This window comes from Beta vulgaris, chromosome 2 (genome assembly GCF_026745355.1).
Source record: "Beta vulgaris subsp. vulgaris cultivar EL10 chromosome 2, EL10.2, whole genome shotgun sequence".
In the NCBI taxonomy this organism is placed as follows: domain Eukaryota; kingdom Viridiplantae; phylum Streptophyta; class Magnoliopsida; order Caryophyllales; family Amaranthaceae; genus Beta; species Beta vulgaris.
In genome coordinates this window covers 46,109,960-46,182,048 of record NC_079203.1, presented here as the reverse complement: position 1 = coordinate 46,182,048, position 72,089 = coordinate 46,109,960, and the positions used below count along the sequence as shown (strand labels likewise).

At 35.2% G+C, this 72,089-nt stretch overlaps 5 protein-coding genes across 9 annotated transcripts; 2 read left to right on the top strand and 3 right to left on the bottom strand.

The window, feature by feature from the left end:
* Positions 1-27,595: 27,595 nt before the first annotated feature.
* On the bottom strand, positions 27,596-28,022 carry LOC130590533 (uncharacterized). Its single transcript, XM_057393017.1, has one exon. The coding sequence runs from the start codon at positions 28,016-28,018 to the stop codon at positions 27,596-27,598; it is 423 nt and encodes a 140-aa protein (XP_057249000.1). The 5' UTR covers positions 28,019-28,022.
* A 12,142-nt stretch (positions 28,023-40,164) lies between these two features.
* Positions 40,165-47,363, bottom strand: LOC104885058 (uncharacterized). Its single transcript, XM_010669767.4, has 7 exons — positions 46,707-47,363; positions 42,392-42,723; positions 41,972-42,311; positions 41,280-41,428; positions 41,104-41,197; positions 40,625-40,696; positions 40,165-40,530 (listed from the first exon to the last, which is right to left on the bottom strand). Exons 1-7 carry the CDS (start codon positions 47,232-47,234, stop codon positions 40,486-40,488), a joined length of 1,560 nt encoding a protein of 519 aa, XP_010668069.1. The 5' UTR covers positions 47,235-47,363; the 3' UTR covers positions 40,165-40,485.
* Positions 47,364-51,090: 3,727 nt separating this feature from the next.
* Positions 51,091-54,813, top strand: LOC104885066 (pentatricopeptide repeat-containing protein At5g13770, chloroplastic). Its single transcript, XM_010669776.4, has 2 exons — positions 51,091-53,109; positions 54,084-54,813. The coding sequence occupies exon 1, from the start codon at positions 51,175-51,177 to the stop codon at positions 53,026-53,028; it is 1,854 nt and encodes a 617-aa protein (XP_010668078.2). The 5' UTR covers positions 51,091-51,174; the 3' UTR covers positions 53,029-53,109; positions 54,084-54,813.
* On the bottom strand, positions 53,840-58,589 carry LOC104885074 (uncharacterized). The gene is made up of 3 exons (XM_010669782.4): positions 57,840-58,589; positions 55,219-55,299; positions 53,840-54,655 (listed from the first exon to the last, which is right to left on the bottom strand). The coding sequence occupies exons 1-3, from the start codon at positions 58,231-58,233 to the stop codon at positions 54,234-54,236; spliced, it is 897 nt and encodes a 298-aa protein (XP_010668084.2). The 5' UTR covers positions 58,234-58,589; the 3' UTR covers positions 53,840-54,233.
* A 1,833-nt stretch (positions 58,590-60,422) lies between these two features.
* LOC104885084 (D-amino-acid transaminase, chloroplastic) lies at positions 60,423-69,353 on the top strand. 5 transcript variants are annotated; one of them, XR_008968193.1, is made up of 6 exons: positions 60,423-60,731; positions 60,887-60,930; positions 63,115-63,308; positions 63,466-64,139; positions 65,726-65,884; positions 69,162-69,353. XR_008968193.1 is itself a non-coding variant. In XM_048639789.2 (5 exons), exons 1-5 carry the CDS (start codon positions 60,542-60,544, stop codon positions 65,830-65,832), a joined length of 1,209 nt encoding a protein of 402 aa, XP_048495746.1. In that variant the 5' UTR covers positions 60,423-60,541; the 3' UTR covers positions 65,833-66,147. The 5 variants fall into 5 exon arrangements, 1 of the variants encoding a protein (XP_048495746.1); XR_788832.4 differs by lacking the exon at positions 69,162-69,353 and adding an exon at positions 66,175-66,744 and having other exon boundaries at positions 63,130-63,308; XR_007271762.2 differs by lacking the exon at positions 69,162-69,353 and adding an exon at positions 66,183-66,744.
* Positions 69,354-72,089: the final 2,736 nt, after the last annotated feature.

The window sequence follows — 72,089 nt, the reverse complement described above, 5'->3', positions numbered from 1 at the left end:
CATTTAATTATGCTTGGGTTAAATTTTGGTGTTAATGTTTTGTTTTTTTAATTCTATGGTTGCAGATCTTGGTGGTTGCAGATCAGATGTGTTCAAGGATTATTTGAAGAGATTGAATCCAAATATTAGTTGAATAGATGTATTTTTTTTTTTGAATAAGTGAATAGAAGTATTTTTGAAATACTGTCTTCCATATGAGAAGAGATTGGTTTTGTTTCATATTGTAGTTGATGTAATCTTTTTATTTTACATTTTAGTGCAAGTAATTTTATTCTAGATATTACTGAGGGATGTAAAATATGTTGCATTTACCATAATAATTAATAAGAAGTACTTCCCCATTTATGTTTCAATTTCATGTTTCAATTCCAATTTTTTTTTATTTTCATTTTGTGTTCACATTATTAAGAGAAAATGAAACTAGTGACTCAAAAGGACATTTAGCGCTGATTGTACTGGACATTTAGCGTCCGATTTTGTCCATTTAGCGTCTGATTTTCAGATGCTAATTAGCATCCGTCATTTCAGATGCTAATTAGCGTCTGAAAAATCGGACGCTAATTAGGGTCTGAAAATCAGACGCTAAATGGAAAAATCGGACGCTAAATTTTTAGCGTCCGCTTGTCGGACGCTAATCCAAGTATTAGCGACCAGGGGTTTTGCATCCGACTTTTAGCGTCCGTTGTCGGACGCTAATTCTTTTAGCGTCCGATTCCGCGTTTTTAGCGTCTGATTTTTGCGGACGTTAAAGGTTGACATTCTTGTTGTGTAAAATCCTAACAAGAATCTGACCTCATATGATTAGCCAAACATCCGACTTATCCCATACAGGTAGTTTAGCTAAAATTCGACATTGGAACACAATCTAACAGACCGACTAGCTTGATTCAACTCTATCTCTATCCTACATGTAAAGAGGGGTAGGACACCAAAATATACAAATCCCTATTTTACCCTCAACAAATTAAGCAAACTACATCCAATAGAATAAGATAAAGGAAAAAGGGAAAAATAAAAAAAATCAGAGGAGAAACGTAGATTATCAAATTAGTAAATTCTCCATTATCAAAACTCTATTTTTTTGAAAAATACAAACCCCTTATTTGGTGCGAAAAAATCCCATGATTAACTGTCAATATGCAATATGTAGTTAAATACTCCATAATCTTATTCCTCTCTATTCCATAATTCATTGTAAACAACAAAAACCAACAAAACACGTCAAAAAACACTGTCATGTTTTTGGATAGTGAAGAATATTAGAGTTTAGTCCACCTACAAGCTAGGAGGTTACATCCTAAAACCAATTGTTGATAGGAGGAGTAACTCCTAATCTTATAAACTGGTTTATTCTCTCATCTTTCTCCAATGTGGGACACTCATAAGTGGGCATTTAATGGGTTTCTACAGTAACACTGATTGTATATGAAGTGTTTGCACCTTGTAAATTTCTTGATCAAGTTCTTCATTGTTATTATCTTATTCTTATTTTGTCAATCAAGTTTTGATTTTTGGATACTGAAAAAAGATATATATATATAAGCGTAATGTATATCAATGGTCTGTTTACATTTTTTTGGTAAAATTTTCGGCAGAATGTATATAGGTTTCGAGGTAATGGAGTTGTGGCAGTTGATTCGTATCATAGTAACAAGGTGCGAGATCACTTATTCCTTTTCTTCATTCTTCCTATTCTCCCGTCCATTATCGAACATCTGATTCTAATTTTTCATTCACTTTCAATTTGCTTGGTATGGTGGACATTACTACAATGGAGACGACGATTCTTGATGTGGCGGTTGTGGTTCTAGGTAAAGAGAAATATGAAAATTATGGGTGATAATGGGTTCAGTTCGGGTAGAGAGAAAGATAGGGTGGTTGAAGGTGGTTGGGGTGGTGTGTATGTTGGTGATGAAATGGAGGTAGAAAATTAAGAGAGAAAGAAATGGTGTCTACTTTGTTCTAAAAAATGGAGAAGTAAATAGGGCTTAGGTTCAATGAAGAGAGAGGGGGGTAGGAGGAGAAAGGCTTGGTAACCAACGGTTTGAGTCCAAAAAAGACTCAAACACCCAAAATAAAAAACAATGGTACCATTATAACCTGACATTGGTATCAAATTGTTATCAGGATTGGTACCAAGGTATCAATATTTTTCGGAGAATGATACCATTATAACCTAGCATTGGTACCAAGCAAATGTCAACCATACGCGCGTGAAATCTTCCAACGCATAAAATGACCAAATTACCCCCGTTTGAGTCCCCTAAGAGACTCAAACGGTTGGTTGCCAAGACAAGCTCGGGGTAGGAGGGGGTCAAACGTAATGGTAAGAGAGAGAGGAGTGAGTGTTTAGCTTTCCATTAATATAGTTTTAATCATACATTTGATTCACAAAAGTATCGCTTTTTTATATCATTTCTTGTCTATTGGTATTGAATCATGTTTTCATTTTACCAACACTTTATACACCTAAACAAAAATATAATACCATATCCGATCGAATATCAATAGAGTTATAATCATACATTGCGGTACATAAAACTAATAGTGGTATTGATTTACAAGCTAATACTTTCGTGTTGATAGGTAATTTACATTATAATCCCAAATTAAATTATTTTTATACCAAATTTTAGATCATGATTTTGTTAATTTGAGTCATAGGAGTTTTAGAGAAATGCTAAATTTGTAGTTCATGAATTCTTATTACCGAGACTATTCCATTTCAAGTTTGAGATTATACACAAGAAACTATGCACGCATCTAGTCACTTTTATCCCATACCCATATATCTACCTAAAACTTTAATTCTCATCTCTACTTACCCAATCATCAATGACATATATAATTCAATCATTTTTTGTCTCTTATACAAATGTAAAAACATATTCACCCTACCAACCATATGAGGGACACTTGAGTAATCATATCAATATAATTTTCATTATGATTTCTTCTGAGGATTGTAATAAACACTAATAAATTTATAATACAAAAGGGTATATTAAAAAAAAATTCAGCAAAATATAATCAATTGGAATGAAATAAGATGGTTTCTCAATGATTTTTCTCTTATATTTCTTAAACATTATGTTATTATTGTAATATACTAATATACAATATTTACATATCATTTAAAAATTTGTAGTTTCTTAGGACTAGACTATTATTTTTTGTTTCTAACAAGATACTTCTGTATTTCTAATGAATCACGTTCTTCTTGTACAAGGACAAAACAACACTAGGCCAGTAGGCCACTTGCAGTGAATAATAGGGAAAGAGCCGCCGAAGAGGGAACGAATGGTAACTGGTAATTAGTGGCAACCTATGGATGCTCGGAAATTGTATTACCCCCTGTTTGCATCCTATAAAACCTCTACAAACCGCTGATACATGGAAAGTAGCACACTTTGTCAATGGAAAAAGACATATATAGGATGCTATGCTATGGCCTAAGCTAAGCCAACCTCCCCACTCCCTGGACCTAATTCTACCAGGATTCACAAGAACAATAGTATTAACGTAGATTTTTCGTTCTAAAATACATGAAACATCACTTATTATTTAGGCCATTTTTAGATAAATAAAATGTTTTATTTGGCATTTATTATCTCTATACAACACGATTACACGAGGGATGATAAATCACTAACGGATAGTGGTTGACAATCTACTATACATGGCAAAAGTGTAATTTTTTTAAGAGAAAAGGTAAAAAGCTGAAATTTTATTATTTATTAACCCATGTTTGTGTATCTAAAACACTTGTTATGTATAAATCAACTCATATTTATGTATTTCACACACTTGTTACTTCCACAACACCCATTGTTAGTGTGAAGTAAATGTAACTTTTTGTCAAAAAGTAAGCCTGTGATTTGTGACAAAAAGTAAAAATTTGTCTTGATTTGTATGCTTTCGCCAGCTTTCCTCCAAAAAAGTACAACTTTATATTTATAAAAATGCATGTTTGTGTGTTTAAAACACTTTTTTTTATAAACCAACTCATGTTTATGTGTTTCAGACACTTGTTATACAAAACCATCCTTGTTGGTGTGATTTAAATGTAACTTTTTTGTCAAAAAGTAAGATTATGATTGCTGACAAAAAGTATAATATTTTAACTTTTCACTTTTTCCCTTAAAATATTACACTTTTGCCACAGATAGTGGATTGTCAATTCACTATTTATTAGTGATTTATCATCCCTCATACAACACATGTGTTGCTGTTTTCTCTCTATCTCTCTGCTCTCTTTGATCCCCTTGCATCCAACCTACATTTCATTTGTTTTGAAACAAACAAACTACTTTCTTTGTAGACTCTTCCAATCTTGAGTTAGACTAGCCTATGTTTGGATTGGAGAAAAATATTGCCTATTAATAGTTAATTAGGTTAATCATTGTCTTAAAAAAAAGGTAATTCTTAATACTAACATCACTTCCGACCTGTTTCACATTTGGTCTCTTTACTACTCTCTCCGTCCCAAAATATAGTTCCCATTTCATTTTGCACAGTCTCCAAGATGTACCTTTAATTTGACCTACGATATCTTCTATTTCTTATTAATAAAAAATATAAAAAGTTGATATTACGAATCTATACATTGAGACGAATCTAACAAGACCCCTCATGAATATGTTTTTTTGTATACATTAGTAAGAATATTTGGTCAAAGTTTTTAAAATTTGACTCCCAAAATAGAAATGGGAACTATATTTTGGAACGGAGGGATTATAATTTTTGAGAAGAGACGTGTTGTTTCCTCAACTAATAATTTTAAATTAACAAAAATTGATATTTCAAATGTACAAATTGAAGGAGTAACTTTGAATAGAGCAAATGAGCAATCGCCATGGAAGCATTTAGAAGAAGAAAGAAATCTAACATTCCCATCTTGGACAAAACAAATCTACTAACTCTTTTTCTTTGATTCCGGTTAGTAATTGTTTACCATTAAGTATTAAGTAATCTTTTACGACATTATCTTATGTACTTAGTGCTAAATTATTTTGGAGTACTCAAAAGTTATAATACAATGTCTTGCAACAATACCAGGGATGTCTTGACCTAGTGGTTAAGATTGAGGTGTTGTGAATGATAGGTCACAGGTTCAAATCCTCCCTCCCCTTCTTTGTACTTTGTACCGCCTTCGTGGCTCATATGGATAAAAAAACAATGTCTTGCAACAATATTATTAATTTACTACTTCCTCGTGTCGTTTTATTTGTTAACCCATTTTTCTTTTTGGATTTTCATATAATTTACGCACTTCTTACTTTCTATTTTGGAATGGTCCTAACAATTTTATATTATTATATTTACATTTTAGTCCACAACATTAATTTTAATGCAATATATAATAAATTAATATTCTATTTCCCCTTCTATGACCTACATAATTATTTTTCCTAAAACTTTTTGTCTAAAAAAGTGGATAAACTAATGAAAATCTAGGTAGTATATCCTACCTAGATGGTGGGCCGAGTCATTCTTCAGATACTAATTGTATTAACCATGTTACAGGAAAAAAAGAGATTACATCATTGAATTCATACTATGCCCGTTTCTAATCTATATACTTTTCTTTTTAATCCGTTTCTTCTTTATCAACACAGTGTTGCCTTTTCTATTCTTAAGTAACATGTGATCCCATCTAATTTCTCCTTTTTCCATCTATATCATTTGTTTTTTAATATTTTAACCCACTTTTTAGTTTATCTCTCACACTTTTCACTTTATCTCTCATACTTTTGGATTTCTTTCTTGGTTCTCCCAGAAAATAATGTAAGTAACTAAAAACTGAAAATAAAGAAATGAAGGAGTCATTATACATAAATACAAAATAACTATCCAAACATGATCCAATCAATTAGCGTATTGTAAAACATCTAATAATTGGTTGAGATGGTAAGACCTTTTACTTTACAAAGAATTGGTCGCATGTTCGAATCTTACTATACAGATTTGAGCAGCAGGTGATAACCCAGCGGTGTTAGTTTCACCTCTGATCCTAGAGGTATCATGGGATCGAGTCTCACCTCTTGCAATGAGGGATTCTTAATTTTTTCCCTTCCTTGCAAGGAACTTCATCTTAACTTTTTTTTTTAAAAAAAAATAGCTTTTGGGAAAAATACAATAAGTTTGAAGAAGATAGAGGATATTTTGAGTAGATTATTTTTTTAAAACATAAAGTGCCACTGTATTTATAATATTATAATATACAATTTAGATATCACTGTAATAAATTTATTGTCTCTCATTCAGATTTAGACTATATATTTATTTATTTTTGTCGAGATTCTGCTTTATGTCTAGGATATGATTTTTTTTTGTACCATGACAAAACCACACTAGTCACTAGGCAACTTGCAGTGAAAGAATAGGGGGGCAGACCAAAGCGCAATGATGCAGATTCAATGGTCTTAGTTAGTGTTCTGTGAAGATTTATACGAACCTTCCAACCTATAGAATTCAATCCTCTATATATATGGGGTGTATGCATTGCAAAGTAATACCCCATACAAAACATTCACACCTCTTCATTTCCTCTCTCAAACTAATCTCAACAACAAAATGAACAACTTTAGCCACAAAAACAATAATTTCAAAATGATGATGAGTTGCTTTCTTATCCTCAGCCTGATCATGATGAGCGGAATTGTTGATGCAGCAGGTGGTGGTTCACTCAGAAAAATTCTCCAAGGAGCTCGCAGCTATTTCCAGAATCCGAAGAACCACCCAAACTTCATGAAGCAGCTACAGAAGGCTAAAGAGTTGGCTGATCATCGCAATTTGAAAGACTATTGCCCCCTTTTTAAACAAGTACTCCAACGAAACCAATATATGGCGAAATCCCCTAGCCGCTATCCTCGGTACCAGAAATTCCAAAAATTTACGGAGAATATCTGCAAGTAAGGAGTGATCAAGAGTCAATATTACAATCCTACTTGAGATATATATATATATAGTCTCTATCTTCCATATTTCATATGTATCGCCTGCTACATATATATGTATTAAATTCCTATAGTTGTTATTGTTTGGTATGTTTCAGCTTTCTAGTTTATGTTTGTGTTATCAACAGTGTTGTTTGAGACTTGTGACATGAAATAAATGTGTTGAAACTATATATTATTACTCATCTTCGAATAGCTAGCATACGATAACGATCACTTTCACATCTAGTAGTGTGAAGTGTTTAACTAATCATTTATCCTTCACATTTGTATTGTGTAAAGTGTTAAATCATTTTGGAGTATTCAAAAGTAGTTATAAAGATAATAATGTCTTGCCCTTTTAACTTATTATCCTAATTTCAGCAACAATGCGTAGTAAGTTTTCCAAAAGATAGAATCTTACAATCCCGTACATTCATATTTACCTAAAATTTTGTCCCTCGTCTCGACTTGCCTAATCATGCATCAATCTTTGTCTCCACATTAGAAATGTAAAAACCATTTTCGCCTTACCAACTATTTAGAGGCACTAAATAATCATATCGTCATAACTTCCATTATGATTTCTTCTGAGAATTATAATAAAAAACTAATAGTGCAGACATATCGTATTATACTTGTAATATTGTTTATTATTTTATTAAATGTTTGTATCATTGTCTATTATTTTATTATTCATACTACTATTAGCTGGTTATGTTATTGTTAAAAATTTTAATTAAAGTACCACAATGTATAGTATTATACTTGTATTATTGTCTATTATTTTATTATTTATTTTACTATTAACAAGATTATTAGATATATGAGAGGTGAAAATTGTGTATAGACAAGTATATAAATAGTATATTTTTTTGTTGTTAAATTGTTTATCATAAGAGATAATTAATAATTATTATTTTTTAAAGGGTAAATTTTAATAATTATTTCATAATAAATTTTGAGGGGTATTATTTACATTAGGAGTAATATTTATGTTATAACTCATCAATTTTTTTGTCTAATAAAGTCAAATAAGTTCCAATTAGGTTCAATAAGGTCTAATAAGTTCCAATTAGGTTCAATAAGGTGTAATAAGTTTCAATCAGGTCCAATAAGGTTTAATAAGTTCCAATCAGGTCAATAAGTTTCAATCATGTCCAATAAGTTCCAATAAGATTCAATAAGGTCCAATAAGTTTAATCAGGTCTAATTATGCCTAATAATTTCAGTTTAGGTCCAATATATTCAGTTCAGATATGTTCATGATTATTCAAGTGAAGAGAACACATTCTAAATTATTACATTTGTAACAAGAAACTTATGTATCTGTAATAATATGCGTTCTTTTCATGCAAGGACCAAACCACTAGGCCATTTGCAGTGAAAAAATGGCAAACTATGCACGGTGTACGAAATAGAAGTAATGGATGTTTATCTATGGAGAAAGACCTAGGAGGCTACGGCGTGTGCCAACCTCTCTAAGAGCTTGTTTGGTTAATCTTCAAATACATGAGAAATTAAAATTCTTAGGAAGTAGGTATATGTGTTGTTGTTTGGTTGGTAAAAACATGGGAAGTAGAACTTCCTAGGAAGTTCTATTTCCTACAAAATGGAGGAAATAACTTACTTAGGCCCCCCTAGGTAAGTGAAAATTCCCATGGGAAATAGAATTTCCCATGTTCAACCAAACAAAATAATGTACTTCCTAGAAAATGATATTTCATGGGCAATAATGCAAATTCAAGGAAAGTTATACTTTCCAACTTCAATCAAACGACCCCTAATTCTGTCACAAGTCACGACTCACGACTACAATAGTATTAAGAAATAGAAGTAATGGATGGCATGACAGTCGTTACATTCTTTACTACTTGGTCAATTATTGATCCCATTTTCGAGAAACCAAACGAGTAGTATCTTCTTATCACTCAAAAAGAATGTTACCATATTTCTGCTACATGGTTGACATGCATTGTAATTTGTTCTAACCCCATCTTAAATCATTATGTTTTGGGAAAATTTCTCAAGTACTTTATTTTGAAGCTAGTTTTGCGTAATTTCTAAATTACTCATTATATTTATAGAATTTCTTAGATATTCTTGAGGTTTGTGTTTGAGTCTAAAATACTTTTACTATGGATGAAACCCTAACGTCGTTAGGTTTTGCCCCCTCTCTCCCCAATTTTCTCGTTATCCTCTCACCAACATTCATTGATGAAATTTCAAGCTTTCTCTTTCCTCCCACCATCCTCCATTTGCGCTATTCTAAATCTCAGAATTTTCTCTCTCCTCCCATCATCCATCCTCCATTATTATTTTTCTTGAATTTTCGAGTAGTTTGTTAAATTAACAAAATAAAATCAGATTTAGTACGTAAAATTAATTGAAAATTCCTGCCCACAATTTTTGAATTTATAAAACTTAATTAATCCCCTTAATCTACAAACAATTAGTGCAAAAAATCAGTTCATCAAAGTCACGATGGCACGGCAAATTCGGTAAATCCAGGAGACAGAAGATGGTGCCGATAGGCGGCAAAGGGTGAGGAGAACCGCGGTGGCTGTCCGGTGAGATGGACAGCGGGGCTGGGGTGGTTGATGACGGGCGATGCAAGTTGGGCAAAAGCTCAGGCAAGCAGGGTGAAAGAGAAAGGATAAGGAGGAAGCAAGCACGACAAGAGAGAAAGATGAAAGACACAAACAGGGCAGGAGTTGCAGCGGAGTACTGACGATGCTCAGGGGGTGATGATGTTGTTCAGGTGGTGCACCAGTGAGGGTGCATAGGTGGTGCAGTGGTTTTCCGACGACGTTTGTAGCACAAAGTCAGAGATGAAGAGGAGATGAGTGGTGTATAAGATGGGAGGAGAGATGAAGAATATGAAGATGGGAGGAGAGTTGAAGAATATGAAGATGGAGAGGAAAAAAATTAACGGTGTTAACCTGCCGTCATTAGTAAGGGTATTTTAGACCCAAACACAAACCTGTGAAGTATTTGAGAAATTCCCTAAATGAGAGGTGTAATTTGGAAAATACGCCAAACCTTAAGGATACCTGAGAAATTTTCCCTTATGTTTTTTCTGATTCGATAATCCTATTAGAAAATGGATGTTCTAACCTCCAATTTACATACCTTAAAAAAATATAAGTATTTTACTTTATTTTTGCACCTTTCCAATTAATCTTTAGTTATTGTACTATGATAAATTACATTCTTACATTGGAGAAAAAATATTGTAGGCTGATGGTTAATGGATCGCCATTTCAAAAAGGTAATAATATAGTTCCTCCATTTTACACAAACATTATCCCATTTCAAGACTATCATAACCCTTTTCACCATGAGTCTCTTTAATTTAATAAAAAAAATCAAATGGACCCGGTGCACACCGGGTTGGTAAGATATTAACTTCATATAGTGAACTATACAGAGATATAGTGAACTTATATACAATATAGTATATTTTATTAATGAAAAACATAATGTGAATTATATGCAATATCATAGAGGAATTTATTAAAATGTTTTAACATACGGGAAGATCTAAGTTGCGTAGTATATATCATGACACGTGTTCTAACATATGGAATGATTTAGTTTCTCCATGATATAACGAGTGTTTGAATGATATAGTGAGTTTCTGCTTGATATAGTGTGTGTTTGAATGATATAGTGAGTTTCTGAATGATATATAGCAAGTTTATGTATGATATACTGTGTGTCTGAATGATATAGTGAGTTTCTGTATGATATAGTGTGTGTGTTTGAATGATATCATAAGTGTGCCTGAATAATATAGTGAGTTTCTGCATATAGTGTGGGTTTGAATGATATAGTGGATTTCTGTATAATATAGTGGGTTTTCGCATAATATAGTGATTGTTCAGTAATGATATGTTGTTTTGCCTGGTGCACACTAATTTTAACGTGAACCGGATCCACACAAGTTAGATTGTTAATTTAATACTCCTTCCGTTTCTTTCTAATTGCTATATTTTTATTTTAGAAAATCAAACTATCAATTTTAACCGATTATTTGTTATAAGTAAAAATTTAGTCATGTAATGTCTTGTTTGATTTGTCTCGATATATATGTAGTCGTAGATTCATAATATCAAATTTTTATAACTTTTACTTGGAAGGAATAAAATATATTAAAAGAAATGTCTCAAAAACCATGTCCAAATAATATAGTAATTAAAAATAAACGGAGAGAATATTAGAGAAGAGACTAAGGTCTACTCAACTAATTAACTTAAAAAAATTAAAATTGAATGTACAAATTGATAAGAATATAACAAAAATCCTATGTGGCTGTAACTTTTGTGAGTATGGCAACAATTAGTGATCAGAATTTAACTTTATAAAGGCCACTAAGAAATGATTAAAAGTCGAAAAGAGTAAATCAGCTAACCGGTTATATTTATCTTAGAGCTTGTCTTGGCATAGTTGGCAACCAACTGTTTGAGTCTCTTAGAAGACTCAAACGGGGATAATTTGGTCATTTTATGCGTTGGAAGATTTCACGCGCGTGTGGATGACATTTGCTTGGTACCAATGCTAGGTTATAATGGTACCATTCTCCGAAAATATTGATACCTTGGTACCAGTCCTGATAACAATTTGATACCAATGTCAGGTTATAATGGTACTAATGTGTTTTATTTTGGGTGTTTGAGTCTTTTTTGGACTCAAACCGTTGGTTACCAAGCCTTTCTCATTTATCTTATAATAATATGGTCAAAATAACAGCGATTATGAAATGCTATTTGGGTAAAGGATTTAATTATGAAATACAAGTGGATTTTTTCATACCTGGAATTCTAGAAACTTAAAGAGTATAGTGGTATTGTGAGCTAAAACTAGCAACGGACCCCTTTATTTTTAGATTAGCTTCCCACGTGCCAGCTATCAGAGCAGCTACTTATTTGATCCAAATTCCACATCCTCTTACTCGTAAAATAAGGAGTGTGGTTCTGTTACTTTCTTACTGCTACTTGCAATCAATTTTACTTTAAAAAAACCCAAACGGTAGATAGTTTGTTCTGCTCCCTCCGTCCATAAATAGATATCCTTATTTGATATAGCGGTCCAATATTTTTGATAGAAAAAAAAGTAAAATCATATGGCCCCAAAGATTTATCCGACGCTAGATTAAACAGAACTAATTTAACTTCTTCTATCGACAAATCAACACACAAGTCTATATTATCCCTTTTCGAAATTATACACTCTGATAGCGATAAATCATAGTCATAATAAAAAGTACAATCCATATTCTTGGTAAATCTTTTTTTAAAAGCATTATTCATACATTCTTCTACTAATTTTGTTTGGGTGACTATATTATCAGACAGATCTTTAATAGATGTAATCAAATTTCGATTTTCGATTTCGTCTAATCGAAGCACAAGTATGATACTACTTTGTGTTTGCATCCCCAAACTTTAAATTGTTAGACTTAGCCTTGATTTTTCAATAAGAGTCTTGAAAAATCTAACAATTTTGTTTGCTTAGCCAAAAACAAATCTTGTTGTCTAATTTTTTTTTTTGATCCATATGAGCCACGAAGGCAGTACAAAGTACAAAGAAGGGGAGGGGGGATTCGAACCTGTGACCTATCGTTCACAGCACCTCAATCTTAACCACTAGGCCAAGACATCCTTGGTAATCTTGTTGTCTAATTAATTGGGAGTAATCATTATGTTCTAGTAATTGTTTAGATATATTGCCAAATCCACTAGTGACCCACCTTTCCTTTGACATTACTTAATTGTCTAGATATATTGCCAAATCCACTAGTGACCCAAGTTTTACCCTTTTCCTTTGAGAGTTTGCACTTCCTTGTTAAACAATACATGTTCGAACCTTGAAACTTTTGACACCAAGTTTTCTACATTAAAACATCAAAATCCTTTTCGGGTTGTCTATATCAAATTAGTAAACACCAAATTATATCTACATACAAAAATGTTAATTTTAAATAATATATATATGTTGAAATAAATCGGAAAAACAGACATTTGTTTTTTCTACAAACTAGTAACATGTCCCCTCAAAAAAAAAACTAGTAACATGTGTTTTCATAATTTAGAGAATGGTCATTATTTCCGATCTTTAAAAGAAATCTCTTTAATTGTCACTCTATTCTTATCTTGATGTCCATGAATATGAGTAGCTTAAAAACTGAGTCGTTTGAAAATTCTTAACATGCGACCGAGATAGAAATAAAATAAAACTATATTACTATTGCTATCAAAATGTATTGGTGGTTATGATTAAAATGCCTGAATTAAGACTTGAAGTTCTTCTGTGTTGGAACATTTATCGTTAAATGTGTCCGTTGATTTTATGTGATGATTATAATTTGATGTTGCGGTGTGATGAAACGTAGTAACTAGTAAGAAAATTAAACGCGAAGAATTGGGCCAAGAAATAAACGGCCACGCAACATGCCACACATGCAAGGTGTGTGTGGCGCACCAAGCGACGTGAGGCGCACCTTGCTGTGTTGTGCGCAATTGTTGGCTGCACATTTGGCCCTGAGAATCTCTTGATTGATGGGGAAGTTTGGTGCACCCGCAACATACTGACGTGACACTTTATTTCGTGAAATGATGCATGTCTCTTCATGTGAAATGGTGTACCATTTCAATCTTTCATTTGTGAACCTTCCCTAATATATATAGGGAGATCTCACATATGGAATGGGATTAGATTCATTCACGTACTTGCTTAAGAAGATTTATTTATAGATTTCTCTCCTTGTTCATAGTAAAACACAACTTCAAAAACATTGTAGTGTATGTAGTTTGTCATCAACCACGCTACATAGTTTGTTTTTCATATCTCACAAGAGTTTACTGAGAATTTTGTTGATTCTAGTGGAGCGGTAAAATTCTTGTAGGAAAGCGTATTACTACGTGCTTGGAAATACCATCCAGTTTCCCACAAGATACATATCCAAAGACATATATAACATTCTTTCATATTATATGTTTTGCATCTAACCAACAACTTATATACACACTTGTGATAAATCTACACTATACATCACTTGTTATATATAGAGTTAGTAGCGGATCCAATAATTGTAAATGGTTAATCACAAATCCGCAATACAACTAATGACTAGTACATTAAGAAAACCTTCATCCACGTGCAAGAAGGAAGTTCCCAATACACATACAATCATCAATACAATCCACTTTTCATGAAACCACCCAACTTCTTATTTCCAAATCAGATGGCTCCTCTAAATTTCCCAACCGAAAATCATATTGTTGTGTTTGTGAATCATCTCTTAATTCTCACCCGTTGATCATTCCCACTTCACACCAATTTGATCTCGTACGTGACAACCTTCAACTTGATATGGCATGCTGGAAGAGAATCTCATCTCGTACGTCATTATTGGTTTCAGCATCAAAACAAGCTGCTCTCATCCAACCGTAGGCGTCACACAATACCTTCTCTTTTCATCACCGTCGGCACATAATCAACTTGTAATACGGGTTACCGACAAGATGGCAAAGGTAAAGACTTTTAATTCGCCAAGAAAGTTGGTTACCCATCTAATTAATCTTTCAATTCATTGATTCTTGAAACTACCCGTGACAAATTTCCTGAACAAACATCCAATTCGGTGACAATGTTGATAGTGGAGGGCTGAATGTTGCCCAAATTCTGCAACTGGGTGCTCAATAGATCCCTTTGCTGGATCAAGTTATCCAGTTCTGGTTGATTGTTGACATCATTGTCTCCCGAGGTCCATTTTTTCGGTCCAAAAAATAACACTTTTTCTGGCCAAAATTGAGCCCGACCAAAATTTATACTGTGAAAGCATTTTTGGCTTGCTCTAAACTCGTACAAAACCCAAAAAGAATTGGACCAAGTCCAAAATCGTGGCCAAAAAAGTTGTATAAGCCCATACATTTTTTTCAAGCCATGTCATTCTTTTTTTTAAAAAAAAAAAAAAATTGTGTTCCACATAAATATAAATACATATAAGGTGTTTTCAATAAGTGAAGATTAGACTCTGATTTTGAATAAACAGACTAAATTACTGTATAAATTAAATATAACTTTTGCTACATAATCCACAATATCATATAAAAAATTTACCATCGGATAGTGCGTGATATATGATTCGAAATAAGATTTATATATAATAAAGTTTTACAATATATAAAAATATATTTATTTAGATGAAAAATAACATATTATTTAATTTTAATTTTAAATACATATAAAAATAACTAAAAAGTAACGTATTGTATGTGATAATAGAAATTATGAATTTCAAAAACATACTTTTATTAATTGAGTTGTATAAACAAATCTAACTTTCCCATTTGTTTCACATTTGGTCTCTTTACTACAATTTTTGAGAAGAGACGTATTGTTTCCTCAACTAATAATTTAAAATTAACAAAAAATTGATATTTTAAATGTACAAATTAAAGGATTAACTTTGAATAGAGCAATCGCCATGGAAGCATTTAGAAGAAGAAAGAAATCTAACATTCCCATCTTGGACAAAACAAATCTAATACCTCTTTTTCTTTGATTCCAGTTAGTAAATGTTTACCATTAAGTGTTAAGTAATCTTTTACGACATTATCTTATGTACTTAGTGCTAAATTATTTGAGTACTCAAAAGTTATAATACAATGTCTTGCAACAATATTATTAACTTACTACTCTCTCGTATCGTTTTATTAATTAACCCATTTTTTCTTTTGGATTTTCATATAGTTTACGCACTTTTTAATTTCTATTTTTGAAATGGTCCTAACAATTTTATATTATTATATTTACATTTTAACTTTACTTGTCTTGGTCCACAACATTAATTTTAATGTAATATATAATAAATTGATATTCTATTTTCCCTTCTATGACCTACATAATTATTTTTCCTAAAACTTTATGTACTGTCTAAAAAAGTGAATAAACTAATAAAAATCTAGGTAGTATATCCTAACTAGACAGTGGGCCGAGTCATTCTTCAGATACTAATTGTATTAACCATGTTACATGAAAAAAAGAGATTACATCATTGAATTCATACTCTGCCCGTTTCTAATCTATATATTTTTCTTTCTAATCCGTTTCTTTTATATCAACACAATGTTGCCTTTTCTATTCTTAAGTAACATGTAATCCCATCTAATTTCTTCTTTTTTCCACCTATATCATTTGTTTTTTAATATTTTAAACCACTTTTTAATTTATCTCTCACACTTTTCACTTTCTCTCTCATACTTTTGGACTTGTTTCTTGGTTCTCTCATAAAGTAATGTGAGTAAATTAAAAACTAAAAAGAAATGGAGTTATTATACATAAATACAAAATAACTATCCAAACATGATCCAATCAATTAGCGTATTGTAAAACATCTAATAATTAATTGAGATGGTAAGACTTTTACTTTATAAAGAATTGGTCGCATGTTCGAATCTTACTATACAGATTTGGAGCAGCAGGTGATAACCTAGTGGTGTTGGTTTCACCTCTGATCCTAGAGGTCATGGGATCGAGTCTCACCTCTCGCAAGGAGGGATTCTCAATTTTTCCTCTTCCTTGCAAGGGACTTTATCTTACCTTTAAAAAAATAAAATTAGCTTTTGGGCAAAATTCAATAAGTTTGAAGAAGATAAGAGGATATTTTGAGTAGATTATTTTTAAAAAACATAAAGTGCCACTGTATATATAATACTAGTTTTGAAGCCCGTGCGTTGCACGGGTTTTTTTTATATATATTTTTTGTAAATTTTTTGTTAACATTATTGATTTTGTGTTACTGTGAAATGAGATTTTTCAACACGATTTTATTCACATACTTCATCTGTTAATTATCTATTTGGACCAATGGACTTTTAGTAAAAAAAACAACTATAATTGTCAATATTACCTTTACTTTATGTTAATAAAATCATCATTAATAATTCATCAAATTGCCTCATAAAGTTGCGCTTACTTTATTAAGGATTTACTTATCCCTACACTTGTTAATTAAGGGTGCGTTCTATTCAACTTATTGGACCTGAACTTATTGGAACTTATCTGAACTGAACTTATTGAACCTGAACTGAACTTATTGGAACTTATTAAACCTGATTGGACCTGATTCAACTTATTGGACCTGATTGAACCTGATTGGAACTTATTGGACCTGATTGAACCTGATTGACCTTATTGGACCTTATTGGAACTTATTGACCCTGATTGAAACTTATTAGACCTTATTGGACCTGATTGAAACTTATTAGACCTTATTGAACCTGATTGAAACTTATTTGACCTTATTAGACAAAAACATTGACCATGAATAACATAAATATTACCACTAACGTAAATACTACCCCTCAAATTTTTTTATGGAATAATAATTATTATAATTCGTCCTTTTAAAAATAATGATTATTAATTATCTCTTATGATAATTAATTTAACAAAAAAATTACTATTTATATATTTGCCTATACATAACTTTCATCACTAATATATCTAATAGTGTTGTTTTACATCATATCAGTATAGACAAAATAACTTTGTATTCGTAAGATTTTTAGATCCAACACTATAACCTAACAGAAAGATTACTTTGTATGTATGAAGAATATCAAATATGGCCACAAACCTCAATTTTATTAAAAGGTTTTTGAAGTATTAGTGGCTAAGAAAAAAAAACAAAAACCCAATCTTCAATCCAAGCAAAACTTTATTTTCTTGAGATGGAAGATAGAAGGAAAGATGCAACATCATCATCGGGGAGCATTAAACAAGTTATATGGAAAAGACTTTGGGGAGCACAAGTACCAGCCAAGGTGAAACTGTTCGGGAGGCGGGAAATACATGATGATGGGTCTTGTAAAAATCTGTTCAAGAGAGGAATGGCAGGAGACCGACGATACCTAATGTGTGGGGAAGGTTTGGAAAACACATTGCACACTCTTATGATGTGCCCAGATGTGAAGAGAATGTGGCGTCAATTACCTTTGCGGGTAGATTCGTCTTAGTATGTATTTTATTAATATGTACTTTTTATAATTTTTATAAATACAAAACTAAAGATATATGTCCTTAAAGTTTTACATTGGCATGCGTGAAAAGTGTAAGTGGGTAGATTAAAATGAAACGGAGGGAGTAGTAGTTACTAATCTAAGCTGAGCAAAAGCAGTGAACTTTCATTGTAAAGGGCTTGATTATGGGCCTGATTCTCCTTTTCCAAATCAATGAAAATAAGCTGAACATTTATTGCTAACAACAACTCCTTCATTCATTTCTTCAGCTTTCTTCACCTTTCATTTATTTGAATGTTACTAGAAGAAAGAGAAAATAATGTTCAAAGTCACAGTAGCTTCAACACCTCTCAGATTTCTTCTCATTACTTCTCCTTTCTTCTCCTTTCTTCTCAACACAATAGCTTCAACACCTCTCAAATATTTGTAATTATAATAATAATTATTATTATTGTTAACCTTAATTATTTGACCATGATTATAATATTATTCAATAGCAATATGAATAATCAAATAATAGACAATAATACAAGTATAATACTATACATTGTGGTACTTTAATAAAAAATTCTAATAATAACATAATCAGCTAATAGTAATATGAATAATAAAATAATAGACATAATACAAATAAATAATAAAATAATAGACATAATACAAATAAATAATAAAATAATAGACACTAATACAAGTATAATACTATATAATCATTGTGGTACTTTAATTAAAATTCTAATAATAACATAATCCGCTAATAGTGATATGAAATTATGAATAACAAAATAGTGGACAATAATACAAATGTTTATTAAACATTGACTATTTGGACCTTATTGGACCTTATTAGACCTGATTGGAACTTATTGCACCTGATTGGAACTTATTGCACCTGATTGGAACTTATTGCACCTGATTGGAACTTATTGGACCTTATTAGACCTTATTGAAACTTATTGCACTTATTAGACCTTATTGCAACTTATCTGAACTTATCTGAACTTATCTGAACTTATCTGAACTTATTGGACCTGAAACTTAATTTTTTAAGTTGAACAGAACGCACCCTAAAGGAGTACCTCTATGATAAACTACACATTTTGTTTCATTTTCTTAAAAATCATGCCCAAACCCATTATTATAGTAGAAAAAGAATTGATAAAATATTTGTCATTATACCCTTATTTTTAGATTATCTTTATTATCTTTAATTATATATTAATAAAGTTTATAAAAAGTTGATATAAAGTTAGTATTGCAATGATTATTTTCATCTCTAATAAGTGTAGGCATGTTGACCGGTATTGTCAACTAACATATCAGTATATCACTATAATAAAAGTTTAAAAATAAAATAAAGTAGATATTGAGTGGCCACAAATGCATAGAAGCTGTCATTGAAAATGTTGGCTACTTTAGTAGATTTGCAGCAGTTCATTAGATGTTATCGTATGGTTTAGGCAAATCTCAAGAATCAAGTTTTTTATTTTATTTTGTGATTTTATATGTGAATCATAGCCGTAGAGTGAATATATACTATAGTAGATATAATAGATTTCTAGTTATAATATCTAAAAATAAATTTTTTGATTTTTGTCATAGCCGTAGAGTGAATAAACTCTTATCTCTCAAACAATAAATTTTATTATCTCTCAAACTCTAAATTTTATTATCTCTAAATTAATAAGATGACGTGGCAATCCTAGGTGGCACACTCTATGCTCCCGAAAAGTTCCTCTTTTATATATATATATATATTGATATATTGATTGATTATAATATACTATTTAGATATCACTATAATAAATTTATCGTCTCTCATTTAGATTTAGATTTTTTTTTTTTGTCGAGATTCTTCTTTATGTCTAGGATATGATTTTTTTTTACGACAAAACCACTAGTCACTAGGCAACTTGCAGTGAAAGAATAGGGGGGCAGACCAAAGCGCAATGATGCAGATTCAATGGTCTTAGTTAGTGTTCTGTGAAGATTTATACGAACCTTCCTACCTTATAGTATTCAATCATCTATATATATGGGGTGTATGCATTGCAAAGTGATAAAATACAAAACATTCACACACCTTCATTTCCTCTTCCAAACTATTTTCAACAACAAAATGAAGTGCTTTAGCACCAAAAACAATAATTTCCAAATGATGATGAGTTGCTTTCTTATCCTCAGCCTGGTCATGATGAGCGGAATTGTTGATGCAGCAGGTGGTGGTGCATTCGGAAAAATTCTCCAAGGAGCTCGCAACTATTTTCAGAATCCGAAGAACAACCCAAACTTCATGAAGCAGCTGAAGAAGGCTAAAGAGTTGTCTGATCCTCGCAGTTTGAAAGACTATTGCCCCCTTTTTAAACAAGTACTCAAACGATACCAATCTAAGGCGAATTCCCCTGGGTACAAGAAATTCAAAAATTTTACGGAGAATCTCTGCAAGGAGTGATCAAGAGTCAATAGTACAATCCTATTTGATATATATATAGTCTCTATGTTCCATATTTCATATGTTTCGCCTGCTATATATGTATTAAATTCCTATAGTTGTTATTGTTTGGTATGTTTTAGCTTTCAAGTTTATGTTTATGTGTAATCAAGAGTGTCATTTGAGATTGTCGACAAGAAATAAATGTGTTGAAACTATTATTACTCATCTTCGAACAGCTAAACTTGGTTAACCCACCGGGTAGACTACCCACCCCATAATATAAGATTGTGGTAATTATGATAGTGGAATCCAACTAGACTTAAATACTAATATTTTAATTATCTATGATTAGCGGGTAGTCTACCCGGTGGGTTACTCAAATAATGTCCCATTTTCACATCTTCTAAGTGTGAACCAAAAAAATATCTATCCTCTATCACTTCTGTATTGTATAAAGTGCTAAATCATTTTGGAGTACTCAAAAGTTATAAAGATAATAATGTCTTGCCTTTTTAACTTGTTATCCTAATTTCAGCAACAATGCGTAGTAAGATTTCCAAAGGATAGATAAAAAAACTAATATGAACCCGGTGCACACTAATTAGTGTGCACTCGATCCATATCACGTGAGTTTATGTAACGCCCCGACCTCTAATCGTCGTGGTTAAGTTAATTAATCGATTATTAGCAGCGGAACCTAGATAGTCGGCGCGTTACCGTCGTACTTTCCATAATAAGGAAAATACAAGGCGACATAAAATCATGAACTTAAAAATTTTATAACATGAAGCATAATATAGATCCAACATTAGTCTTGATTAATAGAAACTTAGTTACTAATCAGAGTTTTGATATAAACTTAAATTAAAACCAAGAGAGTCTATATAATCTAGATATTAATTAAATCCTCACTGCTATGCCATCCCGTTGTCACCATCGGTACCTAAAACATAAAACAAAACGTCGTGAGCCGAGGCTCAGTAACATACTACTCTAACATCGTAAATTCATTTCACACCATTTTAAGAGAATGAGTAAAACATTTCACAAATATATCATAGTAGGTTACATTATCTTCTTTATCATGTTCATCATCATATATCTTTTACTTTGGTAACTTGGCAAATATCGCATATCACATAACACATATAGGGACGTCTCCCTAAACAAATGGGTGACACTCTCGGTGTCCAAATATTGCCAGAAAGGCAGTCACAAATGGATGACACTCTCGGTGTCCAAATATTGCCAGAAAGGCGATCACAAATGGATGACACTCTCGGTGTCCACATATTGCCAGAAAGGCGATCACATCATAGGTGATATTTTATGCCCACATCTTGAACGATCTTTCACTTTACTTTTATGTTTCTCATAGTTACATTACATCATTATAATCATAGTCATGAAACATCATTAAACCATAGCATTATTATACTCATATTTTCGTAACATCGAAGTCGTTTCATTTCATCGAAAATCATCATATTCGTAAAACCTTTCATATCCCACAATCCATAAATCAACAACATAGTGCGAAATACCATAAAACATCATTCAAAAGGGGTTGTGGGTGTTAGCAGTAGACGTTACCTGGATTCCTGCTTAATAACCTTGTTAGCCGGGGGAGGCTTGTAATATCCTTTATCTTCCTTAATCTATTCAAGAATAATTTTATTAATAAACGTTTCGTTATTTAGCTTTTAAGCCTAAATATTAGTTAGCGCTTATTAAGGTCATTATTTCTTAATTGTTAATAACTTTTAATTAAGGTGACTTTTTAACAACTAATTAATGAAATGACTCATTTAGCTATATTTTTAGAAATTATCGAGACATTAAAAATTATAATACTACAAATTATATAACCTTTCGAAAACGTAACATTATTCTAGTTCATAGTTAATAATTAATTAGTCGTCCAATAATTAGTTAAGTTTAAAGTTATAATAGATCCCATAACATTATTTTAATATTATTTAGTCGTTTAAAACTAACAAGTCAAGTATCTAATTATTATAAGTGAACTTAAGGATTAGTGAAGTATTCATAACTTAAACTCAATTATAACAATAAGCTTAATGAATTATTTTTAATTAGTTTTAAACAACTCAACTAGTTTAGAAATCATGAATTATAACCCAATAATAGATTTTAGTAAATAAGTAGGTGGTTTAGTAAAACTCAATTTGTCCATCTAATACTAAATCAGTTTTAGTTTAACTCAATTTGTCCATCTAATACTAAATAGCTTAGCTAATACAATTAAAAGTCAGATTTGAGCCAAATTATGTACATGCAATACTTGGTTTGAGTTGTTTTAACTGGTATAAATCAGTTTCCTTTAGGCCAACTTAAATTATAACACTAGGTAGTAATTTGGGCTTGCATCAACTTAAACTAAAGAAATCAGAAATTTAAAAAGGAGAATATCATCACCTCTGCTACTAGGAGCAGGGAGGACGAATCGCGACTGAGGTGGACGTCGGCTTCGGTGGTCGACGGCGAGCAGTAGCGACGTCTCCGGCGATAGTCTCCGGTGGTTCAGCGCGCGCGGGTCGTCAGTGGTTCAGCCCGGTACTGCAGCGCACGAAGAAGAAGAGGGGCGAGAGGGACAACGCGAGGAGAGAGAGAACGTGAGTGCTGCGCGGGTCTCCGGCGAGCTGCACGGTGGTCGGCGAACGACGTGGGTGAAGACGCGACTGAGCGCGGCGCAGGTGGCGCGCGCGGTGGCCGACGGTGGTCGGTTGTGCGGGTTCGAAACAGAGGAGGGAGAGAGAAGAAATTCTTTGTGATTTCTTGTGGTTTTAAGTTTGTAATTGAAACTCATTTCTTCTGTGTATTTATGGACAGATTTTTGGAACAAAGGTTGAAGGTAAGGATGGTGATTGGTGGTTTGTTAATAGGAAGCTAGGAGAGGGGACAAGTAGGAGATAGGGGGAGATGGTAGGTGATTAATGGTGGTTCAATTAAGGGAAATTAGTGTAGGGGGAAAGAGTGGGTGTTGACCGTGGGTTTGGGGGTTTCTTTCTTTTTTTTTTTTTATTAATTTGCTTAACTTGGTTGGTTTCCTTTGTTGTAATAAAAGTGACTAACTTAGGTGTTATTAGTAATCTTACTTTTCAATTACAATATTTTATAGAATTAGTTAGTTTGTTTAAAAGCTCAAAAATAAAATAATTCATAATTAGACTTACTTAACTAAAACAATTATTAAGTGAACGATTTAACTTTCTTAATTATTTAATTAAACATGTTTAAAATTTTGGATATTACATCCTTACCCCCTTAGAAAAAGTTTCGTCCTCGAAACTTACATAGCATTGTCAAAAGGATAAAATCATGCATTCATAAACTTGAACATTCATACATAAGATTTCAGAAGCACATAATTAAACACATCAAAGTCATCTATTCAAACAAGTGAGGGTATTTTGTTCTCATCTGATCTTCTACTTCCCAAGTGGCTTCGGATGACGTGTGATTACCCATAAAATCTTAACCATAGGAATTACTTTGCTTCTAAGTCGCTTTTCCCTACGATCAAGAATTTCAATGGTTTCTCTTCATAAGTCAAATCTTCCTTAGCTGCAAAGGCTCGTGTCTGATCACATGGCTAGGGTCTGGTATATACTTTCGCAACATCGACACGTGGAAAACATTATGAACTTTATCCAAGTCGTCGGCAACGCCAAGCGATAAGCTACTTCGTTGACTCGATCCAAAATCTCATATGGACCAATGTACCTCGGACTTAGCTTACCAGTTTGACCAAATCTCATAATACCCTTAGTAGGCGAAATTTTCAAGAAAACATGATCACCTACTTCGAACTCCAATGGCCTCCTTCGACGGTCCGCATAACTCTTTTGTCGGTTTTGTGCAGCCTTCATCCTGGCTTGAATTAATCGTACTTTTTCCGTTGTTTCTTGTATCAAGTCAGGTCCAATCATTCGAGCTTCATCAATGTCACTCCAACACAGGGGTGTTCTACATCTTCTTCCATACAGTGCTTCATATGGTGCCATTTGGATGCTAGCTTGATAGCTGTTGTTGTAAGAAAACTCAACCAATGGCAAGTATTTCTCCCAACTTCCTTGAAAATCCAGAATACATGCTCTCACATATCTTCGAGAGTCTGAATGGTCCTTTCTGTTTGACCATCTGTTGCTGGATGAAAGCGGTACTAAAATCCAGTCTCGTACCAAGTGCCTTTTGTAATTCCTTCCAAAACTTTGCTTGGAATCTCGAATCACGATCTGACACAATAGAACTTGGCACTCCATGCAATCTGACAATTGTGCTCATATATAACTCAGCTAGCTTATCCAAACTCCAATTATTTCTAATGGCTAAGAAATGTGCGGATTTTGTCAGTCTATCCACAATGACCCATATAGAGTTCATTCCTCGAAATGATGGTGGCAACCCCATGATAAAATCCATAGAAATTGAATCCCATTTCCATGCAGGAACATCTAATGGTTGCAACAATCCTGCAGGTCTCTGATGTTCGATCTTTATCCTTTGACAAGTCAGACATCTTGACACAAATTCTGCAACTTCTTGCTTCATATTGCTCCACCAGAAGGTCTGCTTTAAATCCTTGTACAACTTGTTTCCTCCAGGGTGAACAGAAAAAGGACTGTTATGAGCTTCTTCCAGAATTCTCTTTTTCAATGCCTCCTTATCTGGAACACATTCTACCCTGAAATCTCAACGTGCCATCATCTTGGATCACAAATCCGGTGATTTTCCCTTCTTCACATCACTCTTTATCTTTTGCAACTCCAAGTCTCCATCTTGCGCCTCTTTTATTTCTTCCAACAAAGTCGGCCTCAACTCCAATGCGTACAACTGTGCTTCTATTTTCGGTTGCATGATCTCCACTTTCATCTTCATCAAATCATCATTGATTTCTTTCGGCAAGGTTAAGGTTGTGTTTAGGTAGGATTTGCGGCTTAGAGCATCAGCTACGACATTAGCTTTGCCTGGGTGATATAGGATCTCGACATCATAATCCTTTAGGAGTTCAAGCCATCTACGTTGCCTCAAGTTCAATTCCTTTTGGGTAAAAATGTATTTAAGGCTTTTGTGGTCGGTGAAGATCTTACACGGAACACCATAGAGATAGTGTCTCCATATTTTGAGAGCAAACACAACTGCGGCTAGTTCAAGGTCATGAGTTGGGTAGTTTTGTTCATGAGGCTTGAGTTGACGGGAAGCATATGCTATAACTTTATCATTCTGCATCAACACACAACCTAATCCATGCTTAGAGGCATCGCTATACACAACAAATCCATCAGTTCCAGAAGGGAGAGTAAGAACAGGAGCAGTAGTGAGACGCTTCTTCAACTCTTGAAAAGCTGCTTCACATTCATCACTCCATACAAACTTAACCGTCTTCTTCACCAATCGAGTTATAGGCATGGCTATCTTGGAGAAATCTTGGACAAATCTTCTATAATATCCAGCTAAACCCATAAAACTCCGAACTTCAGGAACATTAGTGGGTCTAGGCCATTCCATGATAGCTCTTATCTTTTGTGGATCAACCGAGACTCCAGTATCTGAAATGATGTGCCCTAGAAAGGCAACTTCTTTCAACCAGAACTCACATTTCTTCAACTTGCATACAACTTCCTTTCTCTCAACACTTCTAACACCTTCCTCAAATGTTCTTCATGCTCGATCAAGTTTCTTGAAAACACCAAGATATCATCGATGAATACAACCACAAACTTATCGAGGTATGATTTAAATACTCGGTTCATCAGATCCATGAAGACAGCAGGGGCATTGGTTAACCCAAATGGCATTACTGTGAATTCATAATGACCATATCGGGTCCTGAAAGCGGTTTTTGAAATATCTTCTGGCTTTATGCGGAGTTGATGATATCCAGATCTTAAATCAATCTTGGAGAAGATAGTTGCACCTCGAAGTTGGTAAAAAAGATCATCAATACGAGGCAATGGATATTTATTCTTGATGGTGATCTTGTTCAACTCTCGATAATCAATACATAACCTCATGCTTCCATCTTTCTTCTTGACAAATAGGACTGGTGCACCCCATGGCGACACACTAGGTCGAATATACCCCTTCTCGAGTAATTCATCTAGTTGCTTTTTCAGTTCTTGTAACTCAGCAGGTGCCATTCGATAAGGTGCCTTGGAGATAGGAGCAGATCCAGGAACGAGGTCAATGCTGAAATCTATTTCCCTTTCTGGTGGCATGCCAGGTATCTCTTCCGGAAATACATCAGGGTACTCACAAACTATGGGAATATCGGATAACGAGGGTTCAGGTTTGGTTAGGTCTACCACACTACATAGGATCCATAATGACCCTTTGAAAGTAACTTGAAGGCTTTCAAGGGTGAGATGATTTCTGATTTGGGTTGGACTTTTCTTCTTCGATAAGAAACATTACACCCATCGGGCGTCATGAGGGTTATTTCATGGTTAAGGCAATTTCTGTCCGCTTTGTACTTCGACAACCAATTCATTCCCAATATCACATCAAAGTCGGTTAATTCAAATTGAATGAGGTCTACTTGAATTCACATCCTCCTATGAGAATAGGACAATTTCTATACATGACATCACATAAGATGGATTCACCATTAGGGATGGTGACAGACATGGCAGAAAATTCAGAGCATGGTTTTGCATTCAAGCTTCTAGAAAATGCAGTAGATATAAACGAATGGGAAGCTCCAGAATCAAAAAGGACATAAGCAGGTACAGAGTTGACAGGAAAAGTACCAGTAATAACGGTGTCATCAGCCTCAGCTTCTTCTTTCTGCATCATGAACACTCGTCCGGCTTGTGGAGGTCCACGTGGAGGGTTTTTGTTGGCATTATTACTTGCATTCCTACCATAACCATAGTTCTGAGAATTGTTCCTTTGCACTGGCCCACGATTATTAGTGTTTTCATTCATCCTTTCCAAAGTCGGGCAATTCTTAATCATATGGCCCATCTTACCACACCAGTAGCACTGATCGGTTCCTGCTCGACATTCTCTGGCTAGATGGCCCCATCTGTTGCACCTGGTGCAATGAGCAACTGTCCTTTGACCATTATTGTTTCTTGAGAACCCTGTGTTCTGCTTCTTGAAAACATTGCTTATTGGAACTTCTTGACCTTTACCTTTTCTTTTTCCATTCTCATAAACATCCTTTCGCAGCTTCATTTTCCTTTCAACATTGATAGCTCGATCATATAGCTCTTGATAGGACTTATCATGTTTGCAGCAAGCCTTTCTTGAAGGTCCAGATTCAAACCTCCTTCAAATCGATTCATCCTTTGACGATCCGTAGACACCAGATCAGGAGCAAATCGAGCTAACTCATTGAATTTCACAGCATATTCCAGAACTGACATACCCCTTTGCCTCAGATGGATAAACTCGGATTCCATCTGGAGTTGCAGAGACTGAGGGTAAAACTGGTTTCTCATAGCCTCCTTTAAACCTTCCCATCCAAATCCAGGTTGATTCTGCATCTCTCTAGCAGTCTTCCACCACAGATCAGCTTGCCCTTTTAAGTAGAATACAGCAAAGTTAACTTTCCACTTGTCTGGACACTGGGTGGCATCAAAGAGTTTCTCCATGCCATTCAACCATTCCTCGAACTCGTGGGGTCAGGTTTTCCATCATAAGTAGGCGGCTTGTGAGCAGAAAACCTTTTGAACATATTGGAGCATTCTTCCTGCTCCGTCTTGGCCCTTGGTCGGTTTCCTTGCAAGAATTCCATCATCAGCTCATTATATCCACCTGATTTCCGTTAGCATTTTCAGTCGTTTCTTCGAAAACAGGGTCACTTCGCAAGGTATCTAGCCTTTGCCTCATTTCTTCAAGTGTGACTTCAGGCCCATGGGTTCCACTTCCTCCATTAGTAGGTCCACTTCCACTTGTTGCCATGTTCTAAAACATCACATATTCCATGTGCATAACATGTTAACGAGGCATGACTCATCGTAAAAATAAAAATATTCCCTTCCCGATCCTAACACTCACACTCATTTTCATTTTTAAACACTTATTAACTACACCATTTAGTTTTCGTATTATTATATTATATAAACCCTATACTTATGGTGATGGCTCTCGTTTTACTTTACCATTTATTTACTAATTTAAGTAAAACCTTTGAGATTTTACTTGAGGCATCGAGAACCGTTGCTCTGATACCAACCTGTAACGCCCCGACCTCTAATCATCGTGGTTAAGTTAATTAATCGATTATTAGCAGCGGAACCTAGATAGTCGGCGCGTTACCGCCGTACTTTCCATAAGGAAAATACAAGGCGACATAAAATCATAACTTAAACATTTATAAAATGAAGCATAATATAGATCCAACATTAGTCTTGATTAATAGAAACTTAGTTACTAATCAGAGTTTTGACATAAACTTAAATAAAAACCATGAGAGTCTATATAATCTAGATATTAATTAAATCCTCACTGCTACGCCATCCCGTTATCACCATCGGTACCTAAAACATAAAACAAAACGTCGTGAGCCGAGGCTCAGTAACATACTACTCTAACATCGTAAATTCATTTCACATCATTTTAAGAGAATGAGTAAAACATTTCACAATATATCATAGTAGGTTACATTATCTTCTTTATCATGTTCATCATCATATATCTTTTACTTTGGTAACTTGGCAAATATCGCATATCACATACAATATAGGGACGTCTCCCTAAACAAATGGTGACACTCTCGGTGTCCAAATATTGCCAGAAAGGCAGTCACAAATGGATGACACTCTCGGTGTCCAAATATTGCCAGAAAGGCGTCACAAATGGATGACACTCTCGGTGTCCAATATTGCCAGAAAGGCGGTCACATCATAGGTGACGTTTTCTATGCCCACATACTTGCCAAGAACCATCTTTCACTTTACTTTATCATGTTTCAAATATCATAGTTACATTACATCATTATAATCATAGTCATGAACATCATTAAACCATAGCATTATTATACTCATATTTTCGTAACATCGAAGTCGTTTCATTTCATCGAAAATCATCATATTCGTAAAACCTTTCATATCCTACAATCCATAAATCAACAACATAGTGCGAAATACCATAAAACATCATTCGAAAGGGGTTGTGGGTGTTAGCAGTAGACGTTACCTGGATTCCTGCTTAATAACCTTGTTAGCCAGGGGAGGCTTGTAATATCCTTTATCTTCCTTAATCTATTCAAGAATAATTTTATTAATAAACGTTTCGTTATTTAGCTTTTAAGCCTAAATATTAGTTAGCGCTTATTAAGGTCATTATTTCTTAATTGTTAATAACTTTTAATTAAGGTGACTTTTTAACAACTAATTAATGAAATGACTCATTTAGCTATATTTTTAGAAATTATCGAGACATTAAAAATTATAATACTTCCTCCGTTCCGTTTTAAATGAAACGTTTGCTTTTTCACGCAACCCAACGCGCTTCTTTAGTCATTAATATCTTTAGTTGTGTAAACGTAAAAAATATAAAAAAGTTATAATTTGATAGTATACATCGAGACGAATCTAACAAGATCCCACTTGACTATGTTTTTCTTTATATAATAGCGATAAATTGGAGTTAAAATTGATTAGTGAATAGTGTCATTTCATCCAATGTTTCATTTAAAACAGAACGGAGGAAGTACTACAAATTATATAACCTTTCGAAAACGTAACATTATTCTAGTTCATAGTTAATAATTAATTAGTCGTCCAATAATTAGTTAAGTTTTTAAAGTTATAATAGATCCCATAACATTATTTTAATATCATTTAGTCATTTAAAACTAACAAGTCAAGTATCTAATTATTATAAGTGAACTTAAGGATTAGTGAAGTATTCATAACTTAAACTCAATTATAACAATAAGCTTAATGAATTATTTTTAATTAGTTTTAAACAACTCAACTAGTTTAGAAATCATGAATTATAACCCAATAATAGATTTTAGTAAATAAGTAGGTGGTTTAGTAAAACTCAATTTGTCCATCTAATACTAAATCAGTTTTAGTTTAACTCAATTTGTCCATCTAATACTAAATAGCTTAGCTAATACAATTAAAAGTCAGATTTGAGCCCAAATTATGTACATGCAATACTTGGTTTGAGTTGTTTTAACTGGTATAAATCAGTTTCCTTTAGGCCCAACTTAAATTATAACACTAGGTAGTAATTTGGGCTTGCATCAACTTAAACTAAAGAAATCAGAAATTTAAAAAGGAGAATATCATCACCTCTACTACTAGGAGCAGGGAGGACGAATCGCGACTGAGGTGGACGCCGGCTTCGGTGGTCGACGGCGAGCAGTAGCGACGTCTCCGGCGATAGTCTCCGGTGGTTCAGCGCGCGCGGGTCGTCGGTGGTTCAGCCCGGTACTGCAGCGCACGAAGAAGAAGAGGGGCGAGAGGGACAACGCGAGGAGAGAGAGAACGTGAGTGCTGGCGCGGGTCTCCGGCGAGCTGCACGGTGGTCGGCGAACGACAGTGGGGTGAAGACGCGACTGAGCGCGGCGCAGGTGGCGCGCGCGGTGGCCGACGGTGGTCGGTTGTGCGGGGTCGAAACAGAGGAGGGAGAGAGAAGAAATTCTTTGTGATTTCTTGTGGTTTTAAGTTTGTAATTGAAACTCATTTCTTCTGTGTATTTATGGACAGATTTTTGGAACAAAGGCTGAAGGTGGAAGGATGGTGATTGGTGGTTTTGTTAATAGGAAGCTAGGAGAGGGGACAAGTAGGAGATAGGGGGAGATGGTAGGTGATTAATGGTGGTTCAATTAAGGGAAATTAGTGTAGGGGGAAAGAGGTGGGTGTTGACCGTGGGTTTGGGGGGTTTCTTTTCTTTTTTTCTTTTTTTTTTTATTAATTTGCTTAAGCTTGGTTGGTTTCCTTTGTTGTAATAAAAGTGACTAACTTAGGTGTTATTAGTAATCTTACTTTTCAATTACAATATTTTATAGAATTAGTTAGTTTGTTTAAAAGCTCAAAAATAAAATAATTCATAATTAGACTTACTTAACTAAAAAAATTATTAAGTGAACGATTTAACTTTCTTAATTATTTAATTAAACATGTTTAAAATTTTGGGATATTACAGTTTATGATATAGTGTATGTTAAAATGATATAGTGTATGTTAAAATGATATTGTGTATATTAAAATGATATAGTGTATATGTTAAAATGATATAGTGTATGTTAAAATGATATAGTGTATATTAAAATGATATAGTGTATATTAAAATGATATAGTGTATGTTACAGTGTATGTTAAAGTGATATAGTGTATGTTAAAGTGATATAGTGTATGTTATAATGATATAGTGTATGTTAAAATGATATAGTGTATGTTAAAGTGATATAGTGTATGTTGAAATGATATAGTGTATGTTACAATGATATAGTGTATGTTAAAGTGATATAGTGTGTGTTATGGTCACGTGTCTGGGTCTGGTCCACACTATTTTTAGTGTGAACCGGGTCTACGCAAGTCGGATTGAAGGATAGAATCTTACAACCCCGTACATTCATATTTACCTAAAATTTTGTCCCTCGTCTCGACTTGCCTAATCATGCATCAATCTTTGTCTCCACATTAGAAATGTAAAAACCATTTTCGCCCTACCAACTATTTAGAGGCACTAAATAATCATATCGACATGATTTCCATTGTGATTTCTTCTGAGTATTATAATAAAAACTAATAGTGCGGACATATCGTATTATACTTATTATATTATTGTCTATTATTTTATTAAATATTTGTATTATTATCTATATTTTTATTATTCATACTACTATTAACTGATTATGTTATTATTAAAATTTTTAATTAAAGTATCACAATGTATAGTATTATACTTGTATCATTGTCTATTATTTTATTATTCATATTACTATTAACAAGATTATTAGATATATTAGTGGTGAAAATTGTGTATAGACAAGTATATAAATAGTATTTTTTTTTGTTAAATTGTTCATCATAAGAGATAATTAATAATAATTATTTTTTAAAAGGGTAAATTTTAATAATTATTTCATATAAATTTTGAGGGGTAGTATTTATGTTAGGAGTAATATTTATGTTATTAGGTTCAATAAGTTTCAATCAGGTCCAATAAGTTCCAATTATATAAAAGGAGAAAATGATTATCTTCCTGATTTTTTAACTAGAGAATTTTTACAAGGAAAAGGCAATAGTAACAATATTTAAAGTTCAATTATTACCGGAGACAAAATGAATCAAGATTCTAATAAAGGCAAAGGTATTCAAAAACCAGTAGTTTAGGTCCAACATATTCAGTTTAAATACGTTCATGATTATTCAAGTGAAAAGAATGCATTCTAAACTATTACTTTTGTAACAAGAGACTTCTATATCTGTAATAATATGCGTTCTTTTCATGCAAGGACCAAACCACTACGCCATTTGCAGTGAAAAAATCGCAAACTATGCACGGTATACGAAATAGAAGTAATCAATGTTTATCTATGGAGAAAGACCTAGGAGGCTACGGCGTACGCCAACCTCTCTAATTTTGTCAAGTCACGACTCACGACTACAATAGTAGTAAGAAATAGAAGTAATGGATGGTAGTTACATTCTTTAGTATTTGGTCTAATTTATCACATTTTCGAGAAATCAAACAAGTAGTATCTTATCTCTCAAAAATAATGTTACCATATTTCTGCTACATGGTTGACATGCATTGTAGTTGGTTCTAAGTTTCTAACCCTATCTTAAATCATTATGTTTTGGGAAAATTCCTCAAGTACTTTAGAAGTTTGGCGTAATTCCTAAATTACCCATTATTTTATAGAATTCCTTAGATACTACTGAGTTTTGTGTTTGGGTCTAACATATTTTTACTACAGACAAAATCCTAACGTTGTTAGGTTTTGTCCTCTCTCCCTAATCTTCTCGCTATCTTCTCACCACCCTTCATTGATGAACTTTCAAGCTTTCTCTTTCCTCCTACCATCCTCCATTTGTGACATTCTAAACCTCGGAATTTTCTCTCTCCTCCCACCATCCATCCTCCATTAATATTTTTCTTGAATTTTCGTGTAGTTTGTTAAATTAACAAAATAAAATCAGATTTAATATGTTAAATTAAATTCAAAATTCCTGCCCACAATTTTTGAATTGATAAAACTTAATTAATCCCCTTAATCTACAAATAATTAATGCAAAAAATCAATTCAAAGTCACGATGGCACGGTGAATTCGGTAAATCCGTGAGACAGAAGATGATGTAAATTGGCGGCAAAGGGCGAGGAGAACTGTGGTGGCTGTCCGGCGAGCTGGACATCGAGGCTGGGGCGGTTGATGACGGGAGATGCAAGCTGGGCAACAGCTCAGGCAAGCAGGGCGAAAGAGAAAGGAGAAGGAGGAAGCAAGCACGGCAAGAGAGAGATGAAAGAGACAAGCAGGGCACGACTCACGAGTTGTTCGTATTATTTAAAAAATAAATATGCTGAAGTATGGACTCGAACCCCTAACCTTATGTAAGGGTTTTCAAAGAATCACCAACTCATCTAACATCTCTTCGTGATCCATGTTTCCACAAAATTACAAATATGTGTTATAATTAGTTAATGTTATTAAACATATCCCTTGCATCCTTAAAAATAAATAAATTTGCATGTGTGGGCATAAAATTTTTATTATATGCCACGTCACACATTTAACTGACCCATTACAGTCTCAAAGTCAAATGTTGACTTTTATTAATGGGTGATCATCTAAATTAATTAATTTGGGCTTAAACATGGCCTATTTTGATTAGTTTAATGTTGAGTCATTGACTCATTGAATAAAAGGTGGACTCTTAATAGGGTTATGTCCATGAGGCCCAAGAGACCGGATAAGCAGAAACCCTAGGGTTCTCCTAACTCTATAAATAGAGCTCTTATATTCACTTACAAAGGAGAAGGAGGAGGAGAAGAAATTAGATAGCAGAGCCATCAAGGAGAAAGGAAGAAAGCATAATCTCTCTCCTAGTCAAGCTACATCAAATTCTCTCCCTGAAGAAGGAAACAAGATCAACCTTGGATGAGATCAAGCCCGAAGGCCCTCATTCAAGAAGATCATATTTGTTCGTGCGTAACAACAAATCAACATCAAATCATTTCCGCAAAAGAAGAACAATAAGCATTTAAAGTGCCGTTCTATCCTAGAAGTTTTCTACCTTGGGAGATCAAGCCTCGACAACCCTCATTCAAGAAAGTCAAGTCAATAGTTCTTGAACTCGCTAAATTAGTTCATGAATTAATTAAATTCAAGTGGAGATTGAATCAGAGGAGAAAATATTAGAGATTGTAACCCAAAATACAAAATCAATAAAAATTATTTTGTCCACATCTTTTGACTCTCTATTTTGCAGATTTAAAATTTGTGTTTACAAATTTGGCACGCTCGGTGGGACAATCTCTACCTCTCATCTTTTTCTCCATTCAAGCAATAAAGCAAATTCATTCGACCATGGTGGCCAAGAGAAGATCTGTTCATGACAACAACAAATCCTTTCCTTCAAGCGTGGATCCTTCGACGGAGTCAATCAATGGAGCAACGGACGTTGTTAATGTGAGTGTCATGACCATTGAAGCAAATACCATGGAGGAAGAATTAGCAAACATGAAGATGCTCATTCACAAACTCGCCAAGGAGAATGAGGAAAAAGAAGCAACAAATCAAATTCCAAAGCAAACAACTTGCTGCTCTAACAAAGAAACTTGAGAAACGTCCAATGGTGAAAGCGAAGGCGATAGTGGTGGATCCAAATTTAGCATGAAGTCAAAGACTAGTGAAAGGATGGAGCTATCCATGGCGATTCATTCAATTTCCAACAAATTCAAGATATGATAGCCACAGCTGTCAAACGCCAACTTGGTGGAGATTTTGACGGGAACGACCACTACACCAAGCCTTATACAAAGAGAATCGATGCCCTAGAAATGCCTATGGGCTACCACCTCCCAAATTCATGCATTTCGATGGCTTGGCAATCCCAAGCAACATATAGCACACTTTGTTGAAACTTGTAATAATGCAGGTACTGAAGGAGATACTCTGTGAAGCATTCGTTCGATCTTTGAAAGGAGTGGCATTCGATTGGTACACCGACTTAGCCGCTAGATCAATTGACAACTGGGAACAAATGGAAGAAGCATTTATGGATCGTTTCTTCAGCACTCGCCGTATTGTCAGCATGACTGAGTTGACACAAACCACCCAGCTGGAGGATGAGCCTGTTATAGAATATATCAATCGATGGCGAACATTGTGTCTTCAGTGCAAAGATCACCTGTCTGAAGCATCCGCTGTAGAGTTGTGCACCCAAGGCATGCATTGGGACCTGGCTTACATATTGCAAGGAATTAAGCCAAACACATTCCAAGAACTGGCAACTCGGGCTCACGAAATGGAGATGACCATCGCCAACCATGAAGAGAATTATGATTAGACATCTACGTCGATGGTTGTCGTTCATGGCTACAACCTTGTGAAAAAAAATTCACAAAAGGAAAAAAATACCCAAAAAAAATCACTCCTAAGCAAGAGTATAAACTGCAAATTCAAAAAAAAAAAAAAAAAAAAAAAAACTCCTAAGCAAGAGGATAAAACTGCATACCTGTCAAAAAAATTGAAAATCGAACTACGTTTGGCTTGATCCAAAAAGGTGTAAAAAACCATTTTATTTGGTATGTAGGCATTTTGGATAATTAAATATTCAAGAGCAGCCACAAAAAAAAAGTAAGTATGATTTTAAAATTGTACTCCATCAAGTCTAAATATGTTTTAACAAAATATGAAACAGAGGCTTGGGGGCATAGTTGTTGTCCACTTGGCTTCACTAATCACTTTGTCAGATGATGAAGCATGATAAAAACTTTGCGGTTGTCATTCACTCGAAGATTTGGAGAAAGCTTCCAAGCACCAGAGCTTCGACAAAAATTTAAGCAACAAGGTCGATGGAGAAAGCTTCCAAGCACCATCCTATCAAAGTTCGTTGGAGAAAGCTTCCAAGCACCAACATTTGGCCACAAACACTTCAAGATTGAATTGGATAAGAGCTCAAAAGCGTGAAATATTTTGAATATTGTACGATGGAGAAAGCTTCCAAGCACCATCAACATCAAATAAACATGATGATTTAGACCTTTGGAAAAAAGTTTTCACGAAATTTGGAGAAAACTTCAAGCACCAACACCGTGACGAGCAAAGATCAATCACCACCTTCAAGCAACATCATACATGTCAGAAAAGTCGTGCCAAAGCTTCTAATAAGACAGATTTGCGGCAACGACGTCAAATATGGCGACTCACCCTCCAAAGAGTTTAAGTCGTCATCTTGAGAAATTGGTGATAGGATGTTACTTCTCCACCAAGGTGTAAAGATGACAAGTTATACAATTCTTCCGTTGGCTAAGCACCTCCCCCATATCGTGGCTTATATGTGACATTAAGAAGTGGCTCGTTGACATCAAATGATGGATCTATATCTGTTGTGATCAAGATCTACAAGCACTAAAAAAAAAAGAAAAGAACAAAAAAAAAAAAGTTTGAAAAACGCAACATATGGAGGCATGAAGTGGAGTAATTTTGTCTATCGATCATAAAGTCATAAAGATCATCATCACCGAACTACGGGCTTGGCTACTTCTTCAACTACCGCATTAGTTTCACATGGCTAAGATTAAATCTCTGAAAATATAATGAGAATGGCTCTAGTACTCCAAGCTCCAATGATTTGATGGCATGACGAGAGTCTGCACCCGCCTCCATATTTTCAACGTTGATGAAGAATATCCTTCATTGTGGGCATGTATAATACATAGCATAATGTCGGGAACGTCTACACGACTGGTGATGAGAAGAAAGAAGAATTGAAAATGTCCTTCCCCCATTGTTCAAGCTTGGAGAGTAAAGTGATATTGGCCGATCCCTCGTAAAAGGTCTGATCATGGGTGAAATGCAGTAAATCATGTTTTATGGCCATCATTTGTATCGTCTGATCTCCAAGGGTGTCTTGACGGGTTTGAATCACCATATTCTCCCTGAAATATAAACGGAGAAATCATAAAAGAAAGAAGAATAAACAAACAAAATAAATTGAAAAATGGTGTAAAGTTACTTATGTCAGTTACATGGCAATATAGCATTCACCATATGGAGCTAAACAAAAAAAAAAAAAAAAAAAAAAAAATAGATCAGACTTTCTTGCTTGGACAATAAACACCAGCACACCCTGATAGAGGTAAACCAAGATGCAACACAGTGGTCTCGTCAAGCACCGAATATGGGCTCGTCGCCAAAGAGTGGATGATGGCATTAACTTGAATAAACTCCGGGCTCCAGGGGTCGAAATTGTTAGAGGCTCCGTCAAGTCTATCACTACTCCGGAAATCGCTCGGCTATGGAGTATGGCCTCAAGCATTGTTGAAGTATGGTGTCAACTGTCAAGCGTCGATTTCGCATTACAATAACAGCAAGCGTGGCGTACCCCCCTTCATGGTATCAGCAGACACCACGTCGGCGGCTCCTTCATGGCGTTAAGCAAAGTGCTGGTTGGATGAGAGACAAGTTCATGGCAATCACAAACCTGCAGATGACTAAAAAAAAAAAAGAAAATCAATCAAATACGGTGTTACAACATTGACGAGAATGGCGACTCCTCCTTCATCGCGTTATCTCGTCGGCAAAAATGGCATCTCCTTCATGGCATCGAGGCGTGAAGTAGGTGACTTGGAGGCTCCTCGAATATGAGGCGCTGGTTCCGGTTCACCGAGAATGTCCAAAGTTTGGGCTCCAAAGAAGTTGACGGCATGGCTTCACGTGCTCCTCGTACTACAACTTGGCTGATAAAAAATTTTCTCTAATCTCTCTTATATAACCATAAGATAGGAATATTCTCTAAGATATTCATGTAGATAACAGTCGCAGCCGAAAAACGATAAATCTTACCTTCAGAATTTGTTGAGCATTTCATGGGTGTTATTAATTTATTATCGCTCATGTTTATCTAACAAGATAGAGAATGAAAGAGCCAGCCAACGTTTTACACACTCATGATTCGTGAAGTTCAACAATTGATTGACAAGCATGGACTTAAAAAATAAAAAAGAAGGCCCAACTTATATAGCTCAACTTATTGTCGTGAGTTATTGTTAGAACAAGGTGTATGCATTTGATCCATTATTATTATCATTATCAAAAGGTCATTTGTTTTAAATAAAACAAAGTCAACACAATTATCTATGATAATAATAAAAAAAAAGAGTCGAGACTTTATTACAATTAAACACTCAAAATCGTATATGTAATACAGTCTCGAGGGGGCAATTTGTGGGCATAAAATTTTTATTATATGCCACGTCACACATTTAACTGACCCATTACAGTCTCAAAGTCAAATGTTGACTTTTATTAATGGGTGATCATCTAAATTAATTAATTTGGGCTTAAACATGGCCTATTTTGATTAGTTTAATGTTGAGTCATTGACTCATTGAATAAAAGGTGGACTCTTAATAGGGTTATGTCCATGAGGCCCAAGAGACCGGATAAGCAGAAACCCTAGGGTTCTCCTAACTCTATAAATAGAGCTCTTATATTCACTTACAAAGGAGAAGGAGGGAGGAGAAGAAATTAGATAGCAGAGCCATCAAGGAGAAAGGAAGAAAGCATAATCTCTCTCCTAGTCAAGCTACATCAAATTCTCTCCCTGAAGAAGGAAACAAGATCAACCTTGGATGAGATCAAGCCCGAAGGCCCTCATTCAAGAAGATCATATTTGTTCGTGCGTAACAACAAATCAACATCAAATCATTTCCGCAAAAAAAGAACAATAAGCATTTAAAGTGCCGTTCTATCCTAGAAGTTTTCTACCTTGGACGAGATCAAGCCTCGACAACCCTCATTCAAGAAAGTCAAGTCAATAGTTCTTGAACTCGCTTAATTAGTTCATGAATTAATTAAATTCAAGTGGAGATTGAATCAGAGGAGAAAATATTAGAGATTGTAACCCAAAATACAAAAATCCAATAAAATATTATTTTGTCCACATCTTTTGACTCTCTATTTTGCAGATTTAAAATTTGTGTTTACAGCATGTTCATCAAAATTAATTATGTATGCATGATACCATTTGAAGAGCAGTGTTGACCACTACAATACTACCCCTAGGGGAGTTTTAGTTCAGGTAATCTATGTACAAAAAAAAAATTTAAAATTGCATAATATACGATTTGATCCCGAGACCTCAAGTACATATACTTAAGTCTTAACCACTAGGCTAAGTTGTATTTATTGTTATTATCATAAAGTATTATATTAGTAAATGAAATTTTTTCTTACCCGGCTCATAGCCCGAGCCTAATAACCAGTTTATATTAAAATACTGGCTCCATAGCTACAATAATATACAGTGGTCTTGTAAGGTGTTTTCAAACTCCACTGCTATCGAAGCCCACTCATCATCAAACACATTAACTTGTAATCTCCTTCATAGCAAAGGCATCGTCAGCAACAAAAACCACGAACGTCTAACTTGCTACATAGGGAGAAAAGTATTTGCTTATTTGGCCTAAGTGTATATTCTGTCTCAACTCCTCCCAAATCACTCTTCTATTGCATGATGTGCAGACTCAGCAATTAGATTAAATATTAATACTCGCAACATATCATACTAGACAATGACGGATACCTTCTAAATGTAAAGCATAGGCTTGGAAAGAAGGTAATGTAGATGTTAGATCTAATTGTTCTCATAAATATACAATTTCAAATGAATAGCAAGGATGTAAGCCATACACCACATAAACCAAAATTGCTTGAGCTCAGTATTCCTTTTCTCCTTGTACTTCGAAAAATCGGATTCCATCTAAAAAAATCCATTTTTCCATCTAACTAGATTCCGTTACTGGGGAAGGGAGGAAAGGAGAATACATCAAAAGAAACTAGTACAATTGGTAGCAACACAATAGCATAAAAGATAAATCTGAGGAAAGCCCATGTAGCACATCCTACAAATGAAACAACACTGTGATTCAGATAATCTTTATCCTGTCCATATCGTTCATCACGCCTTCGAGCTGCATAAGTCAAAACTGCTGCATTAGAATCTTGATATTCACATAACAGTGTTGCTAAGGCACACTGTTAATCTAGTAGCTGATAGAGATTTACCTTGGCAATTTGACGCATGAAGTAATCACCATATCGCTTGGGTGCCTTAGATTCAACAATGTGAACCATATCCTGAAATAATCAAAACAATTACCGGAACTCCTCGACCCTCGTAACAAAGAAAATTTTCAAAAAGAAACCTAATATTACTTGCTTTAAACAAGTTGTTTAGAGCATATTTTTAGAACTATTATGATTTTTCAGTTTTAAGTTTCTTGAAATTAGAATCAGGATTCAAACGAAAATAAAGAAAGTTCTTTGGTTTCAGTTCCGACACTTAAAAACCAAAACCAAAACCTCAACCGTCAAGATATACTAATATGATCACTAGTCACAAGCACTTTCCAATAAAAAGACTCTAGAGAAAGTCTATGTAGAGATGACGAACCGAAAACCAAAGCCATCAAATTATACTATAACACTAGTCACAAGCACTTTCCCAAATGACACCTAAGAGAAAAGATAATAGATGGACATACATCATCAATGTAGAAATCAATATCGGCATTGGAGATAATCTTGCCCTCAGCATCAACGGAATGTGTCTTGTGCTTGTATGTCATCAAGATTGTCCTAACAGTTAATAATGGCACAAGCAGGTTAGGCACCTCCAAATACAAGCAAAATCAGTAATCAAGCATTTACAGAATCTGACCTCAAAGTAACCTCATCCACTTCCATGTATGTAGCAAGTTTTCCGAGAGAGATGGTAGAGTACACCTTCAAAAAAGTGCGAACACCGGCAAGTAATTGTTGCTGCTTCACTTCATAAAGGAAAAGCTTCAATTGAAGTCTGTAAGCATCCTGCATAGGACAATTAAAACTAGATAAGCCACCTGAACAGCAAGAACCATAGAACAGCATAAAAGAAGAGATGGGACATCAATTAAATACTCAAAGATCTTACATCAAACATGTCACTCACTCAACTAATACAACCTTTGAACATACATCAATATCAAGCAGATATTTCATGGGTTGAATTGAGATATAGCCTTGTTGAATTTGTATAGGATATGACTGAATAGCTTCTTTTGCAAGTGTAGAGACAAAGATGCATGAAATAAGCCTTCGTCCACCTCAGCTTGTCAAAAGGCATTAACTTATCAAGAAAATCTCGACTCTCTAAATTTCAAGCACTATATAGCAATTCTTACAAAATCTGCAGACATTGTATTCATGACATGCTTATACCGAACTCTTCTTGCTAATGGCTAGACTGAACCTAATATTTACAAGGATCAGTACCATTACTGATTACACCGTGTCTAAGCAGGAACAAGAAAAGAATACAAAAAGACGAGATGCAACAATCATACATAGGAACAACTTGCACATTTATTGTACCTGATTGTAGTTGATAAGCGGTTCATCATAGTTTGGAGCGGAAGGAGTTATGAATTTGGGACACGCATATGAGAAAAGCTCGTCATACAGAGCAAACGCCTCATCGTCGTACCTCTGCATCCTACTCATCTTCTCACCATACTTCTCCCTGAGCTGAGAGTTTACGGTTTCCTCAACAAGCTTTGTCTGGGGGCAAAGAGAGAGACAAATTGCTAGCAAAGCATACATTTGCTCATTTTTCTTCAGTATCTGCTCATATTGTGGAGATTTCTGATGATATTGTTTAGTCTTGTAAATATACAGCAGAATTTTATTAAATTCACGAATTGCCACAACATATCTGCCAAGAAAAAAACTTCAACAAATTATAAAAACATTCATCAGACTTCAGCAATCATATAAGCAAAGCAACACACACACCTCCGTAACATAAGATTTGCAAAACCATAGTGATAAATAGTGGTGATGTGACTTCCAATTACAGTGGTATAAACACCATGCTGACTAATGTCAATCGGAGATAAGCACTTCAATCCAGTGTGGTAATCCCCCAACAGACAGTGAACTCGAAGCAAGCCAACCATGCTGAAGTACCCCAACACCCGCAAAACATTACTTCCACCATTATAATCATATCCATCATCTGCAGTGAATTGTTCGAGGCCCTCTTTCTCTCGCTCCAAAATATCAATGATCATGGACTTGTCAACAAGTGCTTGCAGGTAGTTAAGAACACCATATACACTCCAAGCCTAGAGCAGATCAATCAAAATTAGTGGAAGAACACTTGCAACTTCAAGGCTTACAAATGCAAGCAAGGTAAGGACAGGCATGAAACAAAAAAAATTGAACCCAAAAGAGCTCAAAGAAACTAACAGGAAGTACTTCATTATCCCCTAATAGTGCCAGAAATTCTTGTAAAAGAAAAGGAAATTATGAACAAAAGGGTAAAAGGGCAGTAATATCATGTGATCCAAAATTGGCTAATTCAATAGCTTTGTTAGTATGAACCAAAACTCACTATTGTCCTTCAATTGATATACTGAATTTCTTTTCCTGCATTATAAAGTTCTTTAATGTACACCCTACATCAAGGCCAATCCCAAATCAATAATGAGTAATGACACTTAAATCACATTTCTACTGTACTCATACATCATGCCCAATCCCAAATCAATAATGGCACTTAAATTCCATAGCAAAGTAACTTTAGGGCCACAAAATCAATCGATTCATAAAGTCAACCTCACAAACCATGATTTATTCTCAAAACTCATAGAATCACAATGTCGTTGTGTCCATTAAAAAAGTAATTAATAAATGCCGAACATGCCCAAGTACTACAGCACACTAAGATATACTACCTCCGTCCCACAATAAGTGAAACACTTCCCATATTTGGAATAGTCACAATAATTGCAACCAAGCTCTAAATGGCAAAAAAAATTCACTCTTATTACAAATATGCCACCAAAAAGCAAGAGGGGACCGCAACCTTTTTGTTTCACCACTCTACTTTATTGTGGTCCCAACTTTCTCTCTCTACATTCCTTGGTATGTGTGTACTATGTTTCACTTATTGTGAAACGGAGGAAGTATTACAAGAAGAGAATACCGAAGACGCAAGTACACAACGCAGAACCTCAAAGAAAGAAATTCCAACACAATATCCCAAGCCTCATTATTTTTTTAGAATGCCCATTTTGAGCATCAATCTTTGCCAAAAAGACCATCAATATCCATAGTCAGTCATGTCCAGCTAGAAATTCTCAGCTGGAAAGATCTAGTATAATTACAACAGTTTTAGTCCCTCAAGCAACAAGTCTATGTGAACCAGGATACAGCTAGTATTTAGCAGTTTCTCACATCTACCATCTAACCCAAGCTCCAATAATGAAGCTGAATCCCATCAAACTATGGCATATTTTAAGATATATAACAAATCCAAATTTCTAAACAAAATGAAAGCCAGCTTCAACAAACATTGCCAAACCACTAAGACATGTCCTTGCATCCAGCAAAGTGACTAAGAACCACAAGAACTTCAACTATGAAATGCCTACAAGCTTTTAAAGTACAAGATACTTCCCCTTCATACAAATGCCTATATCAAACTTCAAATATTCATCCTATATCAGCTTAGACCTCACAAGGGAACTGGAAATTACAATGGCATGAGCAGCCAATAGAAACACAAATAAATATCCTTATCACTATAACTATTCAAAATAAAAGAATAAATTACTTTATTGATTTCGAAGACATCCTAGCTGTTATTAACAATTTGCAACAATCACTAAATTTAACTCCAACTGCTTGTCAAGAAAACAAGAAACTCAAATTAGCAAACGCTGAGAAACACAACAGGATGACAATAAAACAAACCACTGAATATCTAAATCTACTTGTATTTATCCAAAAGCGATAAGCCAACATGCAGTTATACTACATCAAAAATATCTGCACTAAACAGCAGTCCCCCACCTGAATTTTAATCTGAACTGATGTGCAAAACCAATATATGAATATATCTGCTCTAAACCTGTCCCAAGCCCACTTACCATACCAAGAAACAAGATTGATCTGCAATCTCAATTGATCAATTACCAAAAACCAATAAGACTATGCAAACCCAGACATGAAAATCTGAATCTACTCCTATGATCCCAAGTAATACACCAACTATGCAGTTATACTACATTAAAGTATCTGCACTTCACTTCTCATCTGAAATGTAATCTGAACTGATACGCAGAAAGGAAATGTCTGCTACAGTCCTAACCCAACTTCCCAAGCCCACAAGAAACAAGATTGATCTGCAATCCCAATAACTCCAAAGTTTAATAGCACTCTACAAACCCAGATGCACATTAAGAAATTCTAAGCAACAAATAGAACAAGAATATATAATCATTAAGCTACAAAATCCTAACATATGACAGCCAAATGCAATGCTATTAAACTTACCTAACAACCATTCTTTAGATAGGGTCCCTATCATCTCAAGTTCACATTCTATATGACAGGTCTCATGTTTGCATTCACACTAATGTTTAGAAGTACCCCCAAAAGCAAATCATGTGGAGTAAAAGCAAAGCACAAAGTTATAAGGTCACTCAACACTCTGGACATTAACACACTCAAAGCTCTCTTATGCAATCTGATCAACTGACAAGCACCATGAGTTTGTCGAATATTGACTCAACAATCTCAGCTCGCTGCCTTACTCAAACAACCCAAACAAAAAAGCATTAAAAATCCTGAGCCTTCTTAGAAGCGCGACAACCACAAAGTCACCCATAATCCAAAAGGCCATATTTACACACTCCCATGAGCCATGAGTTTAAGGAAATCAGAAATTAGATGTAAAGTCATAAACTTCGTATGTCGAATTCCAAATAAACCTCAAACCTTCCCATATAAATTCAAAAGCAAGGCCAAAATACAAGTATCCAGAAGAGAAAAGCGCTAGAAGATGATCCGACAAAATGGGAAACACAAGTGACCCCAACGTCTCCAGCCAATTTCCACATCAAATGGGAAACAAAAATATGAGAAAACTTCAAGAACCCATTTTCCACATTATAGTGAGATATTTGTATGTAAGCAACCTCAGCCAATCCTCTGTATAATTCATTTCTGCCTGTTTCAAATTTCAATGCATTGACATCAATCAGTCAACTCCATCTTCTGTAACTGAGTTTCCTAGAAGCTCAACCACTATCAAGTGGTATTAGGATCTCCTCCACTACTTTTACTCCATTTTAAATCTTCAAACCAAAGCATCTAGCAAGCAAAATATCCCCAAAACCCCCCTGGCCCTAATATACCTCAAGCACTCTCTACCATTGATCTAAGAAATGGACAATTCCTATCAAGGAACCCAAAAACCAAAAGGCTGGTTAACTCACTTCTACAGATTAAGACAAACTAAATAGCATGTAGAAGCTACCATCAATAATTGGATGTAAAATCTCAGGCTTCACAAGTCCAATAACTAAAATTCCCAAAAGAAAAGAAATATCTCAAATACAAGTCCGCCATATAACAGGCACCCAAAAGCACAAAATTCTTAGCAGAAACAAAACCATTGCATATAGTCGGATAAATATAAGTGTATACAAAAAGAAGTCCCCTTAATTCTCATTACAAAGTCAGCCCTCTGCCAAAAGGAATACCCCACAACTGGTAAAAACTTAAAAACCCCACAAAGAACCTCCCACAACACAATTCCTATCATCAAAATCCCAGATTAGTGTCATTTCCTCAAACTAAATTACCCTAAACAAAAGAAGAAACAACAATTACACCTCATCCCACATCAACCAAAATGTAAACAGCATTATCCTAACTAGTTCAGATATTCACATATGCAAGTATGTAATAATTACTGATACATTGAAATACTAGAAACAAAATGTCATTCCATTTTACAAAAGTATAGAAACCACAAAAAGTAGCTTACCATTTCAATTTTTCTGCTGTCAATTTCAAAACAAACACAATTAGCATTATGATATCTAATTTTAAGTTCATTCTACAACCTATATCTTTTTTTTAATTACAACGTTTCCTTCATCGGTAATATCTTCTCTCTATCTCTCTCCTATCACATGACCCCCACTTTAGATAATTATAAGACGGAGGGAGTAAATTCTATTATCGAATACCAAAAAGCTCGAAACACACAGCAATACCGAACAAGCCCTTAAACTTTAAAAAAAAAACAGCTCACCTGATCAAACTGTCGAAGCAATGCAATCTCCTGCTCAGTCTTAGACTTCATCTTAGCCCTATACTGACAAAAACTCTGAAACTGGTAGACAAACTCATCAACCATATCCCACAACCACTGATTAGGCAATTGCATATTAACAACACCATGAAGAACAACCTGAAAAAGACTACAATAATTATCCCAACTATCAATCCTTTGTTTCAAAGTAGGTTGAAGTCTAGCGTAAAGATGACGGAACCACATCTCGCGATAAAGCAAGCAGAAGACATGATCGTTGTCGACGAAAGGAGCGATGGCGTCGACAGAAGGCCAAGGAGTGTCCTTAAACATGCGATCGCTTAAAGTGTGGAAGGAGTTTTCGTACATCTGGTGGATTTCGTAGACGTTTTTCTCGCGGATGTGACGGTAGAGGTGGACGACGAAGGATTTGACGGAGTCAGGGACGAAGGTTGGGTCGTAGCCGCCATTGTCGGCAGAGGAGGGTGGGGGTAAGGTGCGGTCGTCGTAGTCGTAGGGTGCCGCCATTGTTGTCGAGTTGAAGGAGGAGAGAGAAAGAGAAAGAGGAAGATGAAGTTGTGTAAGGATAGGAGAGAGAGAGAGTGTGAAAGAATGAAATTAGGGTTTTGTGTGGGAGTGAAGGGGAGTCCGAAGGTTGTGTGGGCTGCCCCTGATTTGAGTCCAGCGAATAATTGATCTTTTCTTCATAGAAACTAGAAAGTGAGTTTTATTGCTCCTTTTATTCCATGTTAATCGTTATATGATTCTCATATTTGTTCGTATTAAGTTTCCTCAATTTTATGCTTCTACGGTTTTATTTTGATTAACACAATCAAGAATGTATCAGTCTAGTGGTTGAAATTGAGTTGCTGTGAATAATAGCTTATAATTTCGAATCTTCCCTCTCCTTCTTAGTACATATTGAGACGAATATAAAAAGATCACACGTGATTTTATATTTTCATGTGTAAAAATCATTATTGATGGTGATAGTGTTGTGTGTGAATAGCGTTCAAGTCATAGTTTTCTGTCAAAAAAAAAAATTACAATTTTTTAACTTTCTTTTTTAGAGGTCCAATTAATAATTAATAAACACGTTCTCACGCTCAAATTTTAAAATTGAGACCCCACAATCCACTAACTTTAATAAAAATTATATACACAATAGCTTTGATCAACGTATATAGCTAGATTGTTAAATGATGAATTGCGCTTTGAACATCAACTATCAAGGACCCCTTGGGTCCAATGGTATGGCTTTCTATTTCTGACATGGGAGACTAAGGTTCAAATCTAGGTGGAAGCAAATTTTCGATATTGTTGGGGGGGAGGGAGGGGGGTTTGGAAATTGAAGAGATTTGAAGGGAAAATATAGCTCCATTTTCCCCCTCACATCCCCTTCTTCCTCTATCTCTCCCCTTCCTTTTTCCTCCTATATTGCTATCCAAACAAAGTAATAAAAAATAGTCGTACGTAGGAAATAAAGAGACTTGTCATGAGTTGTGACTATAATTTTCTTCTATTCACAAGTTCATGAAGAATAAATTTCGAAAGACTTCAGGCACCTTCCATCTTCACATCTTTGAGTGTTAGATGAACCTTTGAATAATAAAATAAATCATCTAATTATTTGAAGCAGCTCAATACCATTATCCTTGCTCCGGTGTGAGGCACAACCCATTTACTTATTTACCTCTCTCTTAAGCTACATATATGAGGAACATGAACCCTCTAATTAAACGTGCTATTTAGTTTTTCTAGGCATTCTCCTTACCATTCTACCCGTTCTATATCTAGATACGTTCTTTTGGTTTAACGAGGATTTTTCAAACAAAACTTTGTTGTTTGTTGTTTTGGGTGGGTCATTCATCACGCCAAACACGTGATGAGAGGCTAAGATCGCCTCAAGGCTTAAAACACATATTTCTTTTAAGTCAAAGATTGGAGATCTTATGCGCGGAAAGAAAGGGTAGATGAGATTCGAACTCGTGACAAATTCTTGCCATGCTGGGTTAAAAACTATGTTTAATGACCGATTCAACCAAAAGTTTAAGCCAATAGTTAGAATATCAAAATTGATTGTATGTTATATTTGAAACCAATCTTTTTTTAGCTTGGCCATTGCTTATTTTTTTTTGGTGAAATACATTTATGCATTAAATTAAATCATTGTTTCATACAAATCCTCCGAGTCAACCATAGTGTTATTACTAATACATTCTTCCACATAAGTTTCTACGCAATAACTAGGAACCTGGGTGAAAATACTAGCTACACTATTACATATTTGCGGATCTTCATGCGCCATACAATATTTCACCATTCCATCTGCAAGTGCGTTGTCCTGCATCCTGCAATGCCTGATCTTGAATCTTCAAAAGTCCTGCCTAACTCCCTGCTTGAATCGCTGGAGCTCAGCCCCTAAAGCATCTCTTGCAAATGTGGTTTTTTTGTGAACTCCATAACCCAATCAATGTCCCTCATTAGTTCTTCACACCCACCCCCAGGCCACTTGTTTGGGCTTGGTCTTTGAAAGCAACATCTACATTGAGCATGGTCCAAGTGTTAGGGGTATGGTCAGCTAAGCGGTAGGTCTTGGTACTTTCGATTTGGGCCTCGGAAGGGCCTTTTTCTTGAAGGAAATCCTTTGCGTTTCTCCACGCCTGGGTCAGCACTACTTCAGGAGTGGGTGAGTTTTTTGTGGGATGAAAATGGTGTGGTTTCTACTTTTCCATATTTCAAAGCATAGGAAGGGAAATACTATGGACCACTCAACGCCTCGAAATTCACTTTTGCACTTAATGTTCTCATGCCCAAAGGGTCATATTTGGGTTTAAAACCGATGTATGTGTGGATACTAGGGTCCATATATTTTGGGAATTTGGGCATTGTCGAAGAATATGGTTAGTATCTTCAACATCATATGAGCATCTCGGGCATCGCGCTTCTTGGGTTATATGTCTATCCCTAAGCATTTTATTATGAGGTAGGTGATCTAAGCACACAAGCCAAAGAAAGAATTGGACTTTTGGACTCGTGTTCACTTTCCATATCCCTCCTAGGTCCTCCATGTTATTGCTTAGGATTTGGTTCTTATAGGGTAAGGCAAGCGAGAAACCTTGGGGTTCTAGGTATATTGGTGCACGAATATCATTTTGGGCTCCCTGGTTAGAAGGATCCAAATTCAATAATATTTGGCTTGCTATGTGATCCGGTAGTGTCAAGGTTAGCAACTCTAATTTCCAAACTCCGCCGTCCCTTGTTATGTCCCTCACCTTGTACTCAGCCTCATGTAGATTTAAAGGGCTAGCAACATGGCTACGGATAGTTCCTATTCCTAGCCAATTATCATTCCAAAAGTCTATATCCAAACCATTTCCCAAGATCCAATGACTATTTTTTGTAAGGAGATCCCGTCCTTTTCCTACACTTTGCCAAATTGGTGACCCCTTGGCAAAGGATGTAACATAGTCTCTGTGTATATACTTCGAGTTTATACATTTTTGAGCTAGGTTATCAGGGCCTTGAGATAGCTTTCAGCCTAATTTCGCCATTTATGCTTTTTTCATCAAAGTTTGGTTGCGCACACCCAATCCTCCCATTGTTTTAGGCCTGAAGGTTCTCTCCGTCCCAACAAGATGAATTCGTTTGTGATTCTCTACATCACCCCACAAAAAGTTGTTGCACACTCTGTCTAGGTGTTTGAGGGTTGCAGCAGGTAGGGCCATGGCTTGCATGTAATAAGCCGGGATAGTTGAAAAGGTTGAGGATATAACACATAATCTACCCGTTCTTTACAGAAATTTTGTTTTCCAGTTTGCCAATTTTCCTTTAACTTTTTTTTTTTGGTGAACAACCAAGGTATCCACCGCCGATAGCAATGACTAATTCCCTCGCCCTGGTTGCTCCAATTAAGGGTAAAGGGCTGCCCAAGAATCTCTTTCCATTCCCAAAGGTTGAGGATCGAACTCCCGACCAATTGGTTAAGGGACAAAGTGAGCAACCAATTCCCTTAACTTTATCTACCACAAATTAGACTTGGTTTTTTTATGGTCTTTTGTGTGGCAAAGGTAAACCAATCTTAAGACCAATAAGGCAATAACCAACATACACAGCAAATTCAATTGGAGAACTAAAAACTAATAGAACTACTACAGCATCAGGTAAGACCGTAAGAGAAATTTTCCCTTTTAACGGTGGACCAACTGATTGTTGGAACTTGGAAGAGAGAAGAACACATAATATTACTTTATTTTATTTTATTAGTATTTATGTGGACAAAGAAAATCTAGTATACAAGTTCTCTGAGCTCAAACCATCCACGTGTAAGTCAACAAATGGCTAATGTAATTCCACTTCATATAGGATAATTCAAACACTTTATCACCATCACTTTTTCCTCCTATTTTCTTTGCAAACAAAAATTCAACTGAAAACACACACACATATGAATACATGATCTTCATCAATGGCAATTCCTACATCTTCAGGCATTTCACCAGCAAATTTCTTAAACCCACTTCATAATTCCACCAAATTCACCATTTTCAAAGCTTTTCACCACTTTCTCTCTCCTCCATGGACACACCCCAAGTTCATCATCATCCATTCCTCTGCTTACCCTCCCCCTGTTTTACAAGAAGAATCTTCCCCTGTTTCACCCCTTGTTGATAAAATCAATTATGAAACTCCAATTTCTGAATTTCAACCACAAAATTTTGATGAAAGAAATCTCAATAAACTAATTAGAGAGTTGTTGAAAGATTCAAGAACTGAAGATCTTGGGTTTGAGTATTATGAAAAGGCTAAATCTAGCTCAGATTTTCAACCTCAGAAAACAACTTTCAAGTCTTTGTTGAGGTATTTGGTAAAATCAAAGAAATGGGATTTAATTTCTTTGATTTCTAGAGATATGAAGATGTACCAAATTTTGCCTGATAAAATGTTTTGTGCTAGAATTGTTAGTACTTGCATTAAAGCTAGGAAGTCTAAAGTTGCTTATATTCTTTTAGAAAGCTTTGAGTTTGATAAGAAAGTTGCTGTTTTTGCTTATAATTCTGCATTGAGAAACTATAATAAGCTTCACATGTATAGTGTAACAATTCAGTTGTATGAGAAGATGATATCAAGTGGGGTTGTTTTAGATTCTGGAGGGTATGTTTTAATCATGGAAGCTTATAAGAAAGTGGGGAATTTTATGAAAGTTGTTGAGATTTTTAGTGAATTGGAAGGTAGTGAACAGCTAGAAAATGTAGAAAATTACACTCAGATTTATGGGATTTTACTGCATGCATTGGGGAGATTAGGGCAATCTTCCAAAGCTCTTGAGCAATATAAGGAAATGGGTGGAAAGGGTGTTCCTCGAAATGCTTCGATTTACGCTACATTGATAGGTTCGTTGGCGGAGGCGAAAGAAATCAGCATGGTTGAACAGCTTGTTGAAGAAGCAGAGTCTAAGCAAATGTTGAAGGATCCAGCATTGTTTTTGAAGTTAGTGATCATGTATGTTAAAGAAGGGTTATTAGAGAGGACTCTAGATGTTGTAAATAAGATGAAATCTGCTAATTTGAAGATTTCTGATTGCATATTTTGTGCAATTGTTAATGGGTATGCAAAGAAAAGAGGACTGAAAGTAGCAGCAAGAGTCTACCAAGAGCTTGTTTCACAAGGGTGTGAGCCAGGGCAGGTGACCTATTCATCTATAATCAATGTTTACTTTCGCCTTGCGTTATTTTACAAGGCTAAGAAGGTGTTTGATGAGATGCAAGAAAGGGGGTTCGACAAATGTGTCGTGGCTTACTCAACGATGATTGTAATGTATGGTAAGATGGGGCAACTAAGAGAGGCAATGACACTTCTAGCCAAGATGAAGGAGAAAGGATGCGAGCCTAATGTCTGGGTGTACAATGCGCTTATTGACTCACATGGGAGGGTGAAGAATATGAGGCAAGTGGATAAAATATGGAAGGAGATGAAGAGGAGAAAGGTGGAGCCTGATCGAGTGAGCTACACTAGCATCATAGGAGCTTACTCCAGAGCACGAGAATATGAGACTTGCACGGTATTCTATGATGAATATCGGAAGAGTGGAGGAGTGATCGATCTAGCTTTGGCCGGGATTATGGTGGGTGTTTTCTCGAAGATTAATAGGATCGATGAGATAATAAAACTATTGCAAGATTTGAAAGCCGAGGGAACTAAAATGGATACAAGACTTTATAGATCAGCTTTGAATGCTTTGAGAGATGCTGGGTTGCAAATGCAAGTTAGATGGTTGGAAGAGAATTTTGAGAGGCCATCGATGGAGCGTCTGAATAAGTGATGACAGTGGAAATATTAGGAGAACAGTTATGTTCTAAGCATAAAGCATTCAAGAGGAAGCAAACTAAGGCAAGTTACAAAGGTGCGCAAAGATATTGGTCCTGTACATATTCATGTCAATTCTATACTGTCAAATGCTAGCGATCAATGTATATTACACTCATATTCTCATGTGAGAGTTTTTGGGGATACATATATCATCATCGTTCCTAGAATTACCGTTATTCATCTTTGAAATTTTGACGATTTTTTGTAGTAGATGAAGAGTGCAATAACCAACATATGCAACTAACTCCCTTCTAAGACTCTAACCACCAAAAAACTTTGCATAACAAGTAATAAAATACTTGCAATTTCTTTTAGGTGTATTGGCTTTTTGCACTATTTATATAACCCACATGTAAAATATTATTGGATTTGTCTTCATCTATATTTTTAAAGTATCAACTTTATATATAGTTTATGTCTTTATCAGTTTGGAAATAAGTGGAACACTTTCCACTTTTCTGTAAGAGTTTTTTGAAAGAAGCGTTTCACTTCTTCAGAACGGAGGAAGTATTTTTTTTACTAATAAGGTCAAAGCAATACATTAGTAAACGTGAAAGTCGATATGGCCAACTAGAAAGAATAGAGGAATTCTTAGTTGCTTCAGAACTATGTATTGTCGAATATCTCAACCAAGGAGAGGGTGGTAAAACGACCATCCCGTAAAAATGATGGTAATCTTATAGTGACAAGACAATGAAATACTAATTCAGATAAAAAGACGAATTCAAAGGGTAATAAGCTCTCATTGGAATAATAGACAGAAACAGGATCATTCTTTTTCTTTTTGATTTGTATAAGAGATCAGTATCGAAAAGATATAGGAGTATTCACAACCGTCTCAAACATAAAACATATTGTAATGTTAAGCATAACATGGACATTTAATTAGTTGACTAGTTCTAATTCACAAGTTAGTGAAGCCAAGTCCTCCAGACCCAAACCACTTGTCTTTCTACAGTTCCCTTGACGCTACTCTTCGCTAACCCAAAAGACCTGGTTGTTCAGCAGGTTCCGGCTATAACCGAGACAATGGTAATGGACCATCACGAGGAACCCACTGGCCAGAGCCCATCAATACGTGTATGTGTATATGAGCAGAGAGACGTTCTCTACATTAAGATTTCTCTACTAAGATGCCAAAAAGGTACTAAATCGCTATCATGTCAATAGTCTTTGTCTGCTTTGACTGTTGCTCGTATGAAGCAAATCTTCATGTTCCTCAGAATCATCTTCCTCATCAGAGGATAAAAGGGAAGAGCCCATCCAAGTTTTGAAGCCTTCATTGACACGTCTTTCAACACCTGGTGTTAGTTCCCAAGGATTAGCTTCCAACATCTCTAACCCAAGATTTCTTCCAGAGAAGTTACCCTCATCCAAAATCGCAGCAGCTTTCCTTCTCAGGAAAATGGCAGTGGCCCCAAATAAAATGACCAACCCCCATGAGGCAACCTCATAGCACCAAAACAAGGGCAAGGAACAGCTACTCCCCAATGTGAGAAGACTTGAACCCAGGAAAAGTGCAAGAAGACCAAAGATGATGGCAAACACCATATTAAGGATGGCGAGACAGCGCACTCCACCTAAAAATCAGTGTCAAAATATTATATCTATATATGAGGATACATAGGAGAGATCTTTTGAAACTCTTAAAGTCAACTCTCTGGCTAAAAACTAGAGAATCTCCAAGGCATTTCTTGTAAAGGGAGATATGTGTTTACATAGAGATTTTTGTTTGTAATTTCAAATGAGGTAGGTCATACTAACCAGCATCTGGAGTGTGTAGATAACGAATAATGTACAAGTTATACAAATTACACAAAAGGAAAATTCTAACCCCAGCCAACAAATTCAACAAGAGATCATACTGCAATTTACTTTTAGACACTAGGAACAAGCTAAACACTCCTTCCATCCCTCAAGAGTTTTCACAGAGAGCAAAGTGTTGGCTGATAGAGAGCTTAGTTTAGAAAGCAACTAAAGCAGACCTAAAAATCCTCAAAAAGCTATGTTAGATTTGCACCTCTTTATCCTAAGCCCTTCAAGCCACAAACTTCTCCCTACTCATAATTATTACCCTTCACATGTTATTCACTGCATATAATTAAAAGGATTAATCATCGGAGAGAACTAGAAGGTGACATACCCCTCCTTGAAGCACAATAATTGTTTTCAACCACCTTCAAGCAACCATGTCTTTGTGGAGCAGAGTAAGCAACCATAACCCCTGCACCATAAACAGAATTAATCATCAAACTAAAAACCATAGACAACAATATGAAGCAACAGGCAAGCAACATCACAGTAAGATGGAATGGAAAGTCTTAATAAACTGGAGCACAGGTACAGCAGGAATTCACGCTTTAAAATGTTAAATGCAAATCATACAACCACAAGACTGAAAGACATACATTCTATTACAGCCGTTTTGCATGTTTTAAGCAATTGAAAACCACTTGCTCCTCTTTGTTAGCTTCCATCTTCAGCTATAACATAGGTATTGTTTAATTGATGTAAGTAGTCATGGGAGCTTCAATTATAATGGATGAAAGAGAATATATTGATTTTAAACAAAAAAAAAAACATTAGAAAATTTGCTTTAATATATCAAAATACCAATATTTCAAACAAATTGAGTTCCCCTTTCTTGTTTGTTTGTCTCATCTTCAATTCAACTATAACCTAGATTACGTTTAGTTGGGCATAAGTATCCATGGGAAGTTCTAAATCCATGAAAGAAAGAAGAAATAATATTGCTTAGTTGACTCACTTCTGCGATTTCAAGTTCTTTCTAAAATTTAGTTCCAATCAGAAAACCAAAGTTGCTACCGTGGAGTATAAGTCTAAGATCTTTAAATAATATGCTAAATTTCTATTTTGATTTGTCCAAATTCTCCAAAATAATAGGCCACTTTCTAATTCAGTATGTTAACTTGAACTCGATTTTATTACCCTGAATGGTATCATTAACTAAAAACTCTAATCAAAGAATGATTGTGGCTTGTGGCAGAGTGTAAAAACATACACAGAGAAGAAAGTTTATGGAATTTCAACTAAATTCTTTTTAAAGATAACCCCTAATCAACTGTGATTCATACTTAAGGGGGAAAAGGGAGTATATATTATTGTGAGTTATAATGACCATTTTACAGAATAGACTCCTACATGCGGTGCAAAGAACTAGCATTTCACAAACGTTGGTATAAATTTAGCACACCTCATTCTCATCCTAATTCATTGAGTTCCATCCATGAACCAGTAATGTTTTTAGGATCTCAGTTGACCATAAGAACAACGATAATTGCTCAATATACATCTCCATCCATGCGAAAAATTATCAAAACCACCACTATGCGAATGATGAAAGGTTAGACACTGCCAAGGACCTAATGAGTGAGAGAATACAAAAGGGAGTCAACCAGAATGTAATCAGCTATAAGGCACATTATGGAAGGCACTATACAGACAAGTACTGCTTTTTGATTCACATACAGAACAAATACTGCTTTTACAGAAGCTATAGAACCATCGTTAATTAGAAGAGATTCCAATTATCCAACCCCAATGCTTCATGGTGGCGTGGCTACAAAACCTTATTCCTCGAAAACTATCAATTAGACGAATCAAGCAAAAGCTAATCCAGAGGAGGAACCACGCAAGAGAAGCAAAAAATGAACCGGCAAAAAAAAAGATCCTAATGCTCCTAAAAAGCTTAGGAAGTTTCTGATCCCAAAGCACAATCTCCGAGGCCTAAGCTCCAGCCTCATCAGTCATCACCAACAAGCCACAAATTTTCTTATTGGACTCACCAAAACCAGTAATTTCCAGAAGTCATCATCCACGAGACCATGACTCTGTTTCTTCTTTAAGTTACATATCTCAGCACCATTTCCAGGAGAACTTGTCACTCTTTACATGCTAAGTCCAATCACAATTGATCAAATCTAACACAGATTTTAATCGAATATTCGATCTTAGGTCATTAAAAGCTAAGTTCCCTAAACAAACTAAGCTTCACCGACTTTTAAGCTTCACTAATAGCTGGAGCTCGCAAACATCGGAATGAGCTTGAACATTAATATAAGGTAAAGATCGACTCGGCTCGTCTACACCTATGATTTTGTATAAGCTCTCTAAATTCATAAACTCTAGTTTCCGCTTCACTTCAAAATGATTTGTCAGGCTGCATTCTGGAATCTATGATTTTCCAGTCCTTCTAGTAGTCAACTAGTCATTATGAGATACCCATTGAGATTCAACTAATACTATCAGTATTCTTCACTCTCTATTCCATCAACATTACCTAGTTCGATCTTGTCAGAAAAAATTAATAAGATTTTGGATATCGAACATGTGAGCTGACTGATCCCCTAAAGAAATAAACCCAATCATACTTCAAATACAATTCCCCACCAGTAATTCTTTGATCCTGTCATTGTTTTACATAAGCAAAAATCTTAATCGCTCTTGCCGCCAAGATCTAATTCATTAATCAATCAAATGATGCTAGCATCTCAAAACACCAATTAAATCACAATACCAGAATCGAGACGAATAAAACATCTGATTCAATGCACAAAATTTAAGGCATAGTGAAGTTGTCAATTATTTGTTCGCGCTGCCTACTACCATATAATAATGAGTATATATCATCAATTATGCTTCAAAAAATTGCACCAAACTACACACAAAACAATGAGAAACAGCAAAAACAACTAAAGTTCAACACTAAGATCAAAATTAAAATTGCGTTAAGATTTCACTAACCTGCAACAAGATAAACGACGGAAAGCAAGAACAAGATCGAGGAAGGAAGGAACAACACCATATAATAGTAATCAACAGTTTCCTGATCCGTAAGATAAAAAGCTCCAGGAAAAGAATCAGAATCACCAGAAGTCGCACCATTACCACTACTAGCATTAATCGGCAAAGGTTGAAGACGAAGATCATAACAAAAAGGCCTATTACCAGAATCACCAGGAAACACTATCTTCAAACTAATAGCAGTAGAAACAAGAATCGCAATAGAAATAACACATACAATTGTAACACAAATCGGTTTCTGTAACTTAAGCCAAGCTTTATCTTCATCTCTAAGGTTTTGGTAGTCGTGTTTCGGCATAAAAGCTTGGCGAAGTGCGTCTCCGATTAAATCCATTTAACTCAACCCTAGAAATTGGGGAAGGAAGTTGAAGTTGATTTTGATGGATAGAATTGCAGAAACCCTAACAATGGCGGATGAGGAGAGAGAAAGAGAGTGTATTTTTGAGGTGGTGGATTAATTGGAAATTTGAAAAGGATGAGTTATTAATGAGTTGGAAATTGTTGTTTGATTAGTGTGTAAAAACAAATTAAGAAGCGAGAATCTATGGAATAATCAATAATGGAAATGGGGAATTATTGAGGATTTGATAATCTAGTCATGTACGTAGAATGCACGATAAGTTTAAAGAAAGATGATGTTGGATAATGGATTGTTGGTGATTTGAGGTTGTTTTCTGGGGGCAGCTTTATCAGTCGTTACTCGTTATTATCATTAATGAGCCCCGCCCACTGATTTAACTTGCTCAATTCCGAACCGCTTGAAATGTTAATTTTGGCCTTATTAGCATTTTTTCCAGCCCTCATTTTGAAAATTCGTGGTAGGATAAATTTTCTCTAAACTGCTTTCGCACGGAGTCACTCATTTAAAGGCTCAACAAGTCCCAAATTCTCTTGACAATATTAAAATATTGCTTCTATCGAGATTTGAACTTTGGTCTCCCATGTAGGAGATAGGAAATCATGTTATTAGATCCAACTTCCAAAGATCCTTGATCCTTATTACTCCCTCCGTCCCATAATATAGTGCTTGCATTCTTCTTTGGGTGTCCCAAAATGTTGTGCCTATTTCTTTTTTATCAATTTGTTTGAACTAGATTATCCTTCATTTCTACATAAAACTTTCCAAAATACCCTTAGGTTGTGTTTGAGAACATGGATTTCATTTCAATTCTAGAATTGTAAATCCCCATATTCAAATCCAAATGATTTGTTTGGGAAAAATTAGGAATTTCAAATACATAATTTGAACATGTTTGTAATGGTATTGTTAATGGTGGGAGAGAGAAGAAGGGGGAGAGTGATGAGAGAGGAGATAGAAATAAACTGACACTTATTTTGGATTTGAAATGACATATGTTTTGGTTGGATTTCAAATTCCCCAATTATGTTTTACTTCTTATGAGTCCTGGATTTGGGCCAAATACAATTCCAAATTCTTAGATGATCCAAACAAGTGATTTGGCCCAATTCCAAAATTTCAAATGAAATTCCAGAATCCAAACAGGCCATTATTTTCTTTTAAAATATGTGCCCCTATTTATTGTTTTACACCATTCCAAAGTATATTTGTTGCTAATTTGCTATTTTATTTTATTTTAAAGGAAAAAGAAGAAAAAAAAAACTAGTTCCAAGACAAAAATACCCAATAAACATTTACTTAAATATATATTTTTGTGAAATCCTAAAACTCTTTTCATTTTCCTTAATTCTTGTGAAAAATGAGAAGTGAGCACTATATTATGGCACGGAGGGAGTAACAATTAGCGACTTAGCTATACACTTGGACTTTCACGCTTGTCGATATACTATTTTGATTATTGAGTAGTATTTTTAATTTTGTAGTGGAGTAAAGTACAAAAACTTGATTTTATAAAAATATATATTGAGACGAATTAAAACAATATATTATACATGTGATTTTATCTATAGTAAATAATGTATGGTCAAACTTTATAAATGAATGGTGGAATTTTAAAAGTGTATCGAGTAATTTGAAAAGGATGAAATAGTTGTTTTTGTTAGATATTAGTTGATGGTATTTTCAAACCACATTTTTAAAATTAGACAACACATCATACTCTACCTACCCTCAAATGCATGTACTCATTTGGAATTTTTTCCTTGAATAATGCAAAAGTGGGTTTTAATTCCCAAAATATGCCAAAAAAAAAAAAAATTCCCTGCGTACCGTCTACGTAGGACGGCACGCGAGAAACTGATTTTTTTTTTGTTTTTGCCCAAGAAAACCGCTACTCACAGTAGTGGTTTACTTGGGTAAAATGTTACAAGAACAAATCAAACTCTGCTACTTGAGTAATGAACCGCTACTCTGAGTAGCGGTTTATACAACACACACAAAAAAAAAAATTTTTTTTTTTTTTGTAAACCGCTACTCGAGTAGCGGTTTTCCTTAAGTTGAAAAAAAAAATTTCTCGCGTGTTGTCCTACGTGAACGGTATGGAGGGAATTATTTTATTTTGGGGCATATTTTGGGAATTAAAACCCATGCATTATGTAAGGACTCATTTGCTTTTACCCGTTCTAACTTGATTTGTTTCTCCTCTCCTCAGTCCTCAACCCTCATCAGTCATCATCTGCAGATCTGCTCATACTCGTTACTTCTTCCACTGTTTCATAGTCTCATGGCTTCCCTTGGCAATTCCTCACACCATATTTTACAGACCCAACAAATCTCCACGAATTCCTTCCCCAATCTTAACAATTCCCTATGTGGTACATCAAGAGATGTCTCATTTCTTAGATTTGGGATTCCAAGGTCTCGTCTTGGACTTCTTAGGCTCTCTAACCATGCAGATGCACACCCTTCCATTGGTAACTTCTACCTTTCTTTTATTTTATGGTGAAAATTTCTTGTTTGATTCATATTAGCATGTTAGGCTTTTACGTTTTTGAGACTTTGCTATATTAATGTAAATTTATTGGATAAAAATTGCCGGTTTTCTAATGTAAAGACTTTATTGTGACAGATACAACCCCAATTTTCGAACTTCCGCTCCTATCATCTGAAGAGGTTTGATTTTTTTCTTCTTCTTTATTTGAGTTGTTATCAAATTATCTGCTTTTGGATGACATAAATTGTATGTACACCCTCCGTCCTTCGAAGATTGCTCTATTTTTTTTTTCTTTAGCCCACAATCGCTCTCAAAATATTGTCCTATGATCCTTAGGGGGTGTGTATCCCTCAGACCCAAACCCAACCTTCAGACTATGCACATCAGCTTTCCACTCACTTTACATACTTTCTATTTTTCACACTTAAACTCATTTCAGTTTTACACTTTACTCTCACCATGCTATCTACAAAAAGTTTAACATATTATTTTAGGTATAATAATATGTCATGAGAATAAATAGTACGAAAGTTTTGTTCTGGATCCATTAGAAATACAATAGGTGGATAATTTTTTGAGAGGATAAAATAATTTTAGAGAAAAAAAAATTGATATAGAAGAATTTGGGTGAATGTTGTTGATTTGTTTTTTTTTTTGATAAAAACCCCGTTTCATATTTTAATTGGCAAAAGTATAAAAATGTTGTTGTTGTTCCACACAACTTTGGAGGAGATATTTAAAAACTACTCTCTCCGTCCCAATTTAGTTGCTACATTATGACTGTATGCACTATTCACGTCATATTTTTGACTATCTTTACTCCATGTATATAAGAAAAAAAAACATAGTCAGGTTGGATCTTGTTTGATTCGTCCCAATTTGTATTTTTCAAATATATAATTTTTATAATTTTTTCATATATGTAACTCAAGATAGTGGTGTTTGAAGTTGCATCTCATAAATTGTGAAAAAGCAAATGTAGCAACTAAATTGGGACGGAGGGAGTACCTTTAGATTGGCGTGGGACCCATTCCATTTTGTTGCATCCAATGCAACCTTAGTCTGAAAGAGAGTTTTGAAATCCAAAACCCTCTTCCAGACTCCTTTTCCTTGCAATTAACGCCAGTGTGGAAGCCAATTGATCAAAGTCTTACTTAAGACTCAGACTTCCAGACTTGCGATAAATTTACTCTTATGTGCAATTGTAAAAATACAAAATGACATACCCATTTAATAGAACGCTTAGAAAATGAAATACGGGAAAGTGACATACAAAAAGTGGGGTTAAGTTTATAATCTCGATATGCAAAGAGGTGATCATGGGCTGGGTGTGGCTAGAATAAATTGGAGGATGTTACTCCCTCTTTTTTTATCTTTAGCGTTTGAAATCTTGACACTATTCACAATTAGAGAGAATTTTTAAAATTATTCTTAATATATAAGTTAAAATATAGTCATGTGGAGTCTTAGTTGATTCGTCCAAATAAGTACTTTATTAATATTCAATCGTTATAATTTTTACTAATATATAATGAAAGATATTTAAAGTATAAGAAACAAATTGGCAAATGCGCATATGAAAGTAACAATCTTAAGAGCAACTACAATGACAAGCTACAACCGCTTGTAGCTTTGTGTACCACATCAGATTTCCAAACTACAACATTGCCAAGCTACAACCTCTCCCAATGGAAAACTACAACCAATGTAAAATGAAAAGTAAAAGTTGAAAGTGAAAAGTGGAAGTGGAGCTTGCAAAGAGTGAACAAAGCAAGTAGTTTTGTGGAGCTACTTGGCTTCCCAAAGCAACAAGTTTCCTTTCACTCCAGCAACAAAGCTAGTAGCTCCAACTCTTTGATATTTGCAAGTTGGGCCGCTGGAGCTGCTCTAAGGAAAACAGAGTTAGTACATGTTTTTATCTACCCACGAGGATCTTCTACTCATTTGAAATAGGGAATTAGGAAAAAAAAACTCGTTTAGATTTTCTTCTCATTTTGTTCATCTCTAGTGGGTAATTACGCACTGATTACCCACTTGGTAGACAAATGTTTTTGGGAGAAATCGAACTTTATCTGCCAAAGGACTAAAGTGGTCATAAATGCTATATGGGCTGGGCTATACCCCAGCAAGTGTCCACAATTCAAGCTGGCGAAAATGGCTGCCCAAAATCTGCCAGAGCAGTGGCCAGTGTGGGCTGGGTCAGACTTGATCAGCTCTCACCATGAGACATTAATAAGGCAGTTTCTCTTCATTCTCTGTTGCTGCTGACTAGAGTAACTTGTGAATGATGACTCGATGAAACTGGAAGCAGCTCAGGTTTTTGTATCTTTATTTAACGAATGTATGACAATCAACATTCATAGGTTGAAACTTTTCAGGCTATCGAGAGGTTAAGATTGTGTAGAGTGAGGCATAAGGGCAAACAACAATATCTGGCTATGTACTCTAGTATATTTGGAGGAATTACAACAGACCCTGCAGCAATGGTGATCCCCATGGATGATCATATGGTACATAGAGGGCATGGAGTATTTGACACTGCTGCGATAGTGGACGGGTATCATATCAAATCTTTTTGTCCATTAGAATCACCATTTTAATCATCCCTGTGGAAACATAATTCTTGAATTTATCATATAGTCAAAAGAGGTTTAGCATATGACCGATAATGTGGTGTATTTTGGTAACTAAAGCCTCTTCTATTTTCTGTGTAGTCATCTCTATGAACTGGACCAGCATCTTGATCGTTTTGTGCAGTCTGCATCTATGGCAAAAATCAACCAACCATTTGATAGGGAAACCATGAGAAGCATGCTTTTACAGACAGTAAGTGCTTCCAAGTGTAAAAACGGCTCTTTAAGATATTGGCTTTCTGCAGGATACGGTGATTTTCTTCTCTCTCCGTCTGGTTGTGTTGAGTCTACATTTTACGCCATTGTGTATCAAAGCTCAAACTCATATGATCTCAAGGGCATCAAAGTGATTACTTCTTCCATGCCAATAAAGCCGCCTGTGTTCGCTACAATGAAGAGTGTCAATTACCTTCCAAATGCACTATGCCAAATGGAAGCAGAAGAAAATGGTTGCTTCGCCTCTATTTGGCTGGATTTGGAAGGATTTATTGCTGAGGGTCCAAATATGAATGTGGCTTTTGTTACATATGAAAAAGAGCTTTTGATTCCAAGATTTGATAACGTTTTAAGTGGTTGCACGGCCAAGAGAGCGCTTAGTCTTTCACAGGAGCTTGTGAAGAAGGGTGAGATTCGAGGAGTAAGCGTGAGAGATGTGACTGTGGAAGAAGGGAAAAGGGCTGAAGAGATGATGCTTTTTGGCAGTGGTGTTCTAGTGCGTCCAATTATTCAGTGGGATGACCAGGTCATTGGTAATGGTAAGAACTTAGATTTGACCTATTTTGCTCTCTTAATTTCATCTTTACATTGAGAAAGTAGTGATATTAGCTACTTAACCTTGTCAAGGCTCTAGTGTTTGGTGTCTGTAAGTCTATCATGCCACACAAATCTACAAGAATAATCTTAAATATGGATGTTCTTTCATAATAATCTAGACTATGAGTGTTCTACAAAAATTCCAACTGCAGGAATGTCCAACAACAATTTCATATGGATGTTCTTTCATAATAATTTCCTTATTTTTTTTCTCGTCCCCGTTTGCATAAGCAACTAGAACTTGCCACATCATCATTTGACCTTTTAATTCATTTTTCAATCAGTATATCCTTTTGGGGAAGAATGTTAGCCGAATAGGAGATCACATGAAGAGAGGGAGCATCCTGCTAACAAGAGTAACAACTCAGCCAAATGACTGAACTGAGGAGAGCGTGCCCTGCTGCAGAATGTGATTAGGCTACAAGTCAGAAAATACCATAGGCGGTAGCATATTGGTGTTCTTTGTCCACCTGTGTCGTGGTGGTTAGGGGTTGGTATGAGGAAGCTCAAAACACCAGTGGAAGAAGGTGAAATCATCGTCTTGTCAGATTTTTGCCTGGAAGTGTGAGGCTAGGGTTAGGGTTAATGAGAAGAGGAGATGAGGTTTAGGGGTTTTGGAGGGCTATGATATTACATGAAAAGATAATGGATTGACTTGCTCTTTGAGGGTATTTTGCATTCATATATGAGGGATTAAGCACTTAACAGTTGTACCCTTACGGCCCGTTTGGTAGTCGTTAATAAATTGCGGTAATGGGAATGAATTTTAAGTGTAATTTTATTAGGGAAGCACCCTTAAAATCTCCATGGGGAGGCATTTTTCTCCATGGGCAAGCAATTTCACCCCTAAACTTGTATTTTTGGATCAAGGGAAGCAATTTTCATTACCACTCATTACCACCTACAAGGTGGTATTGGATGGAATGAAAATTCAAGAAGAAAAGTGGACATTTTATGATAAATTAACATTACCATGGGAATGGACAATGATATTTTTCACAAATTTACACACAAATTCATTCCCATTACCACCATTTATGACCAACTACCAAGCGGGCCGTTAGTACACTATTAGAGACTGAATGTTGTTTTCAGGGAGCTAGGCAGAAAGAAAAGAGGCTCCTAACTAAAAATTTGGGGAAGAATCTATGGTTGAGATCATTGTGAGAAGAACGATCAAGTATGGATTAAACGAGTGAAATATTTCAAAACAAGGAAGAAACGTAAAGTCATTTAGGGGGAAAAAAAGGAAAGGGAAAGAATAGAGATGGATTATCCTATTTTAGTCACCTGGGTCATTGCAGGCGAGGTTGGGGCTTGCACAATCAGGTTTTTGCAATGAAAAAGTGCAGATTACGGTAGCATGATCTCTATGAAGTCTTCACTAGGCAAATTTTTGATAGATGTTAAATGATTTTCATACATTAATACCGAGTACCTTTTCTGAGTTCTCGGTTCAGAAGGGGATATTGCAACATAAGATATTTCTAAATAACTGCTCGTGCCTTGTGGTGCTGTTACATTGCAGGAAAAGAAGGCCCTATTGCTCGAGCACTTCTTGACCTCCTTCTGGAGGACATGAAATCAGGCCCATCCACAGTTCGGACACCTGTTCCTTATTCGCAAAGTGCATAGCGTGCTGTTGTCTGTTGGTGTTCTCCCCTGTAAGAGAATATGATGAAATCTCGTAAGTGCATATTCAACCTTCGGATAGTTGATTATAACTCTGCTGCTAGTATATATCTTCTTGTTAACATGGTTGATGGTTCAGCGCCTTCAGCCTTTTCCATATATTCCCTTACCTTAATGGCTTAATTTTATATGAGAACTCATAATCCAGTCTAATGACCAATTGCATGTATTTGACTATTTGAGTATATACCATGTAGGCATGTAATCCTCCAATATGAATGGAATACATGTAGCGGAGGAGCTAATTTCTCTAACCAATCTATTGATTGTTGTATTATGTGTTAGGAACTTAGGATCAACACTTAGATCCAACATCAGAGGTTGCTGGTCCTAGGAGGCAAAGTATCATTTTGTAAATTGCTATGGATACCTATTTGTTTCGGCCTTACAACCCGCTTTCACTCCAATACCAAATCCAATTATAGGCGAAGGAGAAAGCGTGTAAATATGTCTAAGAGTTTATCGGGGCCAACTTCAAATCAAGAGATTTAAATGAATAAAGTTGTTTATGAACAAGGATGTCTCTCTCCCCTTCTCTTTCAATGGTTTTGGATGTAGGGATCGAGCCATTATGAAGATGAATAGTGTTCATCCAGCGTCATCATGCTTACGGAATAAATTTCTTTTATCGCTTATAATTGTTGTTGAATTACCCTTTTCTTTTTGGTACACGAGAAAAAGTTAAGACGTCTTTCTCTCAAGAGAGTTGTTGAATTACCTTAATAGTGAATGTCTTTGTCAAACTTTGCCTACTTGGTGGATAATCTATCTATCGGAGATAGACATTGAAGCTGGTGAAATCCATATTTATAGTGGATAGTTTATCTATTGCGTAGATATATCTATCTTGGTCTGTCTCTTGTTTTTTCGTTGCCAATAAAATAAAATTTGTGCTAGGCAAGTATATTACATTAGTGCTCTATGACATTTGCTGCACATAGGATGCTGACATGGGCTTTAAAGGCTAATTAGATGGGCACACATATAATCAGTAAGTCAAAAGCCACCCAAACGAGTGAAGTCTAGGGAGAAGAGTGGCATAGTGGGAATCCATAAACGATATGTTTGTGGTAATTGAATCCTATCCTCAAGAAAAGGTGAGGATTTAATTACATCATGTTTCTTCTTAGCCTTTCATATTTTGTCAATTGTCAATTTGTCACTTGTTAAGTAGTTCATGCAACTTTTTAATAATGTTTTCGTTCTTTTTATTTTTTGAGTGGAATTTCTCTTTGGAATTTTCAAAGATAACGGAATTTTTTGTTCCGTCCTAAACAAGTTTACACTAAATACACTACAAGAACCAAGAACATGAAGTGTCACATAGGATAGTTAGGTCATAAAGCTTACTCTTTCCGTTCTATTTTATAGTTCTCTTATTTTATTTTGGGTGTCTCAAAATGTTGTTCTCATTTTCCTTATTCCCATTTTTTAACATCATTTTTTACTCTCTCACTCTCTACTTTTTCATATGGGTTTTTGATATCCTCATGTAATGTTTCTTCTAGCCTCCCTCTTTCTTTTTTCTCTCTAAAACCCTAGCCTCCCCTACTTCTTCTTCATCAGTTAGGGGCTGCCATGGATGATTTCATCCATGGTAAGCCCCCTTTTTCCTTTTATTTTCAATTTTTAGTTTATTTCTTGTTTTGTTGAATAAATCAGTATCTCTTTATGAGATTTCTTCAAACCCTGTTATGGGGTTTTTAGTCTTTGTTGTGGAGATCTCCTTCTCCTCTATGGGAGTTGTGAGTGTGGTTGTTTGTTTTTAGGTATGAGAAATTGTTCTTGTTGGTTGAAGTTCAAAACTCAACATGAAGGTATTGGAATCTCGGATGCGGTTAACATGGCTCGATCAAGAAGGCTCTTCCCAAACTATGTCAGAATGATAGACTTCCTCATCAATAGCTGTTTGATTCAGCAAATACAAGGGGGCTGCGCTGTATTGCTCGATCTGGTTCATTATAGTTTCTTCGAAGACGAATTTGATTTAACCTTGTTTAATTGTATCTTATTTTTCTTTAATATCTATTGTAGATGCCGTTTGGCCTTCAATTAATGAAATTTCTCTTTCAAAAAAAAAAAAAAATGTAATGTTTCTTCAATCTCGTTGGTTGGGTATAAATATTTTTTTTTTTTTCTCTTTCATTTTTTCACATGCTCACCCATTTAATGTTCTAATTTTTTTTATTTTTTTTGTGATAATAATTCCATAAAACACAACTCCCAATAAGGACATTTTTTTTAACGAGAAATTACATTAATTGAAGGCCAAACAACATCTACAATAGGTATTAAAGAAAAACAAAATTCAATCAAATAAGTTTACATCAAATTCATCTTCCAAGTCCAATGTAAGTACATAATAATCATGGTTTTCTTAATTCCTGTGTCCAAAGTGAAACGGGAAGTATAAAATGGAACGGAGGGAGTATTTTTTAACAGAAATGAAATTGTGGAGTGATAATAATAAATGGAATGTTTGTGTATCACCCCTCTCTCCTCTCTACTTTCAAAAACCCTAGCCTCCATTGTTGATTTTTAAAGGGGCTTCCATCGGTTTTTACCGTTGGAAAGCCCCCACCTTTGCTTTTTTTATTTGTTTTTAGGTTTCCAATAACGATTTCTCCCTCGAAAGAAAGGGTTTTCGATCTCCTTCGTAAGAAAAGGTTTTTCGATCTCCTTTGAAAGATAAGGTTTTTCGACCTCATTCGAAAGACAGGGTTTTTCTCCTCTTTTAGAGGGGGAATTTCTACAGATTACAATCCGGGATACTAGATCTAATGGATTGCCGTGAAGTTATTTTGTTGGTGAAGAATTATGCGGGATCACAAAAGTTATCAATTTTTCGAATACGGTCAGATGAATCCGACGGAAATCATCCTCACGACTACAAGGGATCGTTAGATTGTCTCTCCAACAAGGCTGTATTTTCCAGCGATATAAGCGGGAGATGTTCCACATTGTAAGATTTGTTTGACGATCGTAGTTTTTATGAAGGAAATTTTTGTTTGATTCAACTTATGTATTTGTTGATTCGATTGCTTATGTAGATGTCGTATGACTTTTTATTAATGAATTAATTTTACTATTCAAAAAAAAATTCTATCAATTTTTGGGAATGTTTCTTGTATGAGGTAGTCTTGGGATAGTATGTTTTGTGCAACTTGTCATATTTATGTTTGATGAACAAAATTAATCATCATATTGTTTACCACTTTCGAGTGGTAATGGGCAATACAACTTGACTATTCAAACCCATTTTGATCTTGTAGGATTCTCGTGAAGCTCTTCGATTTCTTCAGGAATAAAATAAATAATCACCCGCTTCTTACATCTTTGTGAATTGAGCAAATTAACTTTTATCCGACGCAAGCCCATGTAGTCACTTGTCATATCTGCCCATAACACATTTATGTATGTGATAATTGGTAAATACAAGATTATGAGGAAGACAATATTCATACCAAGGGCAATTGCAACATCCTGCAGCACATCTATATATGTAATATTTTCTTCGTTTTTTTTTACTTGCAACGTTTTTCACTTTGGCAATTCTCCATTAGTCTATTTGCTTTTCTTTATTTGCAATATTGTTTTCGACACGGTCTTCAAGACGTTTTTTAACCCTTAATATCTCTTATTCCTTTTAATAAAAAATTTGATATTATAAATCTATACATCGAGACGAATCTAACAAGAAAACACATTACTATATTTTTTAATCTTAAAAGAAAAATCAAAATAATCATTCAAAATTGGTGGCTTGGTCTCCCAAAATAGAGATGTAATAATAAAAAAAGCAGAAGGAGTACTTGCAACATTTGCATTTTTAGCAAATGTTCTCTATCTCTCCTAGCACACGCCACAAGTTTCTTGTTTTATATCTCTGCATCTATCTTATCTCCTTCGTCCTCGTGAAAAGAGAAATGTTGCAAGTAAGAGAAAAATGGAGGAATCAATTCGTACATACAAGATCAGTAAACAACATTCATACCGAAGGCACATACATCTAGGGGGTTTGCAAAAAGGGGGCCGGGATCGTAATTCAAACCCGAACCGAAATGGATTGAACCGGTGGATTTTCGATATGGTCCTCGGGTCCACATAACTTAGGGATTTTGGTTCGGGTAAAACTCGTAATTTTCCGGTCCGAAATGGACCAGAATCCATAATTCTTTTTTAAAGAAATCACTGATCGTGGTTTGTGTATGTGCCTTACTATGCTGGTCCAGCCCAACAAAAAAAAGCAAACCCTAATAAAATTAAAGCAGACCCTAAACTTGTTGATCCTTCATTCTCTTAAGTCTCAGACACCTTTCATCTTCTCTCTCCTAAACCCCTTTCAATTCATCACGCGTGACGCACGCTAAACCACCGTCCACCAGGAGACAACTGAATATCGTCCAACCACCGTCTACCGCAACACCGACAAGGCAAATTCAACTATGTTAGGGTGATTATTACGACTAATTTAGTTGAATATTATTTGTGAGCTTATAGTTGATTTAGTAGGTGGGTTATATGCTCATTTTTCCGATTTGGGGATGTTTTGACTGACTATGACTAGTTACTTTGCTTTTAATTCTCGAATGCTTGTTTTCATTAATTTCAAATTGGTTGTGAAAATCGCAAAAAAATAAAAATAAAATAATAATGAAAAAACAGGCCCATTCCGATCTAAATCCGAACCGGACAGGAATTTTCAGGCCCGGACCGATATGGATCTGAATAATTCCAGCCCAATCCCCGGTCCAGAAAATCTTGGGATTTTGGTCCTGGTCCGGTCTGAAATTGGGCTATTGCACAACCCTACATACATCATCCTGCTATTTGATGTCTGCATGCTACTACAAGTAGCATGGATTAACAGTTCAACACTCCATCTCATTTTGTTTAACCTAAAAATATTTCAAGTACTACTTCTACTAGAGCTTGGCAAACAAAACAAACACATCATTTCACAAAGAAAACAAAATCACCAATCAAACAAAAAATCAAAATCAATACACAATCGATGTTCGATGCATAAACATCAAATTTAATATAAGGATCAGCTCATATTATTTTTTTGTTTAAAAAAATAAGGATCAACCACTTTTTTTCTACATCCACTATATTAAGGCTCCGTTTGGTAGGGTGTAAAATGTTTTCCCGGATAACTGTTTTCCTCTATTTTCAGTTTTACATTGTTTGGTTGGCAAAAGAGTGTAAAATCATTTTCCCTTAGGGCAAAATTACTCTCCCAATGATGGAAAACCATTTTCCTTTCAAAATGAAGGGAAAACTATTTTCCTTATCTCTCTTGTACACTCCTCTCACTACCTCCTTACTTTCCCTTTCATTTTCCTTTCATTTCATCATTTTTCTTACATCGAACCAAACAACAGAAAACTAATTTTGAAATTGTGTTTTCCATTGTAAATTGTTTTCCATGAAAATCATTTTACACTGAAAATGTTTTACGCCCTACCAAACGGAGCCTAAGTGTCCACTAGAGATGGAAATATCCAGCGGATGATCCGATCACCCGCTTCACCCGCACTATTAAACGGATGGAAAACCCGATTTAAACGGATGAGAGGCGGGTGACGGGTTAACGGGTGACGGATTCGGGTGATAATTTTTCATCCATCACCCGACCCATCACCCGTTTATATATATATAATATATACCCTTGCAATTTGGCAAGATCTAGGTCTGCATATAGAAAGAACATGAACAATTGAACATACATTGGGTAAATTATGCTTGCATGATGGCTTCGAGTTGTATACAAGTACGGACAGTCAAATAAACCTCACTTCATAACATAGGTAAGTAACTAGCCTAGCCTGCCCTACAGGGCTACATCAATACTTCCAAGAAAGGTTGTGTCTCAATCATCTCTTCCACAGAATTCAACGGCCACTTAAAAGGCAAATGACAGAATTACACAATTTTTACACAAAATTTACAACTGCATAGGACGCTGCTGCTAAGGTATGATGAACTTTTACACAACCCTTACTCTTTGGCTACTGGATTTTTTTTCTCCCTTCACCCGATCCATCCGTTTCACCCGCGGGTGATGGATGAATGGATTCGGGTGAACATTAATGCGGGTGATGGATGGATCGGGTGACGGTCCACCCGCCCCGAACCCGATCCATTTCCATCTCTAGTGTCCACCCATCTCCTATTAACTCAAGTACTCAACCCAA

Bases quoted from the DNA above. Each gene is read 5' to 3' on its own strand.
- LOC104885084 (XM_048639789.2), top strand. From the start codon at position 60,542: ATGGCTTCCCTTGGCAATTCCTCACACCATATTTTACAGACCCAACAA. The intron at 60,931-63,114 runs GTTTGATTTTTT...CAACATTCATAG, and splicing joins CGCTCCTATCATCTGAAGAG to GTTGAAACTTTTCAGGCTAT. The intron at 63,309-63,465 runs GTATCATATCAA...TTTTCTGTGTAG, and splicing joins ACTGCTGCGATAGTGGACGG to TCATCTCTATGAACTGGACC.
- LOC130590533 (XM_057393017.1), bottom strand. From the start codon at position 28,018: ATGGAGAAACTCTTTGATGCCACCCAGTGTCCAGACAAGTGGAAAGTT.
- LOC104885074 (XM_010669782.4), bottom strand. From the start codon at position 58,233: ATGGATTTAATCGGAGACGCACTTCGCCAAGCTTTTATGCCGAAACAC. The intron at 55,300-57,839 runs GTTAGTGAAATC...TTTATGGTGCAG, and splicing joins CGTCGTTTATCTTGTTGCAG to GGGTTATGGTTGCTTACTCT. The intron at 54,656-55,218 runs GTATGTCACCTT...ACTGATTTTTAG, and splicing joins TTATTGTGCTTCAAGGAGGG to GTGGAGTGCGCTGTCTCGCC.
- LOC104885058 (XM_010669767.4), bottom strand. From the start codon at position 47,234: ATGGCGGCACCCTACGACTACGACGACCGCACCTTACCCCCACCCTCC. The intron at 42,312-42,391 runs GTGTGTGTGTTG...TTTTCTTGGCAG, and splicing joins GCAAATCTTATGTTACGGAG to ATATGTTGTGGCAATTCGTG. The intron at 41,198-41,279 runs GTCAGATTCTGT...ATTAACTGTTAG, and splicing joins GTGGATGAGGTTACTTTGAG to GACAATCTTGATGACATACA.
- LOC104885066 (XM_010669776.4), top strand. From the start codon at position 51,175: ATGGCAATTCCTACATCTTCAGGCATTTCACCAGCAAATTTCTTAAAC.